Genomic DNA, 72,089 nt, shown 5'->3' with positions numbered 1-72,089 from the left:
CCATGGTGCCACCACTGTTTCCTTGAACAATGTGGCCTAAAGAGAGTTAACCAGAGCTTTGCTTCACCAAAGATAGACACAAAGTGCTGGAGTAATTCAGCGTCTCTGGAAAAAAGCGTGATATTTCGGGTCGAGACCTTTCTTAAGAATTCAGACAACCTTTTCAGCTGCCTCCCCTCCTACTGTGTCACTGTGACGCAGCAGGTGGAACTGCTGCCTCAGAGCACCACGGATGCGAGTTCAATCCTGATCTCTGGTGCTCTCTGTGTGGTGTTTATAAGTTCTCCCTGTGACCATGTGCGTTTCCTCTGGGTGCTCCGGTTTCCTCCCACGTCCCAAAGACGTTGGTTAATTGACCTCCGTAAAACTTGCCCGGAGTGGATGCAAAAGTGCGATTACATGGAACTAGTGTGCATGAATAATCAATGATCGGCGTGGTCTCAGCGGGCCGAAGGGCCTGTTTGCATGCTGTTTCTTTCAATTAATCAAACTAGCGTGAACAGGTGATCAATAGTCGGCATGGACTCGGTGGGCTGAAGGGCCTGTTTCCATGCAGTAACTTCCGACTAGGTTACTGCAATCAGACCGATGAAGGCTGCCAACCTGAAACATCGATAGTCCATTCCTCCACAGACACTGACTAACCCACTGCGTTCTTCCAGCACTTGGTCTTTAGCTCATTGCTGCTTTCAGGAGTTGCTGTGAACAATCTGTATGCCAATTGCCTACATTACATTGGGTGGAATGGTGGCATTGTGGTAGAGTTGCTGCACCAGAGACACAGGTTCAATCCTGACTACGGGTACTATCTGTACGGAGTTTGTATGTTCTTCCCGTGACCGCGTGGGTTTTCTCCGGGTGCTCCAGTTTCCTCCCAAATTCCAAAGACGTCCAGGTTTGTGGGTTAATTTGGCTTCGATAAAAATTGTAAATTGTCCCTAGTGTATAGGATAGTGCTAGAGTACGAGGTGGTTGATGGTCGGCGCGGACTCGATGGGCCGAATGGCCTGGTTCCGCACTGTATCTCTAAATTAAACTAAACTAAACTAAAGGGTCTTGACCTATTCTTTTTCTCCAGAGATGCTGCCTGACCTGCTGAGTTTATTGCAGCTTTTTGTGTCTATCTTCGATGTAAACCAGCATCTGCAGTTCGTTCCTAGACTAAACCAAATTATATCTGCATTTAAACTTTAAAAAAAATATTATTTAGCTGTAAATAATGAGCTTAATGATGCCCTAGAAATGCAGCATCGTCTCAGCAGGTTTGAGCAGCTGATGTTATAAGTGTCATGAATGCAAAAAATAGAGACATTTCACCTCTTCTGGGCCTTTGTTCTTGCTCGACAATCCCTTACTTGCAAAGCCCCGATAAGAATATCTCGCTCTCTCTCCCCCCACGCCCTCCCACCCACCCCTTTACACAAATAAAACCTGACAGACAAGTTGGATGAATAGGCTGTGGAAGCGAGAGGGTTCAAAGTGGAAACTCACACTTTTCCCAGCCACTAGCCAGCTGCCACTGTATTTCATTAAGCTCGGTGTGTTGTGTTGTGCCCGTGAAAGAGACCCAAAGAAACGAGGGAGCACTGGTAGGAATTAGGTCTGGTGTAAGGTTCATCAATGCAAAACTTGTTCACAGCGTCTGGCCTGCAGCGAGGCTCGCTCAGGATATAAAACTTTCTTTGTTGCTCCCTGCAGTAAGGGGAGCCACACAGCCAGAAGTGTTTCAGCTGCACAACCCCTCTTAAAGTGAACACCACCAGCGATCCTTGTCCACAATGATATGAATTTATTGAGCTGAGCTCAGTTGAGTTGAGTTTATTGTCACGTGTACCGAGGAACAGAGAAAAGCTTTTTGTTGCATGCTGTTGAATAACTAAGGTGCATAATGTTTAGTGCAAGATAAAGTCCAATAAAGTCTGATTAAAGATAGTCCGAGGGTCTCCAATGAGATAGATGGGAGGTCAGGGCCACTCTCTAGTTGGTGACAGGATGGTTCAGTTGCCTGATAACAGCTGGGAGGAAACTGTCCCTGAACCTGGAGGTGTGCGTTTTCACACTTCTGTACCACTTGCCTGATGGGAGAGGGGAGAAGAGGGAGCGACCGGGGTGAGACTCGACCTTGATTCCTTCGCTCCTTTCCCCAGTTTTATCTGAAAGATGTCTTATTTAGAAAAGACACAAAATGCTGGAGTAACTCAGCGGGTCAGGCAACATCCATGGAGAACATGGATCGGTAACATTTTGGGTCGTGACCCTTCTTTAAAGGTCACCTATCCATGTTCTCCAGAGATGAATGGGCCATTATGGAATCCACCCTTCCTGAGGTCATCTGTTGCCGGCCCTAATTTGTTCTGGCCTTTCCTCTTCTCCAGTTCGCCCCCTCAAACCTCTACTTTCAGTCTTTATAAGGATCCGGGCCTGAAACGTCACCTCTTCCTTTTCTCCAGAGATGCTGCCTGACCCACTAAGTTATTCCAGCACTTTGTGTCAATCAGAGATTGTTTTTCTCTGGAGAATCTACGTTCAATCTATGTTCTAAATCTTGCCGGAGGTTGGGGGGGTTGGCAGTCTGGAGCAGAGGCACAAGTATAACCGGTTGATGCGCCTTGGCATGCACCAGTACACCTGGTATTTGTGTTGCATTGTTAATAAAACATTTCAAGGCCTTCGATTTTCTAATCAGGGCTGAGAGCAATTGGATTTCTTCATCATTAAGACATTCCCAGAGGTATATGTTTTATGTCTTAGTTTTAATCATGACTACCATTACCTCTGACCAAATAAGGGTAAAACCGTTGCAGTTACCACAGAATCATGTGAGTCATATGTACGTAGGTAGTTTAATTTAGTTTAGAGCTATAGCCCAACGAGTCTGCACCGACCAACGATCACCACATGTATTATTCTATCCTACACGTCAGGGACAAATTACAGTTTTCAGAAGCCAATTAACCTACAAACCTGCACATCTTTGGAGTGTGGGAGGAAACCGGAGCACCCGGAGAAAAGCCACGCGATCACAGGGAGAACGTACAGACTCCGAAAAGTCAGAACTGGTAGTCAGGGTCAAACCAGGGTGTCTGCAGTTAATAGGCAGCAACTCTACCGCTGTGCCACTGTGTCACCCAAGGTAGGTAGGAATCAGGAGCAGGAGTAGGCCATTCAGCCCGTTAAACCCCTTCACCATTCCTTGAGATCACGGATGATCCAATTGTATCTTCCTCTGGCTTTCACAATTGCGCCTCATCTATCTTTATTTGACTGTCTTTTCAGCTCCAGTCTTTGTCCAACACATTTGCCTATCAACCCTCCTCCTCCTCCCGTTTCTACCTATCACTTGCCAGCCTTTGCCTCGCCACCAACTCTCTTTACCAACTGTTTCTCCCCGCTATTACAACCAGCCTGAAGAAGAGTACAACACAGTGGATCTGCTCCCTTACAGCGCCAGAGACCCAGGTTCGATCCTGATTACTGGCGCGGTCTGTACAGAGTTTGCACGTTCTCCCTGTGACCACGTGGGTTTTCTCCGGGTGTTCCAGTTTCCATCCATATTCCAAAGAAGTGCAGGTTTGTAGGTTAATTGGCTAAAAATAATTGTCCCTCGTGTGTAGGATAGTGCTAGTGTACAGGGTGATTGACGGTTGGCGTGGACTCAGTGGGCCGAAGGGCCTGTTTCCACGCTGTATCGCTAAACTAAACTAAACTATTGTCCAAGATAATTTTTTATTACAGATTAATTTAACATACTGCAGCAGATAATAATATTTAAATTGAATTCTGAACTTATTTTATTTAACTTACTGCTTTAAAATACTATTATTTTATAATCCAGATTTATTTAGTGAAGCCACTTTAAATTCCCAGCTGCCATGGAACAATAAGAACTTGAGTATCCCTGGCCCACACCCTCATCTTCATGCCCGATCAGCCAAAGATTAGTAGTAAATGCTGTGTTGACAGAAAGATTGTTTTTATCCCCTTTCTGCTGTTTTTGCTGCTTGTCTCCTCAAACTAATTCCTTTGTTGTTGTTATTGCAACAGGAAACAATCGGCACAGGCTCAGGGTGTTGCCTCACAGAGTGTCCGGAGTTCTATGCTCCTTGATATAAATGTTTAATATCCGAGGAGTGTGGAGACTTCAGTTCAAAGATACAGCATAAGAGTCTGAAGAAGGGTCTCAACCCGAAGCGTCACCCATTCCTCCTCCCCAGAGATGCCGCCTGGCCTGCTGAGTTACTCCAGCATTTTGTGGCCACCTACAGCATGGAAACAGGCCCTTGGGCCCACCGAGTTCACGCCGACCATCCATCACCCATTCACATTGGTTCTATGTTATACCGCCCTCTCATCCACTCCCTACACACCAGAGGTAATTTTTAGAGGCCAATTAACCTACAAACCCGCACGTCTTTGGGATGTGGGAGATAACCAGAGCACCCGGAGGAAGCCCACGCGGTCACTGGGAGACCGTGCAAACGTCGCACATAGACAGGACCCCCGGTCAGGATCGAACCCGGTTCTCTGGCGCTGTGAGGCGGCAGCTCCACCAGCTGCATCTTGTGAGGAACATGCAAAACAAAGTTTTTCACTGTACCTCTGTACACGTGACAATAATAAACGTAAACCTAAAGGGGTTGAGGACTATTCTAATTATGTGGCATTGCAATCCTTCAGCAATATTATTCGCCTAAGTTAGATGATGCAGTATATGATTCTTTAAGCCACATGGAGTCAAACAGCATCCTTTAGCCCAACATCCATTCGACCAAGATGTCCAGCAAGCTAATCCCATTTGCTTGCTGATGGTGTAAATCGCTCTAAGCCTTTTTGCGATCAATGTACCTGTGCAAATGATTTTTAAACAATGCATTGTACCTTCCTCAACCATTTCTGTGGTTTAGTACACTTGTTCTATCCCAGGGACAACTTACAGGAACCAATTAACCTACAAACCTGCACATATCCTTGGAACATGGGAGGGAACCGGAGCACCTGAATAAACGGCCATAAGCAGAATATACAATCTCCGTGCAGATAACACCGGTAATTAGGATGAAACCCGGATCTCTGATGCTGTCGGCAGCAACTCTACTGCTGGCACCATTGTGCCACGCCCAATTATTTCCTCTGGCCGCTCGTTCCATACACCCACTACCCTCGGTGTGAAAACAATTGCCCCTCAGGTTTCCATTAAATCTTTTCCCTCTCACCTTAAACCTATGCCGTCTAGTTCTTGATTATCCGACCCTGGGAAAAGGACTCTGTACATTCACCCTCTATTCCCTTTATGATTTATACATCTCTGTAAGATCAGCCCTCAGCCTCCTGCACTCCAAGGAATAATGTCTTCGCTTGTCCAACCTCTCCCTATTGCTCAGGCCCTCGAGCCAATAAGCAAATGTCAGACAATGCCACATGCAAATTGCTAGCCACAGTTACTCAGACCAAAAAAATGTCGCTTGAAATGCAAAGTAACAACGATCAAACCTCTGTAAATTTGTATAATTTATCACTGAATAATGATATAAAACTAACAATCATATCACATTCATCCCAGATAGACACAAAGTGCTGGAGCGGGAAGCATGTGTAAGAAGGAACTGCAGATGCTGGTTTACACCAAAGATAGACACAAAATGCTGGAGTAACTCAGCGGGACAGGCAGCATCTCTGGAAAGAAGGAATGGGTGATGTTTCGGGTCGAGACCCTTCTTCAGCCTGATTTAGGAAGCATTCCTGGAGAAAAGGGGTTGGGACCCTTCTTCAGCTTCCTATTTTATCATTTTTCTCTAGAGATGCTGCCCGACCCGCTGAGTTTTTCTAGCGCTTTGTGTCTTTCTTTGGTGCAAACCAGCATCTGGAGTTCCTTTTTACACATTTAGCCCACATCAGTTGTCATTTTGCCTGACTTAAATTTCTAACCACTTGCAGGTAACCTTGGAGATACAATGAACTGCAGATACTGGTTTACCAACAAAAGACAGTCTGATGAAGGGTCCCGACCTGAAACATCACCTGTCCATGTTCTCCAAAATTGCTGTCTGTGTTATTCTAGCACTTTATGTCCTTTTCTTTGGTCCAGGTATTCTTGACTTACTTCAAGAACTCAAGAACTTTCTTATACATAAAAATAGAAAATTCTAGAAACACTCGGCGGGTCAGGCAGCATCTGTGGAAAGGGAAACAATTGACATTTTGGATCCTTCTACAGAACAGATCCAAGTTCTGATGTAGGATATTCAACCTGAATTGTTATCTGTTTCATTTTGCTCAGATGTTGCCTGGCTTGCTGATTTTTCCCCAACATTTTAGAGTCATTGGGTCATGGAGTCTTACAGCATGGAAACAGGCCCTTCGGCCTGACTTCCCCACACCGACCAACATGTCCCATCTACACTAGTCCCAACTGCCTGCATTTGGCCCATTTCCCTCTAAACCTGTCCTATCCATGTACCTGTCTAAAAGTTTCTTAAACAATGAAATAGTACCTGCCTCAACTACCTCCTCTGACAACTCGTTATATACACCCGCAACCCTTTGCGTGAAAAAGTTGCCCCTCAGGTTCCTACTTCCCCCTCACCTTAAACCTATGTCCTCTGGTTCTTGACGTCCCTACACTGGGCAAGAGACTCTGTGCATTTACCCTATTTATTCCTCTCATGATTTTGTACACCACTATAAGATCAACCCTCATCCACCTGTGCTCTAAGGAATAGAGTCCTAGCCTGCTCAACCTCATCCTTTTGCTTAGCCTCGAGTCCTGGCAAAGTTTCTATTTTTATTTCAGGTTTAGTACGTTTTGAGGGATATGGGACAAACGTGGGCAAGTGGGACTAGCTTAAATGGGGCTTCGTGGTCAGCATGGGCAAGTTGGGCTGAAGGGCCTGTTTCCGTGCTCTATGACTCTATGACTGATTTGGTGTCTACATTTTTTCATTTATATTTCCCTTTCCTAGATGTGACTGCTATTACTGCATTGTGTTAGAAAATACCCAGGCAGTTGATCTATATTCGTTTTAAATTCTTTAAATTCTCTGCAAAGACGTGCAGAAATATCCTGTCGCAATTGGCCCAGATGTTTATCAACTGTTGAGGCAGGTTGCATATGAAACGCATTGATATTATCAATGAATGACATCAAAGTTGAACCCACCAGCATTTCTCATCAAATCAACATCAGCTGTGGCTCTGTATATTGAGTCAGGAAGCTGTGGGTGGAAGACGTGCTCCAGTTAGTTTGCACAACATTTAGACCGATGCTGCACCAAGTGCAAGGAAACTAGAATCCTTAGAAGGCTTAGGAAGTTTGGAATGTCCCCAACAACTCTCCCCAACTTCTACCGATGCGCCATAGAAAGCTTTTTATCAGGATGCATCACAGTTTGGGAACAGCCCATCCAAAACCGCAAGAAATTGCAGAGAACTGTGGACGTAGCCCAGACCATCACACAAACCAACCTCCCTTCCATTGACTCCATCTGCACTTCATGCTGTCTCAGCAAGGCCACCAGCATAATCAAGGATGAGACTCTCCCCGGCTGCTCCTTCTTCTTCCCTCTCCCCTGCAGCAGATGTTTGAAAATGCATACCTCGAAATTCAGGGACAGTTTTTCCCCCAGCTGTCATCAGGCAACTGAACCATCCTATCACTGACGAAAGACCAGAGAGCGGTCCTGACCTCCTATCTACCTCATTGTAGACCTTCAGACTATCTTTAATCGGACGTCACTGAACTTTATCTTGCACTAAACGTTATATCCTCTATCTGTACACAGCAGACGGCTTGATTGTAATCAAACCTCTAATTTCCCTCTCCCCTGACTCTCAGTCCGAAGAAGGGTCTCAACCCGAAACGTGACCTATTCCTTTTCTCCAGAGATGCCGCCTGACCCGCTGAGTTACTCCAGCATTTTGTGTCTATCTTCCAGTATCTGCAGTTTCTTCCTACAGATTGATTGTATAGTCTTTTTGCTGACTGAATCGCATGCAACAAAAAAAGCTTAACGCTGTACATGTGACAATAATAAACTAAAGTAAAGTAGGAGCAGGAGCAGACCGCTCAGCCCCTCAAGCCTACCCCACCACTCAATATGATCATGGCTGATCTCTTTTTTTTTAAATCCTCATGTCAATCCTAGCTTTTTACCAATTACCTCAACTCTGCATTCTATGCTTGTCAACCTGCCGACTCATTTACCCGATCAAGACATTTCATGATATTATCATATCATATCATATATATACAGCCGGAAACAGGCCTTTTTGGCCCTCCAAGTCCGTGCCGCCCAGTGATCCCCGTACATTAACACTATCCTACACCCACAAGGGACAATTTTTTACATTTACCCAGTCAATTAACCTACATACCTGTACGTCTTTAGAGTCAACAGTCATTACTGAGTACCTCCTTAATCCTCTGAGCAATTTGTTTCTTCGCACACCACATTGAAGCCTGCGTGAATCCACTGTGTTTGAAAGCACAACATTTCAAGGCGGCACAGTGGCACAGTGGTAGAGTTGCTGCCTCACTGCGCCAGAGGCCCAGGTTCTAACTACTGGTGCTGTTCGTACAGAGTATGCACGTTCTCCCTGTGACCACATGGATTTTCTCCGGGTGCTCCGGTTTCCTCCCACATTCCAAAGACATGCATGATTGTACGTTAATTGGCTGCTGTAAATTGTCCCCTCGTGTGTAGGATAGAACTAGTGTATGGGAATCGTTGGCCGGTGCGGACTCGGCGGGCCGAAGGGCCCGTTTCCATGCTGATTCCCTAAGCTAAAGTTAACTAAACAATTTAGCTCTGATTCTTATCTCCAACCTCGCCAAATGCGTTTCCACGGATTCCAAAAGATTCCATAAAAGTTGACACCCAAATAAAAAGCCAGTTGTCGGAAAAGGGGTCGCAAATGAAGGAAACCCGATTTTCAGACTGGAAAAAAAGTTATATTTATTTTATTTTTTATTTAGAGATACAGCGCGGAAACAGGCCCTTCGGCCCACCGAGTCCGCGCCGCCCAGCAATCCCCGCACATTAACACTATCCTACACACACTAGGGACAATTTACCCAGTCAATTAACCTACATACCTGTACGTCTTTGGAGTGTGGGAGGAAACCGAAGATCTCGGAGAAAACCCACGCTGATCACGGGGAGAACGTACAAACTCCGTACAGACGGCGCCCGTAATCAGGGTCGAACCTGTCTCCGGCGCTGCATTCGCTGTAAGGTAGCAACTCTACTGCTGCGCCACGGAGCCGCCGCTTATAGTTGGAAATTAAATAAGAAAGACAATGAAGGGTGCTTTTCTTTGTAAAATGATTACTGATTGTTGCGATGTGGGTGTCAATGCCAAAACCAGTACTTATTGTCCATTCTCATTTGTCCCTCTACCAACCATATTCATCAGTCTTCAACCACCTCGGTTAGACTGGCTAATGGTGGCAGATAGGAAATTGGTGAACCAGCTGAGATTTTACAAAATAGTTGCTGTGAATGAGATGAGCTTAAATTCCAGATATACTCCAATGGTACTTTACTGACATATACCTATTGTCACAGTGAAATTATTGTTTGGCATACAGTTTTAGTTGAGAGATACAGCTCCAAAACAGGCCCTTCGGCCCACCGAGTCCACACCGGCCAGCAATCACCCCGTACACTAACACTACCCTTCACACTGCGGACAAATTACAATTTTACCGAAGCCATTTAAACCTACAAAACTTTACGTCTGGAGCGTGGAAGGAAACCGGAGCACCCGGAGAGAATGTACAGACTCCATACAGACAGCACCCATGGTCAGGATCAAACCTGGGTATCTAGCGCTGTTAAGGCAGCAACTCAACCGCTGTGCCACCATGCCTCCCTATTGACAATCTTACTGTAAATTAGTTTAGTTACTTTTCACATATACCAAGGTAGAGTGAAAAGCTTTTGTTGCTTACTAACCAGTCAGCGGAAAGACAATACATGATTACAATTGAGCCATCCACAGTGTGCAGATATATGATCATGGCAATGACGTCTAGTTATCTAGCATGAAAAAGTCCAGTAAAGATCGATTAAAGACGTACAGGTTTGTAGGTTAATTGGCTGGGTAAATGTAAAAATTGTCCCTAGTGGGTGTAGGATAGTGTTAATGTACGGGGATCACTGGGCGGCGCGGACTTGGTGGGCCGAAAAGGCCTGTTTCCGCGCTGTATATATATGATGATGATATGATGATAAAGATAGTCCGAGGGTCTCCGATGTGGTAGATGGGGGCTCAGGACCACTCTCTAGCGGGACTGGCAGCATCTCTGGATAGAAGGAATGGGTGCCGTTTCGGATCGAGACCCTTTGTCAGACTGAGAGTCAGGGGAGAGGGAGACACTGAGATAAAGAAAGCATTTTTGTCTATTTTCAATGTAAACGAGCATCTGCAGTTCCTTCCTACACATAAGGCAGAAGAGACATTGGTGCGCTTTATTGAACATGTTTATGATTTGAATTCTTTCTTGAAAGGCCTGGATCGAGTAGATAGAGTGAATGTGGAGAGGGTGTTTCCACTAGTAGGAGAGTCGTGGACCGAAGGCCGTAGCCTCAGCATAAAAGGACGTACCTTTGGATAGGAGATCAGGAGGAATTTCTTTAGTCAGAGGGTGGTGAATCTGCGGAATTCATTGCTACAGACGGTGGTGGAGGTCAAGTCATTGGGTATTTTTAAAGCGGAGATTGAAAGGCTCTTGATTAGTAAGAGAGTCAAAGGTTACTGGGAGAGGGAAAGATAGATCAGCCATGAATGAATGGTGGAGTAGGCTTGATGGGCCAAATAGCCTAATTTTGCTCCTATGGCTTATGAGCCTGTGTTTATGATTTGCATTCTTTCTCCCAGCTCCTGTGTGTCACAATCCAAGGCCAATTTGTAACTTGCTGGATGACTGGCACGTCACAAACGAGTTTTGGCAGATCTTGGCTGAAGCGGTGGGTAGAAACCTCAAGCTTTGGATGTGATTGTTGGAAAGTGCCAGCCCAAAGCCCAGGAAACACTTTCTTACAGCTCAGTCTTTGTTTCTGCCCGTTGCCAAGGCACCGCCTAGGTAAACAAGTAATTATCTTAAGGAGTGGCTACACTGCTTAGGGAGAAATTATTTCTGGTTGGCAAGGAGTGCAGGATGTGGTTCAAAAATTCGATCCAGACCCAAAATCGGAAAACTGCTAATCAAGAGTCAAAAGTGTTTAATTGTGATGCAAGGAACTGCAGATGCTGATTTACAAAAGACAATGAGACACAATGTGCTGGAATAACCAGCGGGTCAGGCAACATCTCTGGAGGACAGTGGCAACCAGTTTGAAGAAGGGCCCCGACCCAAAACATCACCTATCCATGTTCTCCTGAGATGCTGCCTGACCCGCTGAGTTACTCCAGCACTTGGTGTTTAATTATCATTTGTACCAGCAATGGAACAGTGAATTTCTTACTTTCTGCAACGTAACAGTCCATAGAAGTTCATAGTTGAGGTTAGTGTTGAAGAGCCTGATGATTACTGGTTATCTGAAATCAAAACAGAACATTCTAGAAATACTCAGCTTCCACAAAGATCATATGGTGTAAGATCAATTGTTAATTTAAAATCCCTTAATTGATAGGTTTAAAGAGATAATCAGCTGTTATCAGGCAACGGAATCATCAACGGAAGAGAGCAGTCCTGACCTCCTATCTACCTCATTGGAGATCCTCGGACTATCTTAAATTGTACTTTACTGGACTTTATCTTGTACTAAACATTATTCCCTTTCTCCTGTGTCAGTACAATGTGGACGGCTTGATTGTAATCATGTATAATCATTTTGCTGACTGGATAACAGGCAACAAAAAAGCCTTTGACTGTACCTCGGTACAGTGATATCAATAAATCTCAGTGATTTATATTATATAATAAGACTCAGTGGCAGCGCTGCCATAGCAGCTGCCGTCCATTTGTCTTTTTTCCTTCATGTCTTATTTTTAATGTTAGATGTACGTTATAGATTACTTTTAGTTGTGTATTATGTGGGGGGTGGGGTGGGGTGGGGGAAACTTTTATTTTAATCTCTTTCTTCAACGGAGATGCAACCTTTTTCTGGGTCGCTTCTCCGTTCGCGCTGCGGCCTAGCATCAGGGAGCTGGCGGCCTCCAGCTGGAGTCGACCTTGGGAGCTCCGGTAGCAAAGCCCGTGGACTTACTTACTTACCATCGCAGAGCTGGCTGACTTTGGAGGCTTCGGCCGCGGGCCCTGTGGGCTGTGACATCGGGAGCTCGCGGGTCCCTGGTTGGCGACCGTTTTTCGGGGGCTCCAGCAATAGCATCTTCGTCCGCCCAGAATCGTGGGCCTTGGGTCGGCCCGTTCGCAGGACTTGTCATCATCCGGCGCGGCTTACAATCGGCCGCGAGATCTTCCATCGCCCGGAGGGGGCTTCAGAGTCGGGAGCCTCAATCACCTCGACGCATCAGTTTTGACTGCCCGACCGCGAGCGAAGAAGCAAGAAAGAGATAAGAATTTCACTCTGATTACCTTCCCTCACAGTGTGGAGTTGCCTGGAGGGGAGTCACTGTGATGGATGCTTGTGTTGAATTATGTAGTTGCTTTTTTTATTGTTTTGATTGCATGGCAACCAAATTTCATTCAAACCTCTTTTGAATGACAAATAAAGGAATTCAATTCAATTCAATTCAAATCTAATCTAAATTAAGCTATAAAAGAAAAAATACTGCAAAAACAGAGCAGGCTAGGTGGCATCTAAGGAGAGCTCTACAGTTAACTTTTCAGAGTGATTAACTTTTATCAGCATCATTTAAAGACTTAAAAGATATTGAGGAAGGACAGGTACATGGATTGAGGCCAGGGAGAAACAAGGAACTGCAGATGCTAGTTTAAATGGCAGAGAATGACACAAAGTGCTGGAGTAACGCAGTGCGCCAGGCTGCATCCCTGGTGCCGAGGCAGCCTGAAGTGTACATGGAATCAATGGAAGGGAGGTTGGAGTCTTTATTGACTAAAGTCTACCTCTTATCATCAGTCTAATAATTTGATTTGGTTGAAACTTTAAACGTGTTTCCATTTAGCACATTGGTACGTTGATGTTATGTCAATGGCACTCTCTTTTGACTTAGACAGGGATCAGGATAGGAAAGGTTTAGAGGTATATAGATCAAACACAAGCAAATGAGACTAGCTCAGATAGACATTTTGGGCAAGTTGGGCTGAAGGGCTTGTTTCCATGCTGTACAACTACGACTATTAACTTGGTTCGTTACTTAGCAAACGAGAAGAGCATTTTGGAACAAAGTAGGCTGAAATTCTGCACAGATGTAGTTGTTAAATCTTATCTTCAATTGTGAAATAGGAAAAATGTTTCGGCAACAGTCCAGACCGTAGTTTGATTTTTTAACAAAATTTACAACCCACCTCCCCCTTTTGCTAATTTACAGGCACATGTGGTCGTGTTTTATTTCTCTTTGGATAGAAATATACCAATCGTAAACAGATGTTTAACAAAATGTAATACACACTAGAATGGATATGCTTGGCTGCCTAATCTTATAAATAACAGTGTATTAACTCAGATTAAAGGGAAAAAATGAGGGATTTGGCAATCAATTTAGACTCCTGAAGCCAAAAGATAAGAAAGCCTTAATTAAAAGTGGTTGCATTAATTTCCATCGGTCACTGGCTAAACCAGACCCTAGATTCTAATCTCACGGACAATGGGGGAAAAAAGCCTTTATTTGGCTTCAAGAAAAACAGTGTTGATCTGTAGAATTAGCCTAAGAATTTGCTTATATTTTTAGAGGCCCTTTTTCACAAGTTTAAAATCCTCTGAGATATCCGATGTGATGTCCAGATATATTGGCTGCATTAAAGCAGAAAGCAAACCATTGTTTGCTTTCAACTTTGGGAGCTTCACTTAAATGGTTTGTTAAAACTGAGACTATATTCCATTTCTGTAGTTCACAAATTTGTAAATTATAGGGGCAGAATTAGGCATTTCAGCCCTTCCAGTCTACTCTGCCATTTAATCATGGCTGATCTATCTTTCCCTCTCAACCCCACTTTCCTTCCTTCTCCCCATAACCCCTGACACCCGTCCCATCCTATACATGACATCAGGGCAGCACAGTGGCACAGCGGTAGAGTTGCTGCCTCACAGCACCAGAGAGCTGGGTTTGATCCTGACCTGTATGGAGTTTGTACGTTTTCCCAGTCACTGCACCGGTTTTTGTCCGGGTGCTCCGGTTTCCTCACGCACTCCAAAGAAGTGCAGGTTTGTAGGATAATTGGCCCTCTGTAAATTGCCCCTTGTGTGTGGGGAGTGGATGCAAAAGTGGGATAGCATAGAGCTGGTGTGAATGAGTGATCAGTGGTTGGCGTCGGCTCGGTGGGCCGAAGGGCCTGTTTCCATGCGGTATCTCTAAAAAAAAATTAACTAAACTAAAAGCTGAAAAAGGTTGATTACAACAGATTAGGTGGAACCACATTGGCCCCAATTATCTTCCCAGCTTTTAGACTCTAAATCTTTCATTCTTGCCCGCATCCCCATGCTGGAGAAGATTCACTGGGACATGGACCACAGATACTTCACTACAGAAGTGGGTTCATTGTTGTGAGAACAAGCACAGCAAATTCCCTTCTGGTGCAGGAATATTGATCAGGGGTTAAATATCTGAGGGGATAGCCCAATTTTCTTCAGAATCGCTTAATTTAGATTATTGTCATGTGAACTGAGGTACAGTGAAAAGCTTTTTTTGTATTGTACGCTAACCAGTCAGTGGAAAGACAATACATGATTACAATCAAGCCGTCTACAGTGTACAGACACAAATTAAAGGGAATAGCATTTAGTGCAAGATAAAGTTCAAGTAAATATAGTTTGAGGGTCTTCAATGAGGTAGATGGGAGGTCAGGATCTTTCTCTATTTGGTGATAGGAAGATAAAAGCCTGATAAAAGCTGGGGGAAAAACTGTCCCTGAATCTGGAGTTGTGCGTTTTCACACTTCTGCACCTCGTGCCTGATGGGAGAGGGGAGACGAGGGAGTGACCGTGGTGAGACTTATCCTCGATTGTGCTGGTGGCCTTGCCGAGGTAGCATGAAGTGTAGATGGAGTCAATGGAAGCAAGGTTGATTTGTGCGATGGTCTGGGCTGTGTCCACAATAAGACAATAGATGCAGGAGGCCATTCGGCCCTTCGTGCCAGCACCGCCATTCAATGTGATCATGGCTGATCATTCTCAATCAGTACCCCGTTCCTGCCTTCTCCCCATACCCCCTGACTCCGCTATCCTTAAGAGCTCTATCTAGCTCTCTCTTGAATGCATTCAGAGAATTGGCCTCCACTGCCTTCTGAGGCAGATAATTCCACAGATTCACAACTCTGACTGAAAACGCTTTTCCTCATCTCAGTTCTAAATGGCCTACCCCTTATTCTTAAACTGTGGCCCCTTGTTCTGGACTCCCCCAACATTGGGAACATGTTTCCTGCCTCTAACGTGTCCAACCCCTTAATAATCTTATACGTTTCGATAAGATCCCCTCTCATCCTTCTAAATTCCAGTGTCTACAAGCCGAGTCGCTCCAGTCTTTCAACCTTTCAACATATGACAGTCACTCCCTCGTCTCCCCTCTCCCATCAGGCAAGATTCTCTGCAATTTCTTGCAGTCTTGGATAGCAACATGGATAGGAAAGAGGGGATCTTGTTTATAGATCAGAGACCACCGATGTCAGAATGGTGGTACCCTGATCGAGTAAGACATCTCCGTACTGATGTACAAAGCACATTTGTTCTGCGACATTATAGCCAGCACTTTATTTGCCGCTGCATCATTGGGAATAAACAGTCTGTTAAAAAAAAAAACAGCCTGTTAAATGAAGTGAAAGTCCCTCACCACAGAGGCTTGGAACAGTTAAGGAGAAAACCAAAAAAAAACCTGCTGATGCTGGAAATCTGAAACAAAAACCATAAGTTCAGATAACACTGAGCAGGTCAGGCAGCATTGAAAGGAGAAACATCTAAGAGTTGATTGAAGAAGTTCTCCTCCTCTCTAAGATTTCAAGTCTGAATAAAGATCCCGAGCCAAAACGTCACCTGTCCATGTCCTCCTGATACGCCTTTGATCATTATCAGATCTCATTGTGTTGCCACATGTGGTGCAAAGGAGACCTTTCAGCCCATCAGTTCCGTGCTGGCAAGTTAGAGGGCAGGATCCAGTTGCTTTGTGGCCCTTCCCCATTACCCAGCGAGTCCTTGCTTTCCAGTCCTGACTCCAGTGTATCTATTTGGATCAGAACTAAAATGAACTGACCAAAGCGTCATGCTTTCCCTCCCAATCAGCTTTGCCAATTTTCACAACTCTCTTTGCTCTGCTTGTAACCCCCTTGACAGTGGGAAGAGATTATTTTGGAGTTTGTGGACTGGTGCCAGCGGAACTGCCTCCGGATCAACGCGGGGAAAACCAGGGAGATGGTGGCAGATTTCCGCAGGCGCAGCCAGGTCCCCCCGACACCGGTGAACATCCAGGGAATGGACATCGAGAGGGTGGATTCTTATGTATCTGGGTGTCTACCTCAACAATAAACTGGACTGGACTGAAAACACCAATGCGCTCTACAGAAAGGGCCAGAGCAGAATGTATCTGCTAAGGAGACTCAGATCCTTTGGAGTGCAGGGGGCACTCCTAAGGACCTTCTACAACACGGTGGTTGCATCAGCCATCTTCTATGGAGTGGTCTGCTGGAGCAGCAGCATCTCAGTGGCGGAAGGGAAGAGACTCGACAAGCTGGTCAGGAAGGCCGGCTCTGTCCTGGGTTGCCCCCTCAACTCAGTGCAGGTGGTGGGAGAGAGGAGGAAGATGGCAAAGCTAACATTGCTGCTGGACAACGACTCCCACCCCATGCAGGACACTGTCACTGCACTGAGTAGCTCCTTCAGTGACAGACTCCTTCACCCCAAGTGCGTGAAGGAGAGATATAGGAGGTCCTTCCTTCCCGCTGCTGTGAGACTGCACAACCAGCACTGCTCCCAGCAGACGAGTCAACACTAACAGCTAAGAACACACAGAAAACTGATGACAATTTATGTATCTTTTATTTATAATGAATGGTCTCTTGCTCTCTTGCTATCCACTTTGCTGCTGTAACACTGTAAATTTCCCCGGTGTGGGACGAATAAAGGAATATATTATGCCTCTATCTCAATAATCTTAGTTTTGAAACACTTGGTTCTGGACCTCACTTTCTGTAAAATGGTGGAATCAGAATCAGGGCATCTGAAGTGGATTAAACATGGACATGAAAGTTATTTACAGGGATATGGTGGGGACGGGGGTGGGGTGCAGGGAAATGAACTGATGGGATGACTCAACCAGTCACAAGTATGGACTCAGTGGGTGAATAGCCTTCGATTGTGATACTCAAAATTGAATGAAGTCCAGCAAAAAATTAAGTCATTTAAAGTTCGATTAAAGATAGTTCAAACCTCCAATGAGATAGATGGCAGTCAGGGCCGCTCTCTAGTTGGAGAGAGGATGGTTCAGTTGCCTGATAACATCTGGGAAGAAACTGCCCCTGAATATGAAACCGAGGGGACTGAATCTGGGACCAGCTTAGTTAGACAACTTGGAGTCTCAAGAAGGGTCTCGAGCCGAAACGTCACCCATTCCTTCCCTCCAGAGATGCTGCCTGTCCCGCTGAATTACTCCAGCATTTTGTGTCTATGTTTGGTTGTCATGGATCGGTTGAGCCAAAGGGCCTGTTTCTGTGCTACATGACTATAACCACGACCTCTGGGTCAATGTCCCCTTGATCAAGGGTGGCAGCCCTGAGACATCAACTTTTTCTCTTTTCATAGACGCTGCTTTGTTTTTGTTTCACATTTCCAGCATCTGCAGTTTTGTTTTGAGTTCCCCCACTGTGCCAAGAATCACAACCTCCAGGCTCTGCATGTGGACTTTCCAACTATGTGGCAAGGCACTTTCACTTCATTTTACTGGCTGTGTTTTTTTTAACAGACTGTTCATTCCAGTGAAGCAGTAGCAAAGAAAGTGGTGGGTATCAATGTTGCGTAACAAATGTGGTGCAAATTCTAAACGATTTATTGGAACCAGCTTTATAGCACGGGCACGAATTCAAAAGGATTGTGATATTTCTGAAGTGCAATGCCAACTGGAACATTCACTACCCGTGCTGTAATTCTGATCCACACAAATTGTTTAGTTTCGAGAAGCATACCCTTCGACCCTGCGAGTCCATGCTGACCATCGATCACCTGTTCACACAATGTTATCACACCTGCTCATCCACCTGCACACTAGGGGTAATTTACAGAGGCCAATTAACTTCCAGACCCGCATGTCTTTGAGATGTGGGGGGAAACCAGAGCACCCGGAAGATACTCATGCGGGAGAACGTGCAAATTCCAAACGATCAGCCAAGGTCAGGATCGAACCCGGGTCTCTGGCACTGTGAGGCAGCAGTTCTAATCTGCCAATATTTACACAAATTTTCGATGCCTAAGTGGTGCAAGCAACCTTATTGTTAAAACTGATTACGGTGTGGTACGATGCTAAAATCCCTTGATGTCCCTACTCTGTTCAATTCTGGGATAATATGTTGGCATTAATTATTGTGCTTTATTATGCTAAAAATATCTATCACTTCTAGTTTTACTGTGAAACTGTATAGAACAAAGACTCATTTCTGTAACACCATGTGATGTAAGAAACACCACAGCTCCGTACATACTCTCTGCAACTCCCCAAAACTGCAATGTAACAACATCTTGTAACGAGGTGGATTAAATAATAACTTAATTATTAATTCAGGTTACTGAAGAGGAAGGAATTTCCCTCAAAACAGTCATTGAATTAGTGCAGCACAAAAGACCATTCAGCCCTTCGAATTCGTACTTTTGTAAAAATCCCTTCCCATTCTCCCGCCCTTTCCCATGCAAATTATCTCAGCTTTTATGTCAGTTTTAAAAACCCGATCAATGCTAACTGCATGAGAAGATTTTTCCTCACATTACACTGGTATCTTTTTCCTATCATGTTAAGTCAGTCTCCCTTGCTCCTTAAACCATGCACAAATAGAAACAGCTTTCCTTATTTACCCTCTATTATTTATCATGCAGTGACTAGTGGGGGGCCGCAAGACTCAGTGCTGGGACTTCCTCACAGCTCACACACCCACCCAGCTTTGTGTCATCTGTAAATTTGCTAATGTTACTTTTAATCCCTTCATCTAAATCATTAATGTATATTGTAAATAGCTGCAGTCCCAGCACCGAGCCTTGCGGTACCCCACTAGTCAGATTAGGAAAAGGGGAGGTGCAACGAGACCGGGTGTGCTTGTATATCAGTCACTGAAAGTAAGCATGCAGGTACAGCAGGCAGTGAAGAAAGCTAATGACATGTTGGCCTTCATTGCGAGAGGATTTGAGTTTAGGAGCAAGGTTCCATTGCAGTTGTACAGGGCCCTGGTGAGACCACACCTGGAGTATTGTGTGCAGTTTTGGTCTCCTAATTTGAGGAAGGACATTCTTGCTATTGAGGGAGTGCAGCGTAGGTTCACCAGGCTAATTCCCGGGATGGTGGGACTGACATACGACGAAAAAATGGGTCGACTGGGCTTATATTCACTGGAATTTAGAAGGATGAGAGGGGATCTTGTAGAAACATGTAAAAATCTTAAGGGATTGGACAGGCTAGATGCAGGAAATATTTTCCCCATGTTGGGGGAGTCCAGAACCAGGGGTCACAGTTTAAGAATAAGGGGTAGGCCACTTAGGACTCAGATGAGGAAAAACCTTTTCACCCAGAGGGTTGTGAATCTATCGAATTCTCTGCCACAGAAGTCAGCAGAGAACAAGTCACTGGATGTTTTCAAGAGAGAGTTAGATTTAGCTCTTAGGGCTAACAGAATCAAGGGATATGAGGAAAGGCAAGAACGGCATACTGATTTTGGATGATCAGCCATGATCATATTGAATGGCGGTGCTGGCTCGAAGGGCCGAATGGCCTACTCCTGCACCTATTTTCTATGTTTCTATGTTTGAACCAGACATTATTTTGCACACCACTATCAAACTTCCTCTCAACCTTCTTCTCCCCAAGTAAACATTTCTCAGCTGTTCCAGTCTAACCTTGTAACTTAGTTTAGTGATAATCCCTAATTCTATCCTACACACTAGGGACAATTTACAGTCGCATTACGTATGCGTGCTATGAGGTGCCATTCCTCCAGTTTGAATTTAGCCCAGGTAAGAAAGCAAGACAAAGGCCCAAATTGAAAGATTATGTAGCCAATTAACTTAAACATGAGCAATTAAAATCAAAGCACGGATCAAACAAAGGTATCTTGTCTGAATACAGCATTCCCAGTTCACCCAGAACAGTACAGGAACAGACCCTTCAGCCTACAATGTCTGTGCTGAACACGATGCCAAGGTAAACTAATCTCATCTGTCTACATGCAATCCATATCCCTCCACTCCCTGCATATCCTTGTGTCAATCTGAAAACCTCTTAAATGCCACTCTTTATTTTAAATTATTTTTTATTATCAAAAAATAATTTATTCAAGAAATAAATATATACAAAACATGTTCCTTCCAATACACAAAATTACCCCCCACCCATGCCACTCATGTGACCCACTGGCGTGGAATCCCTTCCCTTATTTTGAGGTACGTCTCCGCCACACCCTGTCCCCCCATGTCCAGCAGCGGAAGGACCCTAGACTGTGGTCCTCCCCCACAGGGCCTTGGCGTTGGCTGCACCGAGCTTCAGTGCGTCCCTCAGCACGTTCTCCTGTAGTCTGGAGCGGGCCAGTCAGCAACATTCCCCAACGGACATCTGGGAGGTCAACTTAAATGCCACTATTGTATCTGACCCAACCACCACCCAGATACCCACCACCCTCTGTGTAAAAAACTTGTTCCCCTCACTTTATAGGCACACCCTGTAGTATTTGACATTGCCAATCTCGGGGGAAAAAGGTTCTGGCATAGTTTTGTATACCTCTGGTATCAGGTCTCCCCTCAACCTCTGACGTTCCAGAGAAAACATTCCAATCTCACTTACATTTTACTACGTGGTTAATGGCTTCAATGAATGTTTAATGTTTTGACTGATCTCATTGCAAGACTTCAACAGAAACAATAGGGATATTTTGTTGCACATCTTTCCCAGCCGAGTTTAGTTCAAAGATAAACCTGTATGTCTTTAGAGTGTGGGAGGAAATCGGAGCTCCAGGAGATAAGCCATGCAGTCACGGGGAGAACGTACAAAACTCCGTGCAGACAGCACCCGTAGTCAGGATCGAACACGGGTCTCTGGTGCTGTAAGGCAACAACTCTACCGCTGCGTCACAGTGCCGCCCGAATCACTAAATTTGTTCAAGGCATTTGCTCAGTTCTCCAGATTTATGATTATGTCTTTAATGTTATTACAAATACTCACTGTCAGAAGCCCATAGGCTCAAATAACAGCTGTGTGAGCTACAGTGGAGGCATTCATAAGCATCAGTCTTGGCTCAGTCGTAGACCACCGCGCCTCCCTTGCCCCCCCCCCCCCCCCCCCCAACCCCCGAGCATAAAATTCAGCATGACTCTCCAGTAGTGTACATCCCAACTGGTTGTGAGAGTCTTTTTGGATCAGCCATCAAAACCCTTCTGCATCCTGAGGCCTACTAAAATATTTCACGGCACCCTTTTAAAGAAGGGAATTATCTCAATTTCTCAATCCGGTTGTTAATCCCTACATCAGCAACACAAAAAAAATAAGAAGTGCGTAGGAAGGAACTGCAGGTGCTGATTTAAACCGAAGATAGACACAAAGTGCTGGAGCAACTCAGCGGGTCAGGCAACATCGCTAGAGAAAAAGGATGGGTGACATTTTGGGTCTGACCCCTTCTTCAATATGTTTTGGAGTCAAGTTTACAGGAGATGTGCAGGACAAGTTTTATACAGGAAGAGTGGAGGGTGCATGTAACTTGCTGCCAGGGGTGGTGGACGAGGCAAATACATCAATGGCATTTAAGAGGCTTTTATGTAGGCAGGCAGAGGAGATTAGTTTGGCATCATTTTCAGCATGGATATTGTGGGCTGAAGGGCCTACTCCAGTGCTGTACTGTTCTATGTAATATTTCACGAATGTCTGCACGCTTTTATTCACCAAGAACCTTGGATAACCCTGAGATCAGGCCGAGTCAGAGACAAATGGCCATTTTCCTTGGACTCTCCAAGCACCACTTCAGAGAGACAGCAAGGCTCCATCAGTTTCGCAGGCAAATGTAAAGCATCACATCAGCACCACTTTGATGGTGTGGGTAAATGTCAACTGGGCACTGGAAGAAAGTCAAGTATAGCAGCACTGTGGCAGAGTTGCAGCCTCACAGCGCCAGAGACCCGGGATCGATCCTGACTACAGGTGCTGTCTGTACAGAGTTTGTACGTTTTCCCTGTGGCCGTATGGGTTTTCTCCGGGTGCTCTTATTTTCTCCCACACTCCAAACATGTACGGTTTGTAAGTTAATTGGCTTTGATAAAAATTATAAATTGCCCCTGGTGTGTTGGAGAGTGCTGGTGTGATCGCCGGTCGGCACGGACTCGGTGGGCCGAGGGGCGTGTTTCTACGCTGTATCTCAAAGTCTAAACCAGACCTTTTGTTATTAGCACAGAACAGTACAGCACAAAAACAGGTCTTTCAGCTCACAATGTCTGTGCCAACCATGTCATGAATTTAAACCACATACCAGCCAGCATGGGGTCTATATCCTTCAATTCCCTGCCTGTTAACGTGTTGGCAATTATCTCTATCGGTCTAGTAATATTGTGCAGAAGCTACTACAAGGCATATGATGCTCTGAGGTGCAGTACTAAGAGAAACTTGCTTTGGCATTGTGTTTCTCACCACCACCGCACATCCCAAGGTGCTCTACAATGACAAATTTTAAGTACAGTCACTAATCAGAAACCAGCGAGGATTAAATACCAGGGGAAATTTTATCATGTTATGTTCACACTTCCCTTCCCCACTGCCATCTAGTTTGTGGTGAAAGTTGGCCAAATCACACCTGGTGTCCTGTGTACATCTTCCTTGACAAGTATCAGTTGTGGCCTCAAAGTGTAAGTTTGATTGCCTCAAAGTGTAAGTTGAGGGATCGAGATCAGGGTGGCACAGTGATAAAGTTGCTGCCACACAGCACCAGGGGCCTGGGTTTGATCCTGGCATTGTCCGTAAGGAGTTTGCACGTTCTCCCGGTGGGTTTTCTCCGGGCGCTCCGGTTTCTTCCCACATTCCAAAGACGGGCAGGTTTCTAGGTTAATTGGCTTCTGTAAATGACCACTAGTGTGTAGGATGTAAAAGTGGGATAACAGAACCAGTGACAATAGACAATAGGTGCAGGAGTAGGTCATTCAGCCCTTCGAGCCAGCACCGCCATTCAATGCGATCATGGCTGATCACTCTCAATCAGTACCCCGTTCCTGCCTTCTCCCCATACCCCCTCACTCCGCTATCCTTAAGAGCTCTATCCAGCTCTCTCTTGAAAGCATCCAACTAACTGGCCTCCACTGCCTTCTGAGGCAGAGAATTCCACACCTTCACCACTCTCTGACTGAAAAAGTTCTTCCTCATCTCCGTTCTAAATGGCCTACCCCTTATTCTTAAACTGTGGCCCCTTGATCTGGACTCCCCCAACATTGGGAACATGTTTCCTGCCTCTAATGTGTCCAATCCCCTAATTATCTTATATGTTTCAATAAGATCCCCCCTCATCCTTCTAAATTCCAGTGTATACAAGCCCAATCGCTCCAGCCTTTCAACATACGACAGTCCCGCCATTCCGGGAATCAACCTAGTGAACCTACGCTGCACTCCCTCAATAGCAAGAATATCCTTCCTCAAATTTGGAGACCAAAACTGCACACAGTACTCCAGGTGCGGTCTCACCAGGGCCCGGTACAAGTGTACGGATGGGTGGTCATTGGTCGGCATGGACTCGGTTGACCGAAAAGCTTGCTTCCACGTTGTTTCCCTAAAATGAAATCTATTTGCTCCAGAAACTTGAGCATAGATATCTGTGAAGGCATTTCAGTGTATTTCTGAAGAGTTCTGTGCTGTTAAGTTTTGTTTAAAGTCAGCTACTTCTGGCAGCAAAAAAACACTTCAGAAATACACTGGAGCACCATCAGATTTCTGCACTCAGATCTCTGGAGTAATCTCCCACCCACAACCTGTATGTTGAGGCAATCAGCCACAACTAGGGACACAGAGTACTGGAGTAATTCCTGGAGCATCCCTGGAGGACATGGAAAGATGATGTTTCAGGTTGGGAGCCTTCTGCAGGGCCCCAACCTCAAACCAGCATCTGCAGTTCCTTGTTTCGACAGCCACAACTAATACTTATAAATGAGGATGTACACAGGACACCACACGTAACCTAAAAATAGTTTGGCCAACATTCATCACAAACCCAGATGGCAGAGGGGAAGGGAAGTGTGAACGTAACCATTATGGTCACATCTGATCAATCTCTTAATATTTAAACACTCGTATCTACCTTCCTCAAAATAAAAATCACCCGTCAACAAATAATTATTTGTCTACCTTCCTCTTTCCTAGGCAGTCCCTCCACATTGAGGAGGGACTCTGTCTTCAGCTTAAAGAAAGATCCTGACCCTAAATGTCACCTTTCCTTTTTCTCCAGAGATTCTGCCTGACCCTCTGAGTTATTCTAGCACTTTGTCTCGACTTAATCGCTCCTTGCCTTTTAAATGCTGGCAAATTCAGCATAGACATTGTGGGCTGAAGCACCCGTTCCTTGTGTGCTGCTGCTGTCTGATCATGCCCCACAGAATCTCAACCAGTAACCTTCCCACCATTTATGTTAAGATCATCAGCCTGTAGTTTTAAACAACCCCACAAATGTAATCTGTTGCAATGTGGTTCATTTGCATCCTGATTTGCAAGAGGTTTCATGGGTTTTTTTTTTTGCATACATGATAAAGACTTCTCAGAGACTTCTCTCATGACCACCCCTTTGAAGCAAATCTACAAATTAGCATTTTACCTTGAATACACAAGCTTTGCTTGTTACACTACTGAGGGCATCACAAAATGCTGGAGTAACTCAGCAGGTCAGGCAGCATCTAGGAGAGAGGGAATGGGTGACATTTCGGGTCGAGACCCTTCTTCAGACTGAAGAAGGGTCTCGACCCGAAACGTCACCCATTCCCTCTCTCCTAGATGCTGCCTGACCTGCTGAGTTACTCCAGCATTTTGTGATACCTTCGATTTGTACCAGCAACTGCAGTTAATTTTCTACACTACTGAGGGCTCGTGTGTAGATTCCTAAAGCTGGAGTTGGGATAAAAGTAGATTTGAGATGAGTGCGGCCAGCGCCCGGTGCGGCCGCGGGGCCTTCTATCGCCCGGTGCGGCTCGGCCGCGGGGCCTTATATCGCCCGGTACGGCGCGGCCGCGGGGCCTTCCATCGCCCGGTGCGGCTCGGCCACGGGACTGAACAGTGGCCGGTGCGGCGTGGCCGCGGGGCCTTCCATCGCCCGGCGCGGCTCGGCCGCGGGACTTTCCATCGCCCGGTGCGGCTCGGCCGCGTGGACTTTCCATCGCCCGGTGCGGCTCGGCCGCGTGGACTTTCCATCTCCTTGCGGGGGCTGTGTGGGTCGGTCGCCTCGGTAGGGGTCGAGTTGTCTGTATGTGGGAGGGGCATGGGGGAAGAGAGAGGGGAAGTTTTTGGCCTCCATCACAGTGAGGGGGTGTTTGGAGTCACTGTGATGGATGTTTGTGTTGGGGTTGTGTCTTGTGTTTTTGTACTGCTGGCTAAGTAATCTCGTTCTGAACGAATGACAAATAAAGCTATTTTGGATTTTTTTTATTTTTAGATCAGGTTTATGGAAATGAAACCCACCATCCAAGTAATGGGATGGAATCAAAACCTGAGATGCTGAGACAGTGTTGAGGAATGAAAATGGTTTCAAATGGGATAGACAAGGATGGAGTTAAAGGGAAAGAGAAAGAGGAATAATTAAGAAACACCCCAGAATTAACGGGACAGAAAGCTCACGAAGCAATATGAGAGAATGGCCAAGTGTAATAGGAATCGATGTGCAAGCAGAGATGAGCAAAGGATTAAAAATACTATATATGAATGCGCAAAGTATAAGAAGTAAAGTGGATGAGCTTGAGGCTCAGTTAGAGATTGGTAGGTATGACATTGTGGGGATTACAGAGACTTGGCTGCAGAAGGATCAGGATTGGGAACTGAATATTCAGGGTGGTATAGAAAGGACAGGCAGGTGGGCAGAGGAGGTGGGGTAGCTCTGTTGGTGAGGGATGGAATTCAGTCCCTAACAAGGGGTGACATTGGGACCGACGATGTAGAGTCACTGGATAGAGTTGTGGAATTGTAAAGGTAAGAAGACACTAATGGGAGTTATCTACAGACCCCCAAACAGTAGCCTGGATATAGGGTGTAAGTTGCAGCAGGAGTTAAAATTGGCATGTAACAAAGGTAACGCCACTGTAGTTATGGGGGATTTCAATACGCAGGTAGACTGGGAAAATCAGGTTGGTTCTGGACCCCAAGAAAGGGAGTTTGTAGAGTGCCTCCAAGATGGATTCTTAGAGCAGCTTGTACTGGAGCCTACCAGAGAGAAGGCAATTCTGGATTTAGTGTTGTCCAATGAACCAGATTTAATAAGGGAACTCAAGGTAAAGGAAGCGCTTGGAGGTAGTGACGATAATATGATTAGGTTTAAGCTGCAATTTGAGAGGGAGGTTAAACCAGGAATGTCAGTGTTGCAGTTGAACAAAGGGGACTATGAAGGCATGAGAGAGGAGCTGGCCAAGGTCGAATGGAAAGGGATCCTAGCAGGAATGACGGTGGAACAGCAATGGCTGGAATTTCTGGGCATAATCCAGAAGACGCAGGATCATTTCATTCCAAAGAGGAAGAAAGATTCTAAGGGGAGTAAGAGGCAACCATGGCTGACAAGGGAAGTTAGAAATGGAATAAAACTAAAAGAAAAGATGTATAAGATAGCAAAGAGTAGCAGGAAGCCTGAAGAGTGGGCAACTTTCAAAGAACAACAGAAGATAGCAAAAGGGGCAATACGGGCTGAAAAGATGAGGTACGAAGCGAAGCTGGCCAAGAATATAAAGGACAGTAAAAGCTACTTTAGGTATGTTGAGAGAAAAAGATTAGTAAAGACAAATATGGGTCCCTTGAAGGCAGACACAGGTGAAATTATTATGGGTAACAAGGAAATGGCGGAAGAGTTGAACAGGTACTTTGGATCTGTCTTCACTAAGGAAGACACAAACAATCTCCCAGATGTACTAGTGGACAGAGGATCAAGGGAGACAGAGGAACTGAAAGAAATTTGCATTAGGCGAGAAATAGTATTGGGCAGACTGATGGGACTGAAGGCTGATAAATCCCCAGGGCCTTATGGTCTGCATCCCAGGGTACTCAAGGAGGTGGCTCAAGAAATCGTGGACGCATTGGTGATCATTTTCCAATGTTCAATAGATTCCGGATCAGTTCCTGTGGATTGGAGGGTAGCTAATGTTATCCTACTTGTCAAGAAAGGAGCGAGAGAGAAAACGGGGAATTATAGACCAGTTAGCCTGACATCGGTGACGGGGAAGATGCTGGAGTCAATTATTAAAGAGGTAATAACGGCGCATTTGGAGAGCGGTAAAACGATTGGTCCAAGTCAGCATGGACTTATGAAGGGGAAATCCTGCTTGACTAATCTTCTGGAATTTTTTGAGGATGTGACAAGTATAATGGATGAAGGGGAGCCAGTGGATGTAGTGTACCTGGACTTTCAGAAAGCCTTTGATAAGGTACCACACGGGAGGTTGGTGAGCAAAATTAGAGCACATGGTTTTGGGGGTAGGGTATAGACATGGATAGAGAATTGGTTGGCAGACAGGAAGCAAAGAGTAGGAATAAATGGGTCCTTTTCAGAATGGCACGCAGTGGAGAGTGGGGTGCCGCAAGGCTTGGTGCTGGGGCCACAACTATTTACAATATATATTAATGATTTGGATGACGGAATTAGAAGTAACACTAGCAAGTTTGCGGATGACACAAAGCTGGGTGGCAGTGTGAACTGTGAAGAGGATGTTAGGAGATTGCAGGGTGACCTGGACAGGTTGAGTGAGTGTGCAGATGCATGGCAGATGTAGTATAATGTAGATAAATGTGAAGTTATCCACTTTGGCGGCAAAAATAAGGAGGCAGATTATTATCTCAATGGTGTCAGATTAGGTAAAGGGGAAGTGCAACGAGACCTTGGTGTCCTTGTACACCAGTCACTAAAAGTAGGCGTGCAGGCACAGCAGGCAGTGAAGAAAGCTAATGGCATGTTGGTCTTCATAACAAGAGGATTTGAGTACAGGAGCAAAGAAGTCCTTTTGCAATTGTGTAGGGCCCTGGTGAGACCACATCTGGAGTATTGTGTGCAATTTTGGTCGCCTAATTTGAGGAAGGATGTCCTTGCCATTGAGCAGTGCAGCGTCGGTTCACGAGGTTAATCCCTGGGATGGAGGGACTGTCATATGAGGAAAGATTGGAAAGACGAGGCTTGCATTCACTAGAGTTTAGAAGGATGAGAGGGGACCTTATAGAGAGGTATAAAATTATAAAAGGACTAGACAAGCTAGATGCAGGATGTTCCCAATGTTGGGGGAGTCCAGAACTAGGGGACAAAGTCTAAGAATAAAGTGGAGGCCATTTAAAACTGAGGTGAGAAGAAACTTTTTCACCCAGAGAGCTGTGAATTTGTGGAATTCTAAGCCACAAAAGGCAGTGGAGGCCAATTCACTGGATGAATTTAAAAGAGAGTTAGATGGAGCTCTAGGGATATGGGGAGAAGGCAAGCACAGGTTACTGATTGTAGATGATCAGCCATGATCACAATGAATGGCGGTGGTGGCTCAAAGGGCCAAATGGCCTCTTCCTGCACCTATTTTCTATGTTTCTAAATTTCACTGCAGCAAAGGGGGACATTCCTACAACCAAGACTTCTGCCGTGATCTCTCAAATTGTGTTAAAGACTTCCCTCGGAAATTCTATGACAAATTTCCCACAGGCTTTAAAAAATGGTACACTGATGAAGAGTTCATCAGTGTTTGGCCTTCAACCAAAACACACTTGTTCCATCAGAGATTTTTCCATGAAGCTAATGTTTTCATTTGACTCATCTGTTCTGATCTTTGGGTGCAATCAAAAACATTTGTTCTGGATGAGACCTCATCGTCTCCCATGTGTCGTAGAGGTGTAATGGCCAAGTCGGGACAAGACACCCAACACAACTATTACTGCAGCTTCTAAATGTTCATACATGAATACCTTGAATCAAACAAGGGCGGCATAGTGGTGCAGCGGTAGCGTTGCTGCCTCACAGGCCCAGGTTCGATCCTGACCTCTCACGCACTGTCCGTACGGAGATTGCACATTCTCCCTGTGAGTTTCCTCCGTGTGCTCTGGTTCCTCCCATGTCCCAAAACATGCAGGTTCGTAGGTTAATTAGCTTCTGTAAATAATCCCTGGTGTGTTGGGTAGAACTACTGTAAGGGTGATTGTTGGCTGATGTGGACTCGGTGGGCCGAAGGGCCTGTTTCCACACTATCTCTAAATTTCTTAAACTATACAAGACACAGAAACATGAAATGTTTCTTTCTATTAATGCAGATTTCAATATTTAATTTTAAATAAGCTATTAGATATTAGATATTCAGATACAGTGTAATATCTAAGAATCATTGAGCTGTACAACAGTCAGGCCCTTTAGCCCAACTCATCCATGTTTGTCTGCTCCAGGCTCATATCCCAACACGAAGATAGACATAAAAAGCTGGAGTAACTCTGCAGGATAGGCAGCATCTCTAGAGAGAAGGAAAGGGTAACGTTTCGGGTCGAGACCCTTCTTCAGAATTTTTCAGTCGAGACATCACCCATTCCTTCTCTCCAGAGGTACTGCCTGCCCAGCTGAGTTACTCCAGCTTTTTGTGTCTATGTTCGGTTTAAACCAGCATCTGCAGTTCCTTCTTACTCCCAACACACCTTACCTGTTTACAACATCCCTGTTTAAGTGTCTTAAATGTCATGAATATACCCCACCCCACCTTAGCTGTTCCTCCGGCAGCTCATAATATACCCTCTGGAAAAAGTTGGCCCTCGAGTCCTTTCAGCTGCTTTGGACTCTTCTTACCTAGGGAAACTATTGATCATTCGATACTCTCAAATTTTGTTAAAGACTTTCTTCCAAAATTCTATAGAAAATTCTATAAAGGTCACCAATCGGCCTCCAATGATTCATAAGCTTACCATTGAAAGCTCCACTTTCACCCTTCAGCCACTGGATTCGTTAGATCTTATTTCTCCGCCTTTAGTGGTGCAACCCATTATAATAACAAATGTCTCAGCTTTGGCTCTTCTTCCCCCCCCCCCCCCCCCCTCCCTCCCCCACAATGGCATAAAATCTAAGCTCAACTCCAGTTCCATCATCTGCAATGGACATTACATTGGTAACGTTGAACTTCTCAAGCCCATACACAGGACTTCATACCAATATTTCAAGCAATTTGGGAAGGGAAGGTCATGTTGAGCATCCACACCTAGAGCTGTGATAACAAAGGATTTGGGGATTAGTGCAGGAAAATTGCACTGAGGTGAAGACCAGTCACTTCCTGACTGAATGGCTCAGTAAGCAAGAGCAACCAATGGCTTCTTGTTTTTATTTCTTATGTTAAAATCCAACTTCAGACCATCTAAAAAAGTATTTGGTCAAGTTCTGTGTTCATGACAACATACTGTGCATCAAATGAGTGTTTATTTTCCTCATTGCAAGCAATAGGGAGGTTGGGGATAGCATCAAGAAGGAAATTAGGGATGCGAGTAGCAAAGGTACAGCAGTTATCATGGGTGACTTTAATCTACAATAGATTGGGCCAACCAAATTGGTAGCAGCGCTGAGGATTTCCTGGAATGTATACGGGATGGTTTTTTAAACCAATATTTAGAGGAACCGACTAGAGGGCAGGCCATCCTAGACTGGGTATTGTGTAATGAGGAAGGATTAGTTAACGATCTTGTTGTGCAAGGCCCCTTGGGCAACAGTGACCATAATATGGTGGAATTCTGCATTAGGACGGAGAGTGACACGGTTAATTCAGAGACTAGGGTCCTGAAGAATAAAGGAGACTTAAGGTATGAGACGGGAATAGGCTAGGAAAGACCGGCAAATTATACTTAAAGGGTTGACAGTGGAGATGCAATGGCAAAGATTTAAAGACCGCATGGATGAACTCCAGAAATTGTTCATCCCTGTCTGGTGAAAAAATAAAACTGGGAAGGAGGCTCAACCGTGAAGTCAAGGATAGTGATAAATCCAAGGAAGAGGCACATAAATATGGCACGAAGAAGCAGCAAACCAGAGGACTGGGAGAAATTTTGAACTCAGAGGTCAAAGGGGTTAATTACGAGGGGGTAGGGGGGAAAGAGCATGAAAGAAAGCTTGCAGGGAATATAAAAATTGACTGTAAAGGTTTTAGATAAGTAACAAGGAAAAGATTAGTGAAGACGAATGTAGGTCCCTTACAGAGACAGGTGAATTTATAATGGGAAATAAGGAAATGGCAGAACACTTAAACAAGAACTTTGGTTCAGTCTTCAGTGAGAAAGGCACAATCTACTGGAAATACTAGGGGACCAAGGATCTCGCGGGAGGGAGGAACTGAAGTGAATCCTCATTAGTCAGAAAATGGTATTAGGTAAACTGTTGGGACTGAAGACAGATAAATCCCCAGGGCCTGATGGTCTGCATCCCAGAGTACTCAAGGAGGTGGCCCTAGAAATCGTGCATGCATTGGCGATAATTTTCCAATGTTCTCTCGACTCTGGATCAGTTCCTGTGGACTGTAGGGTAGCCAATGTAACTCCACTTTTTAAGAAAGGAGGGAGAGAGAAATCAGAGAATTATGGACCAGTTAGCCTTACATCGGCAGTGGGGAAGATGCTGGAGTCAATTATTAAAGATGTTATAGCAGCGCATTTGGAAAGTGGTGACGGGATCGGTCAAAGTCAGCATGGATTTATGAAGGGAAAATCATGCTTGACTAATCTTTTGGAATTTTTTGAGGATGTAACAAGTAGAATGGATAAGGCAGAGCCAGTGGATGTGGTGCATCCGGACTTTCGAAAAGCCTTTGACAAGGTCCCACACAAGAGATTAGTGTGCAAAATTAGAGCACATGGTTTTGGGGGTAGGGTATTGACATGGATAGAGAACTGGTTGGCAGACATGAAGCAAAGTGTAGGAATTAACGGGTCCTTTTCAGAATGGCAGGCAGTGACGAGTGGGGTGCGCAAAGGCTCCGTGCTTGGACCCGTTATTTACAATATATATTTACGATTTAGACGAGGTAATTAAATGTGGTTATTCACTTTGGTGGCAGGAACAGGAAGGCAATTATCTGAATGGTGTCAGATTAGGAAAAGGGGAGGTGCAATAAGTCCTGGGCGTGCTTGTACATCAGTCACTGAAAGTAAGTATGCAAAGTACAGCAGGCAGTGAAGAAAGCTAATGGCATGTTGGCCTTCATTGCGAGAGGATTTGAGTTTAGGAGCAAGGAGGCCCTACTGCAGTTGTACAGGGCCCGAGTGAGACCCCACCTGGAGTATTGTGTGCAATTTTGGTCTCCTAATTTGAGGAAGGACATTATTGCTGTTGAGGGAATGCAGCGTAGGTTCACCAGGATAATTCCCAGGATGGTGGGGCTGACATATGAAGAATGGGTCGACTGGGGGGGGGGCTTGTATACACAGGAATTTAGAAGGATGAGAGGGGATCTTAAAGAAACATTACATTCTTAAAGGATTGGACAAGCTAGATGCAGGAAAAATGGTCCCAATGTTGGGGGTGTCCAGAACCAGGGGTCAGCCATTTAGGACTGAGATGAGGAAAAACTTCTTCACCCAGAGTTGTGAATCTGTGGAATTCTCTGCCACAAAAGGCAGTGGCGGCCAATTCACTGGGTGTTTTCAAGAGAGTTAGATCTACCTCTTAGGGTCAAAGGAATCAAGGGATATGGGGAAAAAGCAGGAACGGGGTACTGATTTTAGATGATCAGCCATGATCATATTGAATGGCAGTGCTGGCTCGAAGGGCCAAATGGCCTACTCCTGCACCTATTTTTCTATGAAAAGATGTTATTCAAGTAAATTTTCTTTGTGTTCTTCAGCATCCAGGAATACAATGCTGTTTCATTCAGGCCCTTTAACACCACTCTCAAAATGAAGGGAGATCTATGGCATCCTCTTAAATGCTGCAGTTTTGTCTTCACCAAACAGGATGCATCTTCAGTTTAGTTTAAATACACAGCATAAAAACTGGCCCTTCAGCCCACCGAATTCACATCAACCATCCTTCCATTCACATTAGTTCGATGTTATCCCATTTTCGCATCCACTCCCTACACACTCGGGGCATTTCAGACGTCAATTAACCTTCAAACTTGCAAAGATAGAAAATAGGTGCAGGAGTAGGCCATTCGGCCCTTCGAGCCTGCACCGCCATTCAATATGATCATGGCTGATCATCCAGCTCAGTAACCTGTACCTGCCTTCTCTCCATACTCCCTGATCCCTTTAGCCAAAAGGGCCACATCTAACTCCCTCTTAAATATAGCCAATGAACTGGCCTCACCTACCTTCTGTGGCAGAGAATTCCAGACTAACCACTCCCTGCGTGAAGAAATGTTTTCTCATCTCGGTCCTAAAAGACTTCCCCCTTATCCTTAAGTTGTGACCCCTGGTCCTGGACTTCCCCAACATTGGGAACAATCTTCCCGCATCTAGCCTCTCCAACCCCTTAAGAATTTTATGTTTCAATAAGATCCCCCCTCAGTCTTCTAAATTCCAGCGAGTATAAGCCTAGTCTATCCAGTCTTTCTTCATATGAAAATCCTGCCATCCCAGGGATCAATCTGGTGGACCTTCTCTGTACTCCCTCTAAGGCTAGAATGTCTTTCCTCAGATTAGGAGACCAAAGCTGTACACAATACGCCAGGTGCGGTCTCACCAAGGCCCTGTACAACTGCAGCAGAACCTCCCTGCTCCTATACTCAAATCACATACATGAGGAACAGCACCCTCACCTGCTCCCTGACCATGTGTGGCTTAGACCCCCTCAGTGAGTGCTGCATCCTGTCCCAAAATCTTATTCCAAATTTCCTGCCATGTTCCTCCACGTATGTAGAGGTCAAGTCATTTGGTACTCTTAAAGTTGTGTAGGAAAATATCACAAAATGCTGGAGTAATTCAGCGGGTCAGGCATCTCAGGAGAGAAGGAATGGATGATGTTTCAGGTCGAGACCCTTCTTCAGTGTGAAGATTTTTGAAGTGGAGATTGAGATTCTTGATTAGTACAGGTGTCAGGGGAGAAGGCAAGAGAATGGGGTTGAGAGGGGACGATACATCAGCCATGATTGAATAGCAGAGTACAGCCATTGGGCCAAATGGCCTGCTGCTGCTCCTGTGACTTATAATGGGCAAAATGGCCTGTTCCTGTGCTGTACTATTCTGTGTAAACAGAGTGGCCTATTTATGCTCCTATAATATATGAAACTGGAGCAGCTGGAAGGAAACCCAATAAGTCACAAGAAAATGTGCAAAATCCACAGCGCCCGAGGTCAGGATCAAACCTGGTTCTCTGGCACCGTTGCAGCCCCTGCACCGACCGATGCAGCAGGTCTATCAGCTGCACCATTGTGCCACTCTTCATGCAGACTACAGGCAAAGCTTAAAAATCTGGATAATTCCATCAGTGAAACCCAGGGGGTGTTATCTCCAGCACAATTTCCAATAAACACCTCACTAATGCATCAGCAAATGAGAATCCAATCTTCAGGTTTGAAATCGTAGACGTCTAGACCAGTTTCTCTCCATTACTATCCAGCTCCTGAACCAATCACCTCTTTCACACATCCCTTATCAGATGCCACATATTTGTTGCATCTACATTAAAATGTACAATGTTCACTTTGAGCTTTATGCAAATAATGAATGTCATTGCACCAAGGTGTACGCTGCAATAAATTAAGCTAACCTGAATCTAAACAAAGTCATTTACCGAAGCTTTCATGGTTCTCTGTAAAAAATACCTGTATAGGCGATTTTATTACATTTGAGCAGTTAGAGGTCACGTGGAAATATTTCTGCTTGTAAATTGTGGTGTTGATGTATAATTAATGCACTTTCTAATCAAAGCTTTTCACATTCTGGCTAGATTGTACTTTACAAACTCCAACAAAGAAAGCATCTTAAGTAGCAATTGTCTTGTGCTCTTCAGTTCCCCTAGACACAAAACCCTTTTCATGAGACTTGCTTCAAATCAAGATGTAAATGAAATGTAAATAAACGATGCTGATACAGACTATATTGTGGCCTTGTTTCTATTTTTAAATGAAAAAATGGTATGCTAAATATACTTTACGAAATAAATGTTCTTACTTGCATAGTTGAGCTTGCAATATTGTCTCCTCTACTGTGCAAATATTTAACTGAATAGCAGAACAGACTCAAGAGTATAAATGTTCACACTTCTTCCTAAATTTCAACAGTTGGTGAAAACGTACTTGTATTTCATATGCAAGACTAATGCTTATTCCCTGGTGCCTGTTAACCCAAGACTCAAAATGGAAAATAGTATCTCATTATAGGCGTGTAAATCCCTGCCTAAAAGCATCTCATCTTTCCACGATCAATTAAAATATATACCACTACATAGAAAAACCTGGCGTAATGAATCGCAGCAAGGAATATTCTGCTACTCGCCGATTTACTCCAGCATTTTGTGTCTCTTTTTGTGAAGGCATATTCCCTGCCACGCTATCCCTCAAATCCTTCTTTTAGGTTAACCAAAAAATCTTTTGAAAACTTACCTGTAGCCGCCACAGAAAAAGATGATTAATGTGTATACCCGAGCTGCTCCAGGTTTGGTCAGAGAAAAGGGATCGATATCCAGTCATAGGAAAGTGCGGGGAACTCAATGAAGTGCCAGTATCAATCAACGCCATTTTACGATGCAATGGATCATTAATGCCCAAGGAGATGTGAAATGTGATCTTGTATGTCATGCATGTGTTTACAAGACAGGAAAGGATATCCAAGTTGTTGAGGGAAGAACTGGAAGGCGCAGATCATCAATGGTCAGTCCTCAGCTAATAATCAGACCATTTCTGGCACTGAGGAAGCCGTGGCAAGACCCAACATGTTGAGACTTGCCTACTTCAAAGGTTGATCTTCACAGCATTCAGTGCAAACACATCCAAAAGGGGGTGGGAGCAACAGCTGAATACCCCAAGATCCAAGCCAACCGAAAATACAGATCACACCCTGTGATACTCAACTCCTAACCTTGTTTTTGTAAACTTTCGGGACGATCAGAAGTTTATTACATTCAGGCCATCAATCCATTCAAAGGTGAAGGTGTGGAATTCTCTGCCTCAAAAGGCAGTGGAGGCCAGTTCGTTGGATGCTTTCAAGAGAGCTGGATAGAGCTCTTAAGGATAGCGGAGTGAGGGGGTATGGGGAGAAGGCAGGAACGGGGTACTGATTGAGAGTGATCAGCCATGATCGCATTGAATGGCGGTGCTGGCTCGAAGGGCTGAATGGCCTACTCCTGCACCTATTGTCTAACCAAATCCAAGCACTCTACATAAGCCGAGCTGGCCACAGTTCCCTAAATAAACTTGCTGAATGTACCACAGTTTGAAACATTTCATTAGCTGGGACTGTGACCAATTCAGTATATTCATGTAGAATGTGTGCAAGGGAACATGCTATAAACACTCCCCCATTCCAAAACCAAACAGAGGCCAAATCTTTGTTTCTTGTTAAAATGGCAAGATAGGAAACATTTTATTGCAATAGAAGACAAAAAATTTCTCTTGCAAAATAGAAATCTGTACAACTTTCGCCACAATCAATATACATGAACTGTACAAATTTACAGCAGTTCATAATTTAGCAAATATCAAGAGATGGTGAAAATAGAATTCACAAATTCGACATTTGTGAAACTGCCTGGTCAGAGGATGAGAAACAACAGTCTGCATCCACTTCACTGTAACAGTGCTTAAAAACAAGACCCTAGGCTAGTAATGTACAGATATTTCAAAGGGTAGTCAAACATTAAAGAGCAGTTGGCTCTTGTAGCTTTACAAAGGCTGTTAAACCCAATCCGAAGAGCAAGTAGCACCCCCAACCTCAATTTCCTTTTTAAGTACTTTAAAAAGCAAATTGCCAAGTGTCAAAATATTACTGATGAGTTAAGGGGGCAAACAGTTGGCAGTGATCAATTCCCCTTCTGTCAATAGATAATTATATATGATAGATAATTTGGTCTGGATTTGGTAAACTGCTGGAAATGGTCGCCGTGTGCCTTAATATTGAAAAGACAGCCTGTGAGAGCTACACAGCTTCTCCTTAACATTTAAGAGGTGCAAAGAGCTTCAAAACAAAGCCCATTGTGGGTCTTGAGAAGCCCGACTCCTTTCCTTCCCTCCCTCGCAAATCAAATTTCCCCCATCCCCTGGCCATTGGCAAATGCAGCCCCCTTTTTTTTTTACGTTTGGTGAACTAGCTAGATACGGTCATCATGCTGTACGTTTTGCAAGGAGCGGTTCTACTCATCAACAACTCGCCCTTGCAACTTGTCCGGCTGCCTTCGACCATGGGCACGGGCGAGCCGGCCCCCAGGTGTAGGTGGTGGCTGTGGACGATGGGCTGCGCCTCGTACAGCACGCAGATGGAACCGTCTTCGCCGATTCGGTAGGACACTTCGTAGGGATCGACCCAGAGCGTGAGCTCGCTGGGCAGCAGTTCGTAAACCTGCTCGTTGCTCAGCCCGATCCTGTTGGCCGCCTTCCAGATGATGGGGTCCATTTTATGGTTGATCCGGATGCACCGGTAGCCGGAGCCTTTGCACGGTTTGTCGGGGAACCAGTGGTGTCTATAGTGTTCTGTTACAACAAAAAAAACAAGGGCGAATCATTGCTTAAATTATTTTTTTAATGATCTCCTTTTAATGATGCCGCTTCCAACAAAAGTTTTGCCTTCTTAACAGTGCAAAAATAATCGATCAAAGCAGTAACACTGCTTTTTATTCGGCAGGACCCGACTTTTTACAATTTAATTGTAATTTGACTTTCACGCTTTCATTCTACATTTGTAGGGAACTTCGCTGTTGCATTTTGTAGGGATTTTTTTAGGAAAAAGCGATCGCTTGCAATGGGGGCAAATGTATATTTTGCATCGCTTTGCAGGTAAGTGTATATTTTTATTCTTTAAAATGCCGAGGATTTTGCAAGCGAAGAGATTGGTTGCAGTAAATGGGGGCTTGCATCGCTTTGCAAGCAAATTGTTTTTATTAATAAAATGAATCGCCGTGGATTTTGCCATCTAAACGCGCTTGGTTGCAAGTAAATGAATTTGCATGGGTTTGTAGCCAAGTTGATATATTTTTTTAAAGATTCGGCGTGGATTTTGCCAACTTAAAATGTTTGTTTGCAGGAAACGGGAGTTTGCATCATTTTTGCACCGAGAGTGTAGGAGGAAGATAAATAAATAAAGCAAGCGAAAGGCGAAGTCGCACGCACGCACTTTGTTCCAGAGCCGATGCCGATGATGAATGGGGGACATTGTTCCAGGTAGCGGGGCGAGCGCCGGGCGCGCGCCCCCGTGGGGTCCCGGGCAACGGCCGCGCGCGCGCCCCCACCCCCCCCCACCACTCATGCGCGCCCCCGCGCACACTCACCCGCCAGCAGGTCCTGCAGCGACTGGCAGAAGGACTGTAGCTGCCGCTCCTCCACCTTGGCCTTGGTCTGCAGAAGCTTGCAGATAAAGCCCACCGCCGCGCTGATCTCCGGCTTCATGTCGGCCCAAGCGCCCAAAACGTACATTTGAGGTAAAAAAATCCCGGGACGAAAAAAAAATCAACGGAAGTTATTGTTGTGAGGAAACAAGTCGGGGGAAAACGTCGTCCAGTAGCGCCTCGTTGTTTCTCTGTTCTCTTTTAACGATATGGGGAAGGAAATTTGTCGAGTCTGGCGCGATGTTGTCGAGCCTTTGTCGGACGGTGTGTGAGTCAGCGCTGTTCGGGGACGGGGACGACCACGTCCCTTCACTCGACTCCACCGCCAAACGGGACGCGGCCCTCCGGGGAAGTGCCTTTTATAGGGGCTTGGCAACGGGAAGTGACGTTCCATACCGCGGGGGGAGGGGTTGGGGAGCAGTGACGTCAGCGCCCGTGTGGGAAGCGCTGACGTAATTCTCTCTCTCGCCTGTCAACAAGCTGAGTGCGCGTGCGCGGGGAATGGAAGGAGGGGATGGGGAAGGTCACGTGATGTGGGGAGATGTCTGCAGAGACAACATAAAGCTCGTGGATCCTTCCTCATGCAGTGGATGGAGAAGTTCACAAGTCATAGACTAGAGATACAGCGCGGAAACAGGTCCTTCGGCCCACCAAGTCCGACCGACCAGCAATCAGTACACTAGCATCATCCTACACACTAGGGACAATTTACAAATTTTACCAATGCCTATTAAACTTACAAACCTGTTTGTCTTTGGGGCGTTGGGGGAAAATGGAAAAAACCCACGGTCACAGAGAGAATGTACAATCTCCGTGCAGACAGCACCTGTAGAGAGGGTCGAACATGGGTGCACTGCTGCCCCACTGTGCCGCCCAAAGGAGCAAAATTAGGCCTTTCACCCACATTAAGTCTACTCTGCCAATCATTCTGGACTGACCTATCTTTCCCTCCCATTCTCCTGCCTTCTCCCCTATAACCCTTGACACCCTTACTAATCCAGAATCTGTCAGTCTCCGCCTTAAAAATACCCAATGACTTGGCCTCCATAGCCGTCTGCAGCAATCCATACTCCAATACGTTACAATGGGGGGTGAAGGGAACCGAAGGGATGGAGATGCAGAGCCATATCGTCATACAGCATCAAAACAGGCCCCTCAGCCCAACTTGCCTTTGCTGACCATGATCTACATTAGTCCCACCTGCCCATGTTTTGCCCTCTACACCTTTCCTATCTATGTACCTGTCCAAATGTCTTTTAGATGTTAGTATAGTACCTGCATCAACCATCTCCTCTGGCAGCTCGTTCCATACACCTACCATCCTGCACTGAAAGTACCCTCAGGAATTATATGGGCTTTAAACAAGTTGAGATTCAGATTAGAATATTGTCTTATATGCCAACGTGCAATGAAATTCCTAGTTCACGTGAAGCTACCACAGTCAACATTCGCCGCAACAACAAATACAATCAACTCAATAACAGCAGAATGGTGCAAAGTTTGTAGTGCAAACTGAAGTAGTACAAAAAAATACTAAAATGCGATCATGGAATAACCAAATGAGGTAGAGTCTAAAGAAAGGTCCTAACGTAAAATGTCACCTATCCAGAGTCTGAAAATGGGTCCTGACCCAAAACGTCACTTGTCCATGTCCTCCAGAGATGCTGCCTGATGAGTTACTCCAGCCCCCTTTTTTTTTGAGGTAGAGTTAAGAGCAGATACAAGGAATTGAAGGTGCCGATTTACAAAAAAGTCACAAAGTGCTAAAGTAACTCATCAGGCTATGGAGAGGTGATGTTTCGAGTTGGAACCCTTCTTCAGACTGAAGCTTGACCAGACTGAGGAAGGATCCTGACCCGAAATGTAACAATAGACAATAGACAATAGGTGCAGGAGTAGGCCATTCAGCCCTTCGAGCCAGCACCGCCATTCAATGCGATCATGGCTGATCACTCTCAATCAGTACCCCGTTCCTGCCTTCTCCCCATACCCCCTCACTCCGCTATCCTTAAGAGCTCTATCCAGCTCTCTCTTGAAAGCATCCACCGAACTGGCCTCCACTGCCTTCTGAGGCAGAGAATTCCACACCTTCACCACTCTCTGACTGAAAAAGTTCTTCCTCATCTCCGTTCTAAATGGCCTACCCCTTATTCTTAAACTGTGGCCCCTTGTTCTGGACTCCCCCAACATTGGGAACATGTTTCCTGCCTCTAATGTGTCCAATCCCCTAATTATCTTATATGTTTCAATAAGATCCCCCCTCATCCTTCTAAATTCCAGTGTATACAAGCCTAATTGCTCCAGCCTTTCAACATACGACAGTCCCGCCATTCCGGGAATCAATCTAGTGAACCTACGCTGCACGCCCTCAATAGCAAGAATATCCTTCCTCAAATTTGGAGACCAAAACTGCACACAGTACTCCAGGTGCGGTCTCACCAGGGCCCGGTACAACTGTAGAAGGACCTCTTTGCTCCTATACTCAACTCCTCTTGTTACGAAAGGAAAGGTGTAGAGGGCAAAACATGGGCAGGTGGGACTAATGTAGATCATGGTCAGCAAAGGCAAGTTGGGCTGAGGGGCCTGTTTTGATGCTGTATGACGATATGGCTCTGCATCTCCATCCCTTCGGTTCCCTTCACCCCCCATTGTAACGTATTGGAGTATGGAACATTCCATTGGCTTTCTTCACTGCCTGCTGTACCTGCATGCTTCCTTTCAGTGACTGATGCACTAGGACACCCAGATCTCGTTGAACATCCCCTCTTCCTATCTTGACACCATTCAGATAATAATCTGCCTTTCTATTCTTACTTCCAAAGTGAATAACCTCACACTTATCTACATTAAACTGCATCTGCCATGTATCCGCCCACTCACACAACCTGTCCAAGTCACCCTGCAGCCTTATTGCATCTTCCTCACAATTCACACTACCCCCCAGCTTAGTATCATCTGCAAATTTGCTAATGGCACTTTTAATTTGTTAATGGTACTTTTAATCCCTTCATCTAAGTCATCCATCCTTTTTCTCCAGAGATGCTGCCTGACCCGCTGAGTTACTCCAGCACTTTGTGTCTGTCTTTACAATCTAGAGACTGGGAGGAGGAGGAAAGAAAGGAGGTCAGTAATAGGATGGGTGGATGACAGGAGATATTCAATAACAAGGTGAATAGTGGTGCATGGTATAGGAATGATAACAAGGCAAGGAACTGAAAATGTGTCAGGAGTGTAAAAGAGAGAGGCAGAACCATTATCTCCAAACGTAGTCTCAAATGGCTGAGTAACGGATGAGGTGTTATCTTTTTTAAATTTCACCATTCACAGGATGGAATATTCACTGGCAAGGGTGCATTTATTCTGCATCCTGAATTACTTAAGTAGTCAATTACATTAGTGGTTCTGAAGGCTCACACAAGTCTGACTGTGTATGGGGATGGCAACTTTCCTTCCCTGAAGGAGATTACTGAGCCAGAGGATTCTTATAATAATCCATTGATTTCACAGTTGTATTTTATTGATCAGGCAGTATCCTCCAGCAGTGTGTTTCTTAATCAAGATTCCAGCATCTGCAGTCTCTTATGCCTCTATTATATTTATTGCGACCAGCGCTTTAATTACGGATTTAATTACCTGAATTTACATTTCCGAGCTGAAACATTCCTTATATGCCGAGATTCATACAAGCTTGACTGTGTGTGGGGATGGCAAATTTGCATACCTGAAGGGGATTACTAAAACAGATGATTCTTACAATAATACATGGATTCCAGAGCTGTATTTATTGATCAGGCTGCAAGAGCATTAGCGACTGAGGAAAAGGGACCTGGTATTTGTGTATTGGTGGGTGCACCAGAGCATTCTGAAAATGGCTCCCAGTCTCCTCAAAATACTGTATGTTGGAAGGAACTGCAGATGCTGGTTTAAACCGATGATAGACACAAAGTGCTGGGGTAAAGCAGCGGGACAGGCAGCATCACTGGATAGAAGGAATGAAAAGAAGGCCTGAAGAAGGGTCTCGACCCGAAACGTCACCCATTCCTTCTATCCAGAGATGGTGCCTGTCCTGCTGAGTTACCCCCAGCATTTTGTGTTTATCTCCTCAAAGTCCTTTTCAGTGTAGTTCACTCACTTTGCAAATCCATATCATTGTGCATAAGAGGGGAGATTTGTAAAGCGTAGTGAAGCTTAAGTCATTTGTACTTTGCGTGCAACTTTCCAGCAACTTTCCTCGATCTCTCATTAGTACTGAGCGAAAAGGACATATTTTACCCTTGTTTATCACTACATCCCACCTCCACCATGCTGAAGTCAGCAGCTTCATCACGAGGTCAGTGCTGTTTTGCACCATTTTATTTTCTGGCCAGCTCAAGACCACAAATAACCCAGACATTGGAATCCAAGGAGCACTAATCCAGACAACCAATATTTATAAATAACCTCCGCCCTGAACACGTGCAGGAGGTGCAGGGTGCGGGGATTTTTAGGATGGGGTTTAACAAGCAACATGAATGTATTTGAATTTTCAGACAGCCTTCAATAAGATCTGAGACGGGAGTTTGCTTAACGAGGTTAGAGCGCATGCAATTGGGAGTAATATGTTGAGGCACAAGCAACCGCAGGTGCTGGTTTACAACTATACAAGCTCAAGGGGCTGGAGTAAATCAACGGGTCAGGCAGCATCTCTGGAGAACATGGATAAGTGACGGTTTGGATCAGGATCCTTCTTCAGACTGATTATTATGGTGTTGGGGAGTGGGGCAAGAAAGCTGGAAGATAGGACTGGCAGGACAAAGCCTGGCAAATGATAGGTGGATACAGATGAGGAAGGAGAGGCGGGGGGGGGGGGGGTTGCTGACAAAGGCCAGAGGTGAAAAGACAAAAAGTGTGAGATTAGGATAGAATGTGTTCATATCCCGACATGGATTGAGAATTAATCCTTTCGTCTCACAGCTTTTGTCTTTTCAGGTCTGGCCTTTGTCCACCAATGGCCTATCCTCAAAACCAACAACCCTCCTCACCTACATTAGCCTGTTACCGGCCAGGCTTTGTACCCCTCCTTCTCTCTTCCATCTTTCTCCCCTCCTACCACAATCAGTCTGCAGAAGGGTCCCAACCCATGCTCTCCAGAGATGCTGCCTGACTTGCTGAATTACTCTAGAGTCATACAGCCCTTCTCCCAACTTCCCCATACTGACCAACATGCCCCATCTACACTAGTCACATCTGCCCGCCCTTGGCCCATTTCCCTCTAACCCTTCCCTATCCATGTACCTGTCCAAATGTGTCTTAAGCATTGCGATAGTACCTGCCACAACTCCCTCCTCCGGCAGCTCGTTCCATGTACCCACCACCCTTTGTATAAAACGTTACCCCTCAGGTTCCTATTAAATCATTCCTATTCAATCAATCATGTCCTCTGGTAGAAGGATGAGAGGGGATCTTATAGAAACGTACAATTCTTCAGGGATTGGACAGGCTAGATGCAGGAAAAATGTTCCCGATTGTTGGGGGAGTCCAGAACCAGAGGTCAGTTTAAGAATAAGGGGTAGGCCATTTAGGACTGAGATGAGGAAAACCAGAGAGTTGTGAATCTGTGGAATTCTCTGCCACAGAAGGTAGTGGAGGCCAATTCACTGGATGTTTTCAAGAGAGAGTTAGATATAGCTCTTAGGGCTAAAGGAATCAAGGGATATGGGGAAAGGCAAGAACAGGGTACTGATTTTGGATGATCAGCCATCATCATATTGAATGGCGGTGCTGGCTCAAAGAGCCGAATGGCTTACTCCTGCACCTATTTTCTATGTTTCTATCTTTCTCGATTCCCCTTCTGTGGGCAAAAGACTGTGCATTTACCCTATCTCTTCCTCTCATGATTTTGGATACCTCTATAAGATCACCCCTAACCCTCTTAAGAGGATTCAGTGTGAAATATTCTTTGTTATCATCACTTTGAGGGTGGCACAGTAGTGCGACGGTAGAGTGCTGCCTTACAGCACCAGAGACCCTGGTTCAATCCTGACTGCGGATGCTGTCTGTCGGTGCTCCGGCTTCCTCCCGCACTCCAAAGACATACAGGTTTGAAGGTAAATTGGCTTCGGTAAGTTTTTTAAAATGTCCTTAGTGTGTGTAGGTTAACATACGGGATGATCGCTAGTCAGCGTGGCTTTGGTGGGGGAAGGGCCTGTTTCTGCACTGTATCACTGAAGTCAAAAGTCTCTCTGAAGCACCTTGGGAAATCTTGCAATGTCAAGGACACTATAAACGCATGCTGTTGTACAGGGAGAAGGGTGGAAGCTCGCTCAACACACTCTCCTGGTAATCCACAATTTGGACAATTCACCATTTGGCTCACTTCCTCTTCGTTGTTTGCTGCAGTTTTGTTTCTTTTAGACAGGAACTCGTTGTTTGTCCCATTAACTCAAAGCACCAGATACGACTTTGTGTCAAAATGAATGAGTAACTTAAAATAACCGTTCTTTCACCTTGTGCTAAGAACAAGCCATGGGCAAGCAGGGAGGTCCAGAGTTCCATTTCAGGAGCACCGGAGCTGCAAGGCTGGATGTTTGAAAGAGTAGATAGGTGGATAAGCATTGTTCGTTACTCTCTTCATTAACAGTAGATTGAAGATCACCAAAGATTGCGACACAAAAACATGCAAACTCCACCACCTAGAAAGACAATGTAGTTGAGACAGGTACCAGAGCAACATTTAAAAGGACATTCGGACAGGTATGTGGGTAGGAAAGGTTTAGAGGGATATGGGCCAAACGCGGGCTGGTGGGACTAATGTAGATTGGGCATCTTGGTCGGCTGGGCAAGTTGAGCTGAAGAAGGGTCTCGACCCGAAACATCCTCTTTTCCTTTTCTCCAGAGATGCTGCCTGACCTGCTGAGTTACTCCAGCATTTTGTGTCTGTCTTCAGTGTAAACCAGCATCTGCAGTTCCTTCCTACACATTGAGCCAAAGGGCCTGTTTCCTTGCTGTATGACTCTATGACAAAGGCAGCAGGGAAAATGACCACTTGTAGTCGCATATAATCTCACTGCGACCTATGTTACCGTTTCTACATCATCATGAGTCTTCACCCCAGCACCGTGACATATCCCTGTTAGATGGATTTTGACGGTTCAAGAAGGCGGCTCACCTCATTTTCTTACAGATAATTAAGGACTGGTAACAAATGGCAGACTTACCAGTAGTGCGTTATTCCATAAAATAAATGTTAAAAATAAACTCACTCCCAGACTTTTACAAAAGTTTGATCCTTTTTAACGGTCCCATACATACACTTTCTTGGGAAAGATTTGAAAGGAACCTGATGGGCAAATTTTTTACACAGAGGGCAGTTGGTTTGTGGAACGAGCTGCCAGAGGAAGTGAAAGAGGTGAGTACATATAAAACATTGGAAAGACATTTGGAGAGGTACATGGATGGAAATGGTTTGGAGGGATATGGGTCAATTGGAGGTGTGGGATTAGCTCAGGTGGACAACTTGATCGGCATGGATCTAACCAATTCAAGTCTAACCATGCTGTACATTTGCAGAACAGATTTGTCGTGTCCAGATCCATCATTGTTTGTTACCACATGGAATAAGGGTCAGCACTTAATAATTAACCAGACTGAGGAAAGTTCCCGACCCAAAACATCGTCTATCCTTGTTCTCCAGAGAGAGGATGGCACGGTGGAGCAGCAGCAGAGTTGTTGCCTTACAACGCCAGAGACCTGGGTTCGATCCTGACTACGGGTGCTGTCTGTATGGAGTTTGTATGTTCTCCCCGTGTCCGCGTGGGTTTTCTCTGGGCACTCCGGTTTCCTCCCACATCCCAAAGACGTACATGTTTGTAGGTTAATTGGCTTTGGTAAAAATATAAATTGTTCCCAGTGTTTGCAGGATAGGGCTATTGTACAGGGGTCGCTGGTCGGCGCGGACACGGCGGGCCAAAGGGCCTGTTTCCGTGGTGTACCTCTAAACTAAACTAAACTAAACTAAAGATGTTGTGTAACCCTCTGAGTTACTCCAGCACTATTTTTTTGTAAACCAGCATCTGCAGTTCTTGTGTCTAACAAATAAACTAATAGGTTCCACTATTCTTTCTCTTTAAAGGATAGAGAAATCGTCTAACAGATGAAAACTTTGAAGGTTTTCCCATGCTTGGAAATAATTTCTCCTTCTCACGCACACTATCGCATCTTATATATCAGTTCTTCCTTCATTGTTGACTGCCAAATTGCTGCATGACAGTGTTAACAGCATTCTGGGAAACCTTGCAGCATGTTGGCATAAAGAAATACTTCTTTATTTTCACTGGGGCAGTTAGAAATAGGGAAGAAGTGATGGAATCCCCAGCGACAGTACATCCCGTGAATAAATAAAGGAAGGAACACAGAGGTTTGTGTTTCATAAAACCTCAATAGTAGGTCAATAGTAGCAGTCCCTCTGGTGGCATAGGATTGCATCATGGCCTGGTACGGCAGTTCCAATGCACAGGAATGCAAGAGGCCGCAGTGAGTGGTGGACACAGCCCGGTTCATCAATGGAACAGCCCCCACCCTCTCCATCAAAAGCATCAGATTGATGAAGAAGGGTCCTGCCCCGAAACATCACCTGTCCATTCGCTTCCCAGCGGCTGCCTATCTGACTATCTGAGTACCTCCAACATTCTGTGTGCAGTTTGCATGTTCTTCCCATGATTGCGTGGGTTTCCGGCAGGTGCTCAGGTTTCCTCCCACATCCCAAAGACATGAGGGGTTGTCGGTCAATCAATGACACGCATTTGCTCAAGAATTAGAAATGTTATGTCACCGTTATAGAAGGCAGCCAAAAGTTGGTTGAGGATATAAATAGTTTTAAGAAGCTTCTAAAAGGAACAAGGATGAAAGGCGATAGTTAAAAAAAAACAAAAGGCTTGACATTTTCCAAGACTTCTGGAAGTCCAAAAGCATGTGACCAATGATGTATTTAGGAAATTCATTGATGTTGGTATTGGTTTATTGGAGTCATGTGTACCAAAGTACAGTGAAAAACTTTGTGTGCTATCAAGTCAAATCATAAATCAAGACACAAAGTGCTGGAGTAACTCAGTGAGTCAGGTGGCATCTCTGGAGAACAGGGATAGGTGCTGCCTGACCCACTGAGTTACTCCAGCACTTTGTGTTCTTTCGGTGCTGGCTCGAAGGGCTGAATGGCCTACTCCTGCACCTATTGTCTATTGTCTATTGTAAATCAGTTTCTGCAGTTCCTTGTTTCGACAAATCATAAATCATCCAGTATAACAAATGCCGCACTTAATTTATTCGCATGGAAGTTTCTTTTTTTGTAATCTTTTTTTCTTTTTCTTGCTTGCTTTCTTTTTCTTTAGACTTTGGAGATACAGCGTGGAAACAGGTCCTTTGGCCCACCAAGTCCGCACTGACAAGCAATCACCCCGTACACTAGCACTATCCTACACACTAGGGACAATTTACAGAAGCCAACTAACCTACAAACCTGCACGTTGTAAGATTTGAGAAGTTTTCCCTCATTTGGAAAGCAACACAATACCAAAAAACTGCAGTTTGGACATTTTAAACGGGAGACTGGGGCTGATAGCGGAGAAAGGCTGCGGTCAGATTAACAAAGGATGTCACAATCCGTGGGTCCTAAAATGGCCGCAGGACCTCGTGACCAGCCACAAAAGGTAAAAACCTTACATCCCAGTCTCTAGGTTTTCTGCAAAGCCATGGCCAGAACAAAGGATGGGTATTGGCCATGCAGAAACCTACGAAACCAGGTCGGAGTCCAGACACTGGGGCGCTGACATCAGCATACTCACAATGCCCCAAGCCGACCTAAACAGTTCATCTCAGTGAGGGGGCACAATAGCCCATAGAAAACTACCTGGTAGGTGATGGGAAACCAGTTAACACCCATCACCTCACAATGAAATCCCAATTCACACCGTCTGGCCATCCCCGGTATCCCCGAACATAAGCGCAGATCAGAAGAAAACCTCATACATACCTTTTTGAACAAAGAGATTCCAAGATCTGGCGGGAGATAGGATGGGTCAGAAACAGTATAACTGGCCACTACTTTTGGGTGAAAAAGTTAAGTCGGAGGGGAGTCGGAACTGAGGGCAACTCGAGAAGAAAACCTGCAGGGAACGCAAGCAGGCAAGTTAAGACGGACACAGTCAAGAAGAAAGTCGGAAAGAAGAACGGATGCAAGAGAGAGGAACAGGCACGCAACTCGAGAAGAAATACTGCCAAACGAACAGCCAGTAACCCCAGTAATAGCCCCATGGTGAGCATGCACTCCAAATTCTACATATCCTGGACATAGTTTAGTGTAGAGGGGAGGGTGGTTGTGAATAAACGTTGGGTGTGTACTAAAATATGTGTTGGTCAAGGTTGCGATGCGTCGTGCGTTCCCCATCTTACAGTCGTGTATGTGTCCTGCAGAACTGTGTTTAAGAATTCATAAGTAAAAGGGTATTCGTGTATATGTTTTGTGGAACTGTATGTGTTTCAAGAATTCAGCGAAGAAGGTATTCGGATATATGTCTCGTGGAACTGTGTGCTTTTAAGTTTTCAGCGAAAAGGGGTATTCGGGTATATGTCTAGTGAACTGTGCGTTTTGTGATTAATAAATAAAAGATATCCATGTATTCGGTATGTGTATTATAGATATGTCTTATAGAACTGTATAAATATATTCATGGACAATAGTCCCAAGTGCTGAATAAAAGCCTTTTCATTTTAACCCTGGTTTTGAAATCTGGTCTGGTTGAATTTTTTCTGCACTATAAGAGCTCCTGCATCTAAGCCCAGTGTCTAGAACCGTAAGGGGTGAGTGGGTCGAACCACTCACGGGGAACCAGTGTGCACGGCCTGGTCAAGGGATCAGAGCAAGGCACGGGGACCTTAGGTCGGGCGAAAGCTCGGCGCAGAAACCCCTTACAACGTCTGGAGTGTGGGAGGAAACCGGAGCACCTGGAGAAAACCCACGCGGTCACAGGGAGAACATGCAAACTCTGTGCAGACAGCATCTGTCGTCTGGATAGAACGGGGGTCTCCAGCGCTGTAAGGCAGCAGCTCTACCCTTGCGCCCCTTGTTCCTTGTTCTTTATTTCTACAAATCATAAATCATATCATTAGTGTAGTTACTCTTCTAATATAACAAATGCAGCACTATTTGTGTAGATGTGTGTTTTTTTGTAATCCTTTTTACTTTTTCTTGTTTCATTTTTCATTTTCCCTGCTCTCCTGCTTTCCTCCATTGTTCTTTGTTTCTTTTTTTCTTGGTAGCTCAAAAAAAAAGAGAAGCTGCTGCAGGCATGGGCTGACAGCATAAGGAGGTTAGTTCTTGTTGTGGTTTCGTTATTACTCTAAGCAAGAATAATAATCATCCAAACCCATGCGCACGTAAGCGCCTCTAAAGCAGTACTCATAACGGATTGCCCCTTGGAAATAGGATTTTCAATGAAGGGGCTAACAAGTGCCCAGGACATTATTTCAAGAGTTTGCAATTAATTTTCCAATATTTTCAAGTTTCACACTCCAGGAGGTTGTATCTTGCAAATTAACACTTCACAGAGGCTGAAGATGAAAGCTATTTGCATATTTTATAAGACAACACATTTGCATTGCATGGACCTGCAGTTTTGTTGAGACAAGTAATGGAATAAAAACCCCCAGTACATCTGGCCCCATATCAGTCAGCCTCTGTGAAACGAAATTGGCGATTTATTGGCAAAATCTTCTGGCAGAGATGGAAATTGAAAGATGTTTTCAAATTTGTGGGTAGAAGGGATAAGGATGAAACAGCTATAACCAGCTGCATTGATGTGGCACATTTAACATCCAAGACGCTAGTGTAAAATATGACGGAATCAAGTGAAAATGATAGAAATAGGACATAGAACAGTCAGCACAAGGAAGACGAAGCGTGAGGCTATGAAAATTGTGCCATTACTGTGTTGAATGGTTTGGTGTTACCTGGTAATCATGGTGAAACAGCAGCATATGACCAAATCGCAAAGGTGTGTGACTCGAGGGTAATCTAGCTCCATGTCGGGACGCTGCTTCAGTGTGAAGGTAGATAGTAGCTCAGGACCGCTCTCTAGTTGGTGATAGAATATTTCCGTTGCCTGATAACAGCTGGGAAGAAACTGTCCCTGAATCTGGAGGTGTGCGTTTTCACACTTTACCTCTTGCCTGATGAGAGAGGGGAGAAGTGGGTGTGACTGGGATGAGACTCGTCCTTGATTAAGCTGGTTGCCTTGCCGAGGCACCATGAGGTGTAAATGGGGTCAATGTTAAGGGAGGTTGGTTTGTGTGATGGTCTGGGCTGCGTCCACGATTCTCTGCGATTTCTTGCAGTCTTGGATGCTACTGTTCTGCGTTTTTGCAGGAAAAGTCTCCTCACTTGGGTCACAGATGTTTGCCGCATCGATTCTGCAGCGTCACCCTCTCCAAGAATATCAAAATCTTATCCCAGCTGGACTACTTATCGAAAGTCCACCTAATATATTCCTATGTTTATGAGGCGTCGATGGTATATAACGTGATGCATCACATCAAAGACCATTAGCAGGAAATACCGACCAAATGACTCGAGCATGAGTTGGCCAAATCACACATCAATGCGAAAGCCCATGGAAAAGCGAGGAGTATTTCTCCCTGTTTTTCTTGTCAATATTTATCCATCAACCGACATCTCATGAAAACAGTCTTGTTTATTTCTCTGCTATGGAATAGGGGGTTACTGTATATAGATTGGCTGCTACATTCACTACACTACGGCACTGAAAGCACTAATGATCTAATTGGCCAAGAAGCCCTTGGGGATAGTTTGAGGTTGCAAAAGATGACATGAGTCACTTCCTGTGTAAAAACAGCAGTTCTAATTGTTATTTTTGTGACTGGTCGTGAAGAATGCTAACTTTACTACATTTCCCTTCTCTCAGATTTCAGTGTGTGGTATTTGCCCTGTCTTTACTATGATTATAACTTCATTTTTTAATGATGTTAGTAGCTCAGTGATATAAACCACTGCTATACCCAGGAGACATCTTGGCTGTCAGAATGGCCAGTGCGAAACAAGAATTGGCTTGAGCGAAGGTGGCGCAATAGTAGAGTAGCTGCCTTAAAGCGCCAGAGACCCAAGTTCGACCCCGACTACGGGTGCTGTCTGTATGGAGTTTGTAAGTTCTCCCCGTTACCTGCATGGGTTTTCTCCGGGAGCTCCAGTTTCCTCCTACACTTCAAAGACGGGTAGGGATGTAGGCTAATTGGCTTGGTAAAATGACAAATTTCCCATAGCGTGTGGGATTGTGTTAGAGTGCGGGGATCAATGGCTGGCGCCAACTTGGTGGGCCGAAGGTCCTGTTTCCGCGCTGTATCTCTAAACGAAACTAAACTAAAATGGTGTTCTCTCTCGATAACCAGGAAAGGTTTGGTCATCAGGTGTGAGGTGCTCTCGGGGCTGCTGTACTTGGCGCAGGTAAGAGCTGCCATCCGCTCTTCAGCCTCGGCGATCACTGTTGATCTGAGGGTCAAAGATGGACTGGGTCCCGCAGCAGGTCAAATTTACCCCCTGGTGCCAGCGCTCTGGAACTCCAGCCTGGCAGATCCATTCCCCGAGCCGACACCCGAGGCTGACTTTGTGGGCCGGAATCTCGGCTGCCCAGGTGGACCGTTCCGGTACCATTGGACTCCTCCTGGAGATCGTGACTTCTTGGTCCAGCAAAACCTACAGCCCAGAAAGGCTCTGGAATCAAGGATGCCGGAAAATCGGTGGTGGAATGGCCGGTGTAGCGCAAAACAGGTACGACTACCGCTTGTGCATGACATCAGGCCAGCCATAAGAAAGAGAATTTGCCGGTGTAAAGTAGGAATATACCTGCGGGAAATTCGTATCTAATGAAGTTGGCCTGGAGCACTAAGTGACAAGTGGTGGAAACTCAATTAAAATTCTGGAACATTTCTGAGATGTATTTGTAATTGTGATCATCTTGATTTCAGCCCAGTGGTATCATCCCATATTTTCAACGTGATCATTCCATGACGTACCCTTTCACTGCCTGGAGCTTGGGAGGAGCACAATTGCAGACAGCCCACGTACACCAAACAAAACAAAATCCCTTGTGTCCTTCTGCAAGATTACCTGGTGCAGATGAACAAAATTTGCAACGCCTAACATGAGAATTGCTACGTGTAATTTCTCAGGTGAGACGGTAGTGATCAGTGGTCATGGATTTAAGACAATAGGCAGAAGAGCTGGAAGAGAAGAGAAGGAGAATACATTAAATGTGTTTATTTATTGTTTAGTTTAGTTTATTGTCACGTGTACTGAGGTACAGTGAAAAGGACTTTGGCGTGTGCTAACCAGTCAGCGGAAAGACAATACATGATTACAATCAGGCCGTGCACAGTATACAGATACAAGATAAAGGTTATAACATTTAATGTAAGATAAAGTCCAGTAAAGTCTGATTAAAGATAGTCTCTAGTAATAACAGCTGGTAGGAAACAGTTCCTGAATCTGGAGGTGTGGATTTTTCACACTTCAGTTACTCTTGCGTAATGGGTGAGTGGAGAAGAGGGAGTGTCCGGGGTGAGACTGGTCCTTGACTCTGCTGGTGACCTTGCTGAGGCAACATGAAGAGGAGATGAAGACAGTGGAAGGGAGGTTGGTTTGTGTAACACAATTCCCTACGATTCCTTGCAGTCATGGATGGAGCTGTTCCGAAACCATTCTGTGTTGCATCCCATCACATTATGTTATTGTACTTGGAAATGAAGATGAAAGGGCTCACGATTTAGTGAGACCACACCTGGAGCACCTATAGCACTGTATGTAAAAATCAAAAGTGCTTTGGAATGACTTTAGACTTTTAGACTTCAATCTTTAGACTTTGCCGATACAGCGTGAAAACAGGGCCACGGCCCACCGAGCCCACGTCGACCAGCGACCACGCCGTACACTAGCACTATCCTACACATTAGGGACAATTTTACCAAAGTCAATTAACCAACAAACCTGTACGTCTTTGGAATGTGGGAGAAACGCCACGTGGTCACAGGGAGAACGTACAAACTCGATACAGACAGCACCTCTAGTCAGGATTGACAGCACGATACAGGCAGCATCTCTAGTCAGGATTGAAGCCGGGTTTCTGACACTGTCAGGCAGCAACTCTACTGCTGTGCCACTGTGCTACCCCTAAGGTCTAAGTTTTTTTTTTTTCTTGCGGTCTATTACAACTTGGCAGGTATACTCGCTACCCAATCTTTAAAATAAAATGAATACCATTCAATGTTTGCCCATCATTATCTGTAGATCTTTCTATGATCCTGGCTCGTGTTTATTTCTGTGGTGTCCTCTCGCTCCACGACTTAATACCCCTGCATTCCTCCAACTCTGGACTCTTTAGTACCTCCGTCCAGGCCCCAAAAAGTCTTTATTCCTTCTTCCTCCCTCCCTCCTGCTCCTCACTGCTGACGTGGATACTAATCAATCCCAGTTGCAGTCTGCCTTGTCTACCCGCATTCGGTCCCAGCAGATTGCCTCAGGTGGTGCAATGTTTGGCTGCTAGGCAACATAAAAAGCTCCTGGGGTCGCTGCCTGTGTGCAAACGGGATGCTACCCTCGCCTTCTCAGTAGGCAATTGGTGTCGTGACTCCCAGATTAAGCCCAAGGCAGTGAGTGGGAGTCTGAGAGACTGGGAGAAGTGAGTGCATTTGAGGCCACATTAAGTGCTCCCCGCGATATTGCAACACCTTTTACACCCGTCACTCCCTCCCAATGCACTTACTGGCAAGCAAGAAAAAAGCTTTTCACTGTACATGTGAGAATAAACTAAACTAAACAATGTAAATGTAACCACAGTCGATGGTTTGGTTATAGCCCAAACCCGCATGTCTTTGGGTAGGAGCAAACCAGAACATCCCGAGGAAACCCATGTGGTCACTGGGAGAACGTGCAAACTCCACACGTACAGGACCAGAGGCCTGGATTGATCCCGGGTTGCTGGAGCTGTGAGGCAGCAACTCTACTCACTTCTTCTCTGAAGGAGGATCCCGACCTGAAAGGCCATCTATCCATGTTCTCCAGAGATGCTGCCTGACCCGCTGAGTTACTCCAGCATTTTATGTCTCCGCCAACTAATAGTTGCGCCATTGTACCTGTCCACTAAACAATGCTGGCAATAGTGTCACCCTGGTGTCCTGGCGTTGTCTATCCTACTGTTCTCAGAAGTAAAAGGGATCATGGTGGGCGATTGGTAACATGAACTAAACACACCCTACAGGAAATTTGTAAGCAGAATCTCAAATGGATTAACTCATAGAAAAAGAATCTCAGGGCTTGTACACAATACACAGCTTGTGTGTTATAGAGCCATACAGCCGCACAGAGTCATTCGGCCCAACTTGCCCACGCCGAAACAACATGCCCCATCTACACTAGTCTCGCCTGCCTGCATTTGGCCGAAATGCCTCTAAACCTCTCCTATCCATATCCCCGTCTATACAGGTTTATCAAACATTGTGATAGTACCTGCCTCAACCACCTCCTTTGATGGCTCATTCCATATACACGCCACCCTTTGTTTAAAAAAAGTTGCCCCTCGGGTTCCTATTAAACCTTTCCCCCCTCACCTTAAACCAATGTCACTGGGTAATGTACAACTTCATGACACCATCAGACCTGAAATTTGTTGCAGTTCAAAGTTTTTCAGTGGTGTTGTAGTGAGTTTCTTTCCCTGCCTGGCGTTGAACAATCCTCTGTAAATAAATAGAGGCAGGGGGCATCAGTTTCATTACTGGCCTGGCAGCAAAAATGGCTTATTTCTGCATTCATATCATCAGACGATGTTGTTGTTTGATGCAGGATGCAGCTTTGATTTCTCGAGTGTAGTCTGTTATCCATTCCTGCTGACAACAGTGTCTGGCAAAATAAATCCGACCTCAGGCAGGGAAAGATTCAAGTACGCAGACAACTTCCATTATCTTCAACTGGAGAGAAAGATCAGAAGTGGTAATGAGTGGGAAGGAATGCAGATGCTGGTTTATACTGCAAATAGTCACAAAATGCTGGAGTAACTCAGCGGGTCAGGCAGCATCTCTGGAGAAAAAGGGTGGGTGGCGTTTCGGGTTGGAACCCTTCTTCAGACTCAGATTCAGGGGTTCACGAGGGAATGGGCGGGCGATGTTTCAGGTCGGGAGCCTTCTTCAGACTTTTCTTGCAGTCAGACGCAGGATCCTGAGCTGGAAAGTCGTCTGTCTATTTCCCCCAGATACAGCCGTAGCTTAACTAAGAGATACAGCATGTGGAAACAGACCTTTCGGCCCACCGGGTCCACGGCGACCGATGGCCATCCGTACACTAGTACTGTCCTAGACACCAGGGACGATTTCAGAAGCCAGTTGAACTACAAACCTGTACATCTTTGGAATGTGAGAGGAAACCGGAGTACCCTGAGGTCATATGACCACATGGTCACAGGGAGAATGCACAAACTCCCTATAGAAAGCACCCACAGTCAGGATCAAACCCGAGTATCACATATGCGCAGTGCAAACGCACAGTGAAATTATTTTCTCAAATCCCTGCTGCCTATGTCTCAAAATTAAATCTCCTCTGTACTACAACCCCATCTTAGTTAGAATCGCCTCATGACTGTGAGTCTCTTTTTCCAATTGCTCGCAAAATATTGCAAAATATAACTAGTAATGCCAGCTTTCCATCCTGAATTCCCACTGGACAAAGTTCCACAGGTGGAAGACAACACAGATACGTAACTCCACATGAAGTTACATCAGTAGAAACCTGCATTTGTTCCACACGTTAACATAAAAACATAGCAAATAGGTGCAGGAGTAGGCCATTCAGCCCTTCGAGCCAGCACCGTCATTCAATATGATCATGGCCGATCATCCAAAATCTGTACCCCGTTCCGGCTTTTTCCCCATATCCCTTGATTCCCTTAGCCCGAAGAGCTAAATCTAACTCTCTCTTGAAACTAATATGTGATATTCAAAAGTTCAGTTTAGTTTAGTATAGAGTTACAGCCGGGAAACTGGCCCTTCGGCCCTACAAACCTGTACATCTTTGGAGTGTGGAAGGAAACCGGAGATCCCAGAGAAAACCCACGCAGGTCAATGGGAGAACGTACAAACTCCATACAGACAGCACCCGTAGTGGGGATTGAACCTGGGTCTACTGGCGCTGGGAGGCAGCAACTCTACCGCTGCGTCACTATGCTACCCAGTGGTGCTTTATTGTCACATGTGCAAAGTGCAAATGCACAGGGAAATTCTTTTCGTACAAACAGTCCAGTAGAGTATCACCATATCACCTCCGATTAACAATGAGTACAGAAATAGTCTACTGATGCCGCTGTCAAGAGGCACCATGTTTTGGTGCCATTTTCCAAGTCCAGTCCCCGCTCCAGTTGTTATCCTCTGTAAATAAATAGAGGCAGGGGGCATCAGTTTCATTACTGGCCTGGCAGCAAAAATGGCTTATTTCTGCATTCATATCATCAGACGATGTTGTTGTTTGATGCAGGATGCAGCTTTGATTTCTCGAGTGTAGTCTGTTATCCATTCCTGCTGACAACAGTGTCTGGCAAAATAAATCCGACCTCAGGCAGGGAAAGATTCAAGTACGCAGACAACTTCCATTATCTTCAACTGGAGAGAAAGATCAGAAGTGGTGATGAGTGGGAAGGAATGCAGATGCTGGTTTATACTGCAAATAGTCACAAAATGTTGGAGTAACTCAGCGGGTCAGGCAGCATCTCTGGACCTCCAGCTGCGGGCCTCCAGCCGTCACCTTGCTTGGCCGACCAGCGACCAACATCCCTCTCCTCGCCCGTCCTCCTTTGTTCCTCAGGGACGACTCCCGCAGCCGACCACGAGGGCGCGGTAGGTCAGACGCCGGTTCCCTCTCCTCTCCTGCCGGCCTCGCTCCTCTCCCGTCGCCCCCAGCGCCGGCTCCAGGGACGAAGAGTGGCAGCTCGGCGGGCTCTCCCCTTCCTGGCCGTGCTCACCGGGTTCCTGGGTCACGGGTTCCTGGGTCGCCGGGTTCCTGGGTCACCGGGTTCCTGGGTCACGGGTTCCTGGGTCGCCGGGTTCCTGGATCACCGGGTTCCTGGGTCACGGGTTCCTGGGTCACGGGTTCCTGGGTCACCGGGGGTCGCCGGGTTCCTGTGTCACGGGTTCCATGGTCACCGGGAGTCGCCGGGTTCCTGGGTCGCCGGGTTCATGGGTCACGGGTTCGGGGGTCGCCGGGTTCATGGGTCGCCGGGTTCCTGGGTCGCCGGGTTCCTGGGTCACCGGGGGTCGCTGGGTTCATGGGTCGCCGGGTTCATAGGTCACCGGGTTCCTGGGTCACGGGTTCCTGGGTCACAGGTTCGCTGCTTCTGAAATGTCATGTTGAAACTTGTCGATTTTAACAACACTTCCCCTCCACCCCTCCCCCCCCCCCTCCCAGGCAGGGAAGGGAGAGGGCTGGCAAAGGTGAAGAATGACAGGTGGGTTCTATAAATGTTGGCAAGAATCAAATTCACAAGCACAGCAAGATGGAATTCAACAACATGTAAGCAGACTTTCAGAATTAGTGCACACCTCTCACCCAACACAAGTCACATTGTACCTGCTGTGAAACCGCTCATCGTGGTGCAAACTCCACAGCTTAATATATGTTAAAATGGAAGCCTCCTAAGTCTAATCACTTTCAATCTCAATACATTGAAACTCCTACACATTTCATTTAACATTTCCCATCGTTATGTTCAAATCACTCATCCCTCCCTCCCTCTGTAATCCCCTCCAGCCACACCATGTGCAGTGGACTCTACATTATTACCACACTGAGCTCTTGATCACCTCCAGTACGCTATACCTCATCCCTCATGACCACACCATTACTAGGTCCGCTAAAGTCCAAGGTGCAGAGGAGGTAGTTGAGGCAGGTACTCTAACAACATCCAAAAGACAGGTGCATGGATAGGAAAGGTTTAGATGGATATGGGCCACATGCAGGCAGGTGGGAGAGGTTGAGAAGGAGCATCTTGTTTGCCATGGGAAAATTGGGCCGAAGATTTTGTTTATTGTCATGTGTACCGAGATACAGCGAAAAGCTTTTTTGTTGCGTGCTATCCAGTCCGCGAAAAGACTATTTATGATTACCATCACAGTGCACAGAGAAAGAAGATTATGAAGTTAAGAGTAAGAAATGCTGTTGCTGGAGTAAAGGTTTAAAAATGATTGTAATGCGTGATTGTAGATCCATTTCTGTGACCTGCATACAGAGAGTCACTTGGCTTGGGCGCCATCTTGATGGATCAATTTTTTTTTCCCGTGCTGTATGTGTCTGACTCTCAGACGCTATGCTACAGGAGAGGTTTGGAGGGATACAGGTCAAACAAAGGAGAAAGTGGACTAGCTTAGATGGGCATCTTGGTCGGCATGGAGGAGTTGGACCAAAGGCCTTGTCTCTGGGCTATATTATGAAATGAAGTAACTCAGCAGATCAGGCGGCATCGCTAGAGGGGATGGGCAGACGATGTTTTCGGTCGGGACCATTTTCAGCTACCTGGGCACTAAGGACTGGGAAATGTGACTGGCTCTCTTCTTTGTGCCCCTCGAAACATCATCCCAGCTTTTAGTTGACTGTTGTGATGTCTCTTTGTATGGCCTGGTGCCTGATGAACACTCGTCAAGGGGCTTAGGATATTAATGCTGTGTTAAGGCTGCCCTATAAAAGCAGGAGATTGCTGCATTAAATACACTGCGTTGTCGTATTTCTTTCCCAAGGGAGGATGATGCAATAATTTCATTCCCTGTGCCACGTCATGAGATCTGTCTTAAATCTTGCTGTATCGCAAAGTAAGACACAAAGTGCTGGAGTAACTCAGCAGGTAAAGTGCAGCACAGTGGCGCAGCGGTAGAGCTGCTACCTCTCAGCACCAGAGACCCGGTTTAAATCCTGACTACTGGTGCTGTCTGTACGGAGTTTGCACGTTCTTCCTATGACTGCGTGGGTTTTCTCCGGTGGCTCCGGTTTCCTCCCACACTACAAAGACGTGCAGGTTTGTAGGCTAATTGGCTTCTGGAAAAATTGTAAATTGTCCCTAGTGTATAGTGTGCGGGGGTGATCACTGGTCGGCATGGACTTGGTGGGCCGAAGGGCCTTTTTCCACGCTGTATCTCTAAAGCTTAAAGTCAGGCTGGAGAACGTGGCTAGGTGACGTTTGGGGTTGGAACCCCTCTTCAGACAGTGAAGTAATCTGGTGTGGGTGACTTTTTGATATGGAGTGCAGAGGAAACTGCCACGTGGCAACCAGGCCGTCTTTGTGCCTGTATGAGTCAGGCCAGTGTAAACTGCCTGATTAGAATCCCCCCCTCCCCCCTTGCCTTCCTCCTCTGGGGCATCGTGCAGTCCACGGATCACTGTATAATCTGTGGGCTTTGAGAGCAACACTCTCCCACTGAGGCAGGGAGCTGGAAACGGGTGAGGGGTGGTGGGGGGTGGGGTGGGGGTGAGAGGTGTGTTCTATAAACACTGCCAAGGATCAAGCTGACTAGAGACTGTATACAGGAGGATAGAATTCAATCATGTGCAGGCAGGCTCTCAGCATTAATGTTCACCTCCTGACCCCACCAGCATTATACGATGCCTGCTGTGAAAGCTCTTAACATAAGAGCGAATCGTCCCCGACTCCAACAGCAACCAATCTCAGCTGCACCGACTCACCGCCTGGGATAGACACAAAGTGCTGGAGTAACTCAACAGGTCAGGCTGCATCTCTGGAGAAAAAGGATGGGTGGCTTCTCGGGTCGGGTCCGTTCTTCTGACCTAAAGTAGGGAGTTGTGGAAGAGCTGGTGGCGAAAAAAGACCAGGACAAATCAGGGCCGGCAAACAAATGACCTCAGGCAGGATGGTGCCCTGGTAGGCCCACTGTTGGCTGGGGAAGGTGTGATCCCAAGAGGGATACAATGTGGTGAACTGTGGAAATGGTTAGGTAGACACAAAATGCTGCCGTAACTCAGCGGGTCAGGCAGCATCTCTGGAGAGAAGGAATGGGTGACGTTTCGGGTCGAATGGCTCGGGTGGAGGGGGGTGGGGTAGGGGGCAAGTGGGGAGGGGAGGGGAGTGTAAAATAAGTTACTTAAAATTACAAGGGGGCAGCATGGTGGCGCAGCGGTAGAGTTGCTGCCTTACAATGTCAGAGACCTGGGTTTGATCCGGACTACGGGTGCTGTCTGTCCGGAGTTTGTACGTTCTCCCTGTGACCGCGAGGGCTTCCGATTTCCTGCCACACTCCAAAGTCATACAGGTTTGTTGGTTAATTGTCTTTGGCAAAATCGTCCCTAGTGTTTAGGATAGTGCTAGTTACAAAATTCTTAAGGGGTTGGACAGGCTAGATGCAGGAAGATTGTTCCCGATGTTGGGGAAGTCCAGAACAAGGGGTCACAGTTTAAGGATAAGGGGGAAGTCTTTTAGGACCGAGATGAGAAAGTTTATTTTCACACAGAGAGTGGTGAATCTGTGGAATTCTCTGCCACAGAAGGTAGTTGAGGCCAGTTCATTGGCTATATTTAAGAGGGAGTTAGATGTGGCGCTTGTGGTTAAAGGGATCAGGGGGTATGGAGAGAAGGCAGGTACAGGATACTGAGTTGGATGATCAGCCATGATCATATTGAATGGCGGTGCAGGCTCGAAGGGCCGAATGGCCTACTCCTGCACCTATTTTCTATGTTTCTATGTTGGCGCAGACTCGGTACCTCTAAATTATACTAAACTAAACTAAACTAGATAATTCAACGTTCAAACCGCTGGGTTATAAGCTATCCTTCCACTGCCTGCACATGTTGGCTATGGCTTTCCAAGAGACTGCATTTAACATTGTAACATAACACTGTATCTGAGCCAGAAAGCTATGGGGTAACATCCCACTCCAGACCTTTGAGCAACGTTTAGGATTGCTGCACTGTCAGAGGTTTTGGATGCACAGTTGAAACCCTGCTCAAGCGAATGAAAACCTATATCCCATTACTCTATTTTGAAGAAGAATGACTGGCAAATACTTTTTTCCTTTTTTTTCTAAACAATTACTGACATATTATGTAATGCGTCCTCACCCTTCTCTAACGCAGGGGTGGCGCAGTGGGTAGAGCCGCCGCCAGAGGCCCAGGTTTCAATCCTGACCTCGGGTGCCCGCTGTGTGTGGAGTTTGCACATTCTCCCTGTGACCATGTGAGTTTCTTCCCACATCCCAAAGACGTGCGGGTTTGTAGGTTCATTGCCCCCTGTAAATTGTCCCTCGTGTGGAGGGAGTGGATGAGAAAGTGGGATAACATAGAACTTATTTGAATGGCTGATCGATGGTCAGTGTAGACTCGGTGGGCCGAAGGGCCTGTTTCCATGCTATATCTGTAAGCTAAACTAAAAACGAAACAATTTTAAAAAATATATCGGTACTAGTTTGAATATTTATTCTGAATAGAATAGTGGAACTAGTGTTGATGAGGCATCTTGGTCGATGTGGGCAAGTTGGGCCAAAGGACCTGTTTCCATGCTATACGAATCTTTGATTCAAAGACCATGTTATAGGAAACATTGAGAGGGATGGAAGACAAACACAGGCAAAAGGGATGAGTTTAGATGGACATGTTGGTCGGCATGTATCATTTGGACCAAAATCCCTATTTCTATGCAAGATGATGAAATGACTCCAAGCTTATGGTTGTGCCTCCTCAAGCCTAACCAGCACTGAAGGAAAACACAAAGTGTCGGAGTAACTCAACAGGTCAGACAGCATCTGTGGAGGGAATGAATATGCGACGTTTCAAGTCGGGGCCCTTCTGCAGACAGGAGGAAATATTGAGACGCAAAGAATTGCAAAGGTTGGTTTTCAACCGAGCACTGGACTAAATACTTTCTGTTTTTCGTCTATCAGATCCCTTAATCATTTTGAACAGCCTTTTTAAACCATTGCTTCACCTTCTGAACTCAATGGAAAACACAACAAGTTTCTGAGTTAACGTTTAACCCCATAATCCCTTGTGAATCTGTGTTGCTCCTCCACCAACACCAGTAAATGTTCACCTAGGTGCCCAGAGTGCACTTTGTGCAGCTTGGGTCAATTCAGAGTTTTCAGCACTAATGGTATATGGTGGCACAGTGGTGCAGTGGTAGAGTTGCTGCCTTAGTGCCAGAGACCCGGGTTTGATCCTGACTACAGATGCTGTTTGTACGTTCTCCCTGTGAGCGCGTGGGTTTCCTCCGGGTGCTCCGGTTTCCTCCCACACTCCAACGACGTAAAGGTTTGCAGGTTAATTGGCTTCTGTAAAATTGTCCCTAGTGTGTAGGATAGAACTAGTGTGCAGGGTGATCGCTGGTCGGCGCAGACTTGGTGGGCTGAAAGGCTGGTTTCAAAGCTGTATCTCTAAAGTAAAGTTTCCATTCTTTGTATACCAATACATGACCAGCAATCCATTTGTATTTTTGGTTTCTCATTGTTCCTCAGACAATAGTTTTCTGATGTGTAGGAAGGAACTGCTGGTTTACATTGAAGATAGACACAAAATGTTGGAGTAGCACAGCGGGACAGGCAGCATCTCTGGAGAGAAGGAATGGGTGACGTTTTGGGTCGAGAAATAAGGGTCTCGATCTGAAACGTCACCCATACCTGGTCTTCAGAGATGCTACCTGTCCCTCTGAGTTTCTCCAATAGCTTTCTGATGTTGGAAACAGAAGCTAATTTGGAAATAGTTTAATTTCAGAAACAAATCAAATTCTTTGGTTAATGACTTGTATATTAAATGCATATCCCTTATTCAAATAAAAGAGCATAATGATAATAATCTTTTCTGAAATATAGAACTCACTTTCCTAAAAATGGGTTTATTTCCCATGTGGTCACACACACTCAGATACATACACACTTACTCACACACACACTCACAAGCACACATATACTCACATACTCACATTCATGCATACACGCACACACACTCAGATACATACACACACACTCATTCACACACACACACACGTGCACACATACACACACACTCACTCACACGCACACACTCACACATTCACACACACTCAGATACATACACACACACTCACACATACATACACACACACTGTAGGAAAATAACTGCAGATGCTGGTACAAATCGAAGATATCACAAAAAGCTGGAGTAACTCAGCAGGTCAGGCAGTATCTAGGAGAGAGAGAATGGGTGACGTTTTGGGTTGAGACCCTTCTTCAATCTGAAGAAGGGTCTCGACCCGAAAGGTCACCCATTCCCTCTCTGCATGATGTTGCCTGACCTGCTGAGTTACTCCAGCTTTTTGTGATACACACACACACTGACTAACTCACACACACTCACACATTGTCTATCAGAGAGAACAGTTGCTGCTTTGTCCTTCTGTGCCTCATTTGTCAACAGTGTGGAAGACAGTTCTTTGATTTTATCAAGATTATGTAACATGTCGATAAGAAAATACTTGCTGTCGGTTACCCAAACACTGGCGTTGACATGTAGATGTGAGTACATGTTTACAAACACCCAACAAACGCAGCTAATCATGTGCATGAACACACACATACACACACACACACACACATACACACACTTACATATATACCCACTCACATACTCTCAAACATCCTCATTCATAGGCACACAGCCACATACACACTTGCATGCACGCACACACACATTCACACGCACTCACACACACACTCATTTTCACACACATACAGACTCACATTCACACACACTCAAACACACACACACACACTCATGTGCACACACACTCATACTTTGCCACTCACGCATATATGCACACACACTCCGACAATCACTCTCAAATGTTCTGTCCCAGACACACATCAGACGCCGCTAACCTCACAAGTGCTGCCATTTAAAATGACGCATTAACATTATCTGTCAACATGGTTTAACCCCTTGGTTGTCTTTACGGTTTTGCTGTCTGAGGAGCTGTGGGGATGAAAAATAATTGCAGCCAGAACCTGTTTCAACACAGACCATTCTGCAATATGTTGCATAACCTATAATCCACATAGAAACCTATGATTGGAAGAGACCGGCAAGCAGGCCTCATGCTGGGAACAAAGAGATCAGGACAGCAGATGCCATCTTGTGAGTTGCATGCATGAAACTGAGTGAGTGCATGAGAGAGTGTTTTTTTTGTTTTTCATTTTTAAACATGAACCGTGGAAACGGGGCCTTCGGCCCACCGAGTCCACGCCGACCATCAATCACCCCGTACACTCGATCCATCCTTCTCACTAATTTACAGAAGGCAATTAATTTACAAATTTGCACGTCTTTGGAATATATCAGGCGGTCACAGGGAGAACGTAGAAACTCCTTACAGACAGCACCCATAGACAGGATCGAACCTAGGACACTGGCACTCTAAGTCAGCTGCTCCATTGTGCCACTCTGTTTGCATCCACCGAAGATGTTGGATTAATTTAGGATTATTTCACGTTAAACACAGCTCTCCACTGAATTTTGGTACACGTGGCAATAGTAAACTAAACTAAATTAAATTACCTGTTCAATCAACATAACTGAACAGTTTATTTGGTCATTATCTTATTACTGTTTGTATGAGCTCACTGTTTATATATTGCCCACCGCGTTGCCTAGAATACAGCAGTGACTAAACTTCAATAGCTCTTCATGAGTTGCAAAGTGCTTTGACGTTGCCTGAGGTTATAAGTACATTTCATCTAAATAGCAAAGTAGAATTATAAATCGAGATCTAAGATCCATTTGATGGTGTTTGATTTGAAGCATTGCGATCACCAACACTTGCTGAAAGAAGGCGTTTAAGGCATGAGCTTATGTTGGTGATCGTTTTTTTGGGTGTGATATGGACAATCAGATATGGAAGCTGTCTTTAAACCACCCTTTATGTAGCAAAGAGTCATAACCTGCTCACCCAGAGTGAAGGCAGTTTGGGTTGTGCAATCCTGCTTAGTTGGGTCAGGATACAGTTTAGACACAAAATGCTGAAGTCACTCAGCGGGTCAGGCAGCATTTCTGGAGAAAAAGGATAGGTGACGTTTCAGGTCTTTTTTTTGGACCCTTTTTCTCAGGAGATGCTGCCTGACTCGCTGAGTTACTCTCGCCTGTTTCTTTTTGTTTGATTGTGTGTGTTATTGCTTATTTGTATTGCTCTTATTGTTGGACTGTGGGTAATCTTTCATTTCACTGCACATTTATGTGTATGTGACAAATAAACTTGACTTGACTTGACACTTTGTGTCTATCTTTAATTTAAAAAATAGCATCTGCTGTTCTTTGTTTCCACAGGATAAAGTTTAGCTTAGTTTAGAGATACAGCATGGAAATGGGCCCTTCAGCCCAGTGATCACACTAGTTCTCTCATCCACTCCCTACACAGAAAGAGGCAGTTTTACAGAGGACCAATTAACCTGCCAACCCGCACGTCTTTGGTATGTGGGAGGAGACAGGAGCACCCGGAGAAAGCCCACGTGGTCACAGGGAGAAGTCGCAAACTCCACACACAGACAGCACCTTAGGTCAGAATCGAAACCGGATCTCTGGCGCTGTGAGGCAGCAGCTCTACCAACTGTGCCACTGTGCCGTTTCAGAGTTTGTGAGAAGCACTACATCTTTGTGCAAATTAAATGAACCACGGGCTAAGTTTACTATTTGCCCATGTGATGAGATTCTACATCCACCATAAGTTATATTTTTATGAAACCCTATAAATCTCTCGAAAAGTTCTTCTGATTATTTTGGATTCTTTGGGCATTCATTTCCAGTAATGAAGAACTGTGATGGATATATATTATATTAAAGATATAATGGTGCAATGATAATCAACGGTGGCACGGTGGCGCAGCGGTAGAGTTGCTGCCTTACAGCGAATGCAGCGCCGGAGAGTCAGGTTCGATCCTGACTACGGGCGCCGTCCGTACGGAGTTTGTACGTTCTCCCCGTGACCTGAGTGGGTTTTCTCCGAGATCTTCGGTTTCCTTCCACACTCCAAAGACGTACAGGTATGTAGGTTAATTGGCCGGGCAAATGTAAAAATTGTCCCTAGTGGGTGTAGGATAGTGTTAGTGTGCGGGGATCGCTGGGCGGCGCGGACCCGGTGGGCCGAAGGGCCTGTTTCTGCACTGTATCTCTAAATCTAAACATCTAATGCCTCACTTCCATTGTCTCCATCTACACTTCACGCTGCCTCGGCAAAGTTACCAGCATAATCAAGGACCAGTCAATCCCTCTTCTCCCCTCTCCCATCAGGCAAGAGATACAGAAGTGTGAAAACGCACACCTCCCGATTCAGGGACAGTTTCTTCCCAGCTGTTATCAGGCAAATGAAACTATCCTATCGCCAACTAGAGAGCGGACCTGACCTCCCATCTACCTCATTGGAGACCCCTTGCACTATCTTTGATTGGACTTTGCTGAACTTTATCTTGCCCGAAATGCTATACCCTCTATCCTGTATCTGTACATTGTGGATGGCTGTATTGTAATCATGTTTTGTCTTTTCACTGGCTGGATAGCATGCAACAAAAAAGCTTTTCACTGCACCTCGTTTCACTTGACAATAAACTAAACTAACTGAAAGGTAGCCTGGTGATCTGTACATTGACTTGTTATATCCGAGTGCATGCTTGATTCAATTAATTTGCACAAGGATGTGTATGTATTTTTGCTCGAGATGTCAGTAACTTATGCTGCAATCCTGAGTGAGAAACAAAGTGCTGACTTTAGACTTAGACTTTAGAGGCCCTTCTGCCCACTGAGTCCGCGCCGACTAGCAATCACCTGCGCGCCAGCCCTATCCTACACACTAGTGACAATTTTACCGAAGCCAATTAACCTACAAACCTGTATGTCTTTGGAGTGTGGGAGAACCTTGGTCTATCTTTTATTGGACTTTGTTGGATTTTATCTTGCACTAAATGTTCTACCTTTTATCCTGTATCTTTAACCTGCCAACCAGAGCACCCGGATAAAACCTACGCAGTCACACGGAGAACGTACAAACTCCTTACAGACAGCACACCTAGTCAGGTCTCTGACACTGTAAGGCAGCAACTCTACAACTGCGCCACTGTACCACAAGGATGGCACAAGGATGTGTATGTATTTTTGCTAGAGACATAAGCAACTGCAGATGCTGCAATCCTGAGTGGAAAACCAGGTGCTGACCCATCCATGTTCTCTGCCTGAGCCTCTGAATTACTCCAGAACTTTGTGTCTTGTTTTGTAAACCATCGTGTGCAGCTCTTTGCTTCCACTGTTGACTCTCTCTTGACTCATGGCTCGTCTGACAATCCGGCATGCTCCCAGTGCAGCGGGTGCAGTCCTAGGTTATATACTCAAGGGCTGGGCACGATGCCACCAAAGCCTGGCACAGATGTGACAGTAAAAGCAAAGGCAACTGAGCCAAGCTGACTCATCAACATCCAAACCCGGAATCTGGGACCAATTTTCTTTGGAATGAATCCTTGAAGGCACGGAAACACAACCGCTTGTCGACTTCCATCTGCAGTTCCAGCCCAGAAGTCACCGTGTAAACTTCCCTAAGACAATCTAGAAACACAAATACACCCTTTTCTGCATTATTGGCCAAGCAGTTGTTTCCTACTGATAACATTTTCCAATATAAAAGCCTTCAAATCTACTTCCCGCATGAGAGCAGAATTCCCAACTGAATCACCAACCAATCCATTTACCCTTCATTGCAGAGTTTTAATAATTCCAGTCCCAAGTAACTCATAATAGTTTTTGAGAACTTCTGATGTATTCTCACTTGTATTTCAGATTTGAGAGTTAATCTGAAGAATGTGTTTGAAATGTTTAATGGACATGATCGTTTAGTTTAGAGCAGTTTACTTTAGTTCAGTTTAGTTTAGATAGACATAAAACGGTGGAGGAACTCAGCGGGTCAGGCAACATCTCTGGAGAAAAGGAATAGGTGACGTTTTGGGTGGAGACACTTCTTCAAGTACAGCATGGGAACAGGCCCTTCGGCCCACAATGTCCATGAAGTTAAACTAATCTCTTCTGCCCGCACGTGTTCCACATCCCTCCATTCTTGTATATCCGTGCACCTTTCCAAAAACCACTTTCGTATCTGCCACCCCTGGCAGTATGTTCTAGGTACCCACCACTCCCTGTGTAAAAAAACGTCATTGCACACCCTCAGACTATCTTTAATCGGACTTTATCGTGCACAAACTGTTATTCCCTTTATCATGTATCTGTACACTGTGGCTGGCTCAATTGTAATTGTGTATTGTCTTTCCGCTGACTGGTTAGCATGCAACAAAAGCTTTTCATTGTACCTCGGTGCACGTGACAAAAAAAAAGAAACTAAACGAAACTTTATGTTTGTAGGTGGCACAACGGTAGAGTTGCTGCCTTACAGTGCCAGAGACCCGGGTTCGATCCTGACTCGGGGTGCTACCTATTCAAAGTTTCTACGTTCTCCCTGTGACTGCGTGAGTTTTCTCCAGGTGCTCCGGTTTCTTCCCACATCCCAAGAGCGTACAGGTTTGAAGGTTAATTGGTCCCTGGAGTGTCGGATCGTGCTAGTGTGCGGGGTGATCGCTGGTCAGCGTGGACTTAGCGGGCTGAAGGGCCTGTTACCGCACTGTATCTCTCAGGTCTAAAGTCTAAAATCTCTGGATTCAACAGTGAACAGGCCACAGGTAGAGAAGAATAATAAATGTCTGAAGGACAGTCTGGCTGTAAATTCGAGGAGCAGAAAAAAAAGCGCTCCACATTACAATGGTGGTTGAATATCGGGACAATAACATCCTGTGGGGGAGCAGTTTCCCTGCGCACACACACCCTATCATGAGCTCTACCCTGGGAATTTCTATTCATTACAATGCATGTTGACTTCCTTCTATTGTATAAAAGGCCAAGTTAACAGAGCAGACCAGACAACAGATTATCAACAACAACCCCAGTGTTAAAATAGAATCCTCTGCCAAACACTGTTCACACAAAGTGCTGGAGTAATCCAGCAGGTCAGGCAGCACCTCTGGAGAACATGGATAGGTGACGTTTTGGGCCGAGACCCTTCTTCAGACCAAAATGTCACCCATCCATGTTCTCCAGAGACGCTGTCTGAAGAGGGGTCCCGACCAGAAACTTTTTCTCCAGAGATGCTGCTGAGTTACTCCAGCACTTTGTGTCCTTTTGTGTAAACCAGCATCTGCAGTTCTGCCTGAACTGCCAGCACTTTTTGTCCTTTTGTGTAATCCAGCGTCTGCAGTTGTTTATTTCTCTCGGGCTGTTACTCATTCTGCCTCCTCTGGTACTTACAGTGGCGCGGGTAGCTGAGCCAACTCATCTTGTTTTTCAATAAAATATTTATTAAGGGATAAATATTGGCCAGAGACCATGGATACCTCTGCTATTCTTTGAAATGTTCAAGAGTATTTAATTATCATATGTATCAAAAACAGAGCAATGAAATTCTTACTTGCTGCAACTTAACAGGTCTGTAAACAGAATGCTCATAGATGACATAACAAACAAAAAAAAGTTCAATAAATTGTGTGAAAAAAGTCTTTCGGAGTCAAAAAGTCAAAAGTCATCCGGTGTTTGTAGTGATCAAGTGCCTGATCGGAGTAGGGAAGAAGCTACTCCTGAACCTGGACGTTACAGTTTTCAGGCTCCTGTATCTTCTTCACAATGGCAGGAGTGAAATGAGAGCGTGGCCAGAGTGGTGTGGGTCTCTGATGATGCTGGCTGCTTTTTAGAGGTAAATCCCTTTGATGGTGGGGAGGTCGGTACCTGTGATGGTGAATCAAATAACTACTGTGGCGGCACAGTAGCGCAGCGGTAGAGTTGCTGCCTTACAATAGACAATAGACAATAGATAATAGGTGCAGGAGTAGGCCATTCAGCCCTTCGAGCCAGCACCGCCATTCAATGCGATCATGGCTGATCACTCTCAATCAGTACCCCGTTCCTGCCTTCTCCCCATACCCCCTCACTCCGCTATCCTTAAGAGCTCTATCCAGCTCTCTCTTGAAAGCATCCACCGAACTGGCCTCCACTGCCTTCTGAGGCAGAGAATTCCACACCTTCACCACTCTCTGACTGAAAAAGTTCTTCCTTATCTCCGTTCTAAATGGCCTACCCCTTATTCTTAAACTTACAGCACCAGCGATCCAGGTTCGATCCTGACTACGGGTGCTGCCTGTACGGAGTTATGTTGGTCTTTTGAAGATGTAGGTTTAGGTTTCACTGGAGAGGCAGATGCTGTTGATTTTTGAGAGAACGTTACTGCCGTTTAAATGTTAAGAATCCAAAATCTTGCTTTCTTGCTTGCAGTTGCTTGTTAATCCACATGAAAAATCTGACAGAGCACAAACACCCAGTCTGACTCCTTTTCATCTTTCCCCTTCATCTCCTTTCCCCACCTTCCAGCATCTGGGGCCCTGGAGAAAAGCCAAATACCTCCCACTGCCTTTGAGGAGCTGAACTGTGTGGATTGTTTATGAATCTGAACCATGATGGCAGAGGCATCCCACTATAAGTGTGGATCGACAAATGGGGCAGATGGTGGCACATTGGCGCAGCGGTAGAGCTGCTGCCTGACAGCGCCAGAGACCCGGGTTCCATCCTGACCTCAGGTGCTGTCTCTGTGTGGAGTTTGTACATTCTCCCTGTGACCCCGTGGGTTTCCTCCAGAGCGCTACAGTTCCCTCCCACATCCCAAAGACGTGCAGGTTTGTACGTTAATCGGCCTCCGTAAATTGCCCCCAATGTGTAGGGAGTTGGTGCAAAAGTGGGAAAATGTAGAACTAGTGTGAACAATGGTCGGCATCTCTAAACTAAACTAAACTAAACATCCAATTAGCAAACTCCTACGATGCTGACCTCGGGTGCTGTCTGTGTGGAGTTTGCACGTTCTCCCTGTGACTGCGGGGGCTTCCTCTGGATGCTCCGGTTTCCTCCCACATCCCAAAGTCGTGCAGATTTGCAGGTTAATTGGCCCTATTGTATAGAACTAGTGTCTGGGAGATCGTTGGTCGGTGTGGACACGGTGGGCTGAATGGCCTGTTTCCACTCTGTATCTCCAAACTAAACTAAACTAAAGGT

At 45.5% G+C, this 72,089-nt stretch overlaps 1 protein-coding gene and 1 long non-coding RNA gene across 2 annotated transcripts; one reads left to right on the top strand and one right to left on the bottom strand.

Annotated features, from left to right (window-relative positions):
- Nucleotides 1-36,951: 36,951 nt before the first annotated feature.
- Nucleotides 36,952-39,285, bottom strand: LOC144603648 (protein BTG1-like). Its single transcript, XM_078417201.1, has 2 exons — nt 38,873-39,285; nt 36,952-38,078 (listed from the first exon to the last, which is right to left on the bottom strand). Exons 1-2 carry the CDS (start codon nt 39,015-39,017, stop codon nt 37,696-37,698), a joined length of 528 nt encoding a protein of 175 aa, XP_078273327.1. The 5' UTR covers nt 39,018-39,285; the 3' UTR covers nt 36,952-37,695.
- Nucleotides 37,694-49,614, top strand: LOC144603649 (uncharacterized). The gene is made up of 3 exons (XR_013548650.1): nt 37,694-38,381; nt 38,629-38,765; nt 48,295-49,614. It is a non-coding gene; the product is annotated as an uncharacterized LOC144603649 (long non-coding RNA).
- The last annotated feature ends 22,475 nt before the right edge of the window (nt 49,615-72,089 follow it).

The sequence above is a fragment of the Rhinoraja longicauda genome, chromosome 20 (assembly GCF_053455715.1).
Source record: "Rhinoraja longicauda isolate Sanriku21f chromosome 20, sRhiLon1.1, whole genome shotgun sequence".
NCBI lineage: Eukaryota > Metazoa > Chordata > Chondrichthyes > Rajiformes > Arhynchobatidae > Rhinoraja > Rhinoraja longicauda.
Note: the sequence above shows the minus strand (reverse complement) of the source record. Positions and strands in the feature narration are given on the sequence as shown.

Bases quoted from the DNA above. Each gene is read 5' to 3' on its own strand.
- LOC144603648 (XM_078417201.1), bottom strand. From the start codon at position 39,017: ATGTACGTTTTGGGCGCTTGGGCCGACATGAAGCCGGAGATCAGCGCG. The intron at 38,079-38,872 runs GTGAGTGTGCGC...TTGTTGTAACAG, and splicing joins GCTGCAGGACCTGCTGGCGG to AACACTATAGACACCACTGG.